The sequence below is a fragment of the Quercus lobata genome, chromosome 7 (assembly GCF_001633185.2).
Source record: "Quercus lobata isolate SW786 chromosome 7, ValleyOak3.0 Primary Assembly, whole genome shotgun sequence".
NCBI classification, from domain to species: Eukaryota; Viridiplantae; Streptophyta; class Magnoliopsida; order Fagales; family Fagaceae; genus Quercus; species Quercus lobata.
Genome location: NC_044910.1, coordinates 4,737,019 through 4,809,107, shown reverse-complemented (window position 1 = coordinate 4,809,107; position 72,089 = coordinate 4,737,019). Strand labels below are relative to the sequence as shown.

The window sequence follows — 72,089 nt, the reverse complement described above, 5'->3', positions numbered from 1 at the left end:
TGCACTTCTTCTTCGGCTTTATCTTCATTTTCTTGTCTCTTTTCTTTTCACTTATGTAATTAGCTTTAGTATAAGCTTATTCCAGCTTTTCATTGTACCCTGTACTATTTCTTTGTCTTAATAAAAAATGAGTTTATTTCTTTCTAAATATTTTTCCTTTTGGCAGCAATAACTTTGTGAATGAATGTTGAATATACGTTTGCCTTTAATGATACTTGGAGCAGAAAAATGCCTTAAAACAAATTCTTACTAGTTTAAACTTACTGACATTATCAAGCATAACAATGGTAATTCTCAATAAATTAAACAATGGTAATTCTCAATAAATTAAACTCTTGGAACTAACCGGGATAATGGCCGAGCGCTGTGTGATGCATGCTAGATAAATGTCCGAGAACGATAAACTCTAAATAATTCATCCGAGAGGGTAGCCGAGCAGTGAGGGATCTCAATCGTGTTTATGGTAGCATATTGCTCTATATTGCATCAATCCCTTTGGTATTGAGGATCCGAGGGTAGATTGGGGAATCAATTCAGTATAGGGATTAACCCAACTATTAATGGGTAGTCCTCCTCGGATAGATTCTAAGGTCCATGTAACGTAGTTTTTCTTTTAAGTACTTGGTTTCCTATGGGCTTGAGTCCGAGGACCATGCAAGGCCTTGGTTCTGTCCAAAACTTATGATTTTTTCTTTTTTGTACTTGGTTTCCCCATAGGCTTGAGTCCGAGGACCATGCAAGGCCTTGATTCTGTCCAAAACTTATGATTTTTTCTTTTTTGTACTTGGTTTCCCCATAGGCTTGAGTCCGAGGACCATGCAAGGCCTTGGTTCTGTCCAAAACTTATGATTTTTTCTTTTTTGTACTTGGTTTCCCCATAGGCTTGAGTCCGAGGACCATGCAAGGCCTTGGTTCTGTCCAAAACTTGTGATTTTTTCTTTTTTGTACTTGGTTTCCCCATAGGCTTGAGTCCGACGACCATGCAAGGCCTTGGTTCTGTCCAAAACTTATGATTTTTTCTTTTTTGTACTTGGTTTCCCCATAGGCTTGAGTTCGAGGACCATGCAAGGCCTTGGTTCTGTCCAAAACTTATGATTTTTTCTTTTTTGTACTTGGTTTCCCCATAGGCTTGAGTCCGAGGACCATGCAAGGCCTTGGTTCTGTCCCAAACTTCTGATTTTTTCTTTTTTGTACTTGGTTTCCCCATAGGCTTGAGTCCGAGGACCATGCAAGGCCTTGGTTCTGTCCCAAACTTCTGATTTTTTCTTTTTTGTACTTGGTTTCCCCATAGGCTTGAGTCCGAGGACCATGCAAGGCCTTGGTTCTGTCCAAAACTTATGATTTTTTCTTTTTTGTTTATTTATTTTTCGAACGTAAGCCCCTAGACCAGGGCGGGGAGAGCCGGCTTGAGGCCAGAAGCCCCTAGAGCTGTCCGCGCCATTGGCACTGCAAGGTGTAGCCCCTAGCGGAAGTTTATGTCAGAACAACAACTGCATGTCACCGGAGATGGAGGAAACTCCGCGAACCTCTGCTTGCTAGAGAGTTGACTCCACCGCCACCTGCGCCAACGCGTAAGCCTTTCCCATAGACGGCGCCAATTGTAGGGACATGATTTTTAACGACCCAAGGATGGGCTCGTATGTAAAAAGGGCCCGAACAATACGATTTGTAGAGAGTGGGCTTTGAAAGGCTGGACCTTGGTCGTTGGGCGACGGTTTGGTCGAGATTTTCATGGAAGCCCATACGGAGGTGAGTTTGGCCTGTATGACTGAGCCTTACACGGGTATGGCGTGAAGATCTATCTCCTTGGAATTAGTCCGAGGAGAGTCTCGTCCTAGCCATCCTTCTTTTTTATGAGTTCGTTCTCCTCCCTTTTTTCTGGTTTTCCGGGGCCTCTCTTCGTCAATGCAACAAGCTTCCCTTTTATACTAGTATTTCCTTCCCATTCTTCACCTACGTGTCCGTTTCTCCTTGTTCGGGGTGGTTACTTGTCTTGTCAATCCTCACATCAGAGTGGTTGGGAAAAGCTGGACAGCATGGTATGAGTATAGGTTTGTCAGGCGATGGGCTCCACATTAAGGCGTCGGCAGCCTTCTCCCTTGTACTGCTCTCGTACTGAATTTGTCCTTTTCCTCAGGCCTTTTTGTGAGATGTTGGGCATAAAGTCGTCCTCGGCCACATCCTTGGACCTTTCAAGGAGTTTTCATTGCGCGTTCTTAGTAGTAGGGCTCCTCGGCCTGGGCTTTGGACTTTTAACACAAAGTGGGCTGGGACCTCAGATTTCGGGCCCCACAGTGATATAATGTGTTTTATTTATTACCTAGAGAGCATTGATTTTCTAGGTTTAAATCTTCGAAACTTATAATTTATCTAATGGAAAATTTGATGGCACATGCCTTTTGTTATCTTTATTTTTTGTTTCTTTTCTTTCCTAAAATGGTTGTCCATTAAAAACTAAGTAAGCTAAACATTGCACTTAGACTCATGTAGAATGACAAAGAAGAAAGTATGGATAATGAAATTTTCATTGTGTATGATTGAAGGTATTTGATGAAGAACTTGAATTGTAGCATATTACATTATTCATTACGAAAATTTAAATATTGTGACAATGTCTTAGCAAAAATCAGTTGCTTATTGTTGGAAAATGATGATATTCATTATCATTTTTAGAAGTTTTTAGTAAGTGGACATTGTCTTTAGCAAATAAGTACTAAGAAACTATTATAATAAAATAGATATTTATATGTTAAATAGCTACCATAACTTTGTATGTGATTAATTATTAAAATTTTTATACGAATAAGATTAACATTGTATGACATACATTTTTTTTATGTATATAGTTTTATACTTCTTCGAATAAAAATTTTATTTTAATTTTCTTATTCAAGAGGTAGCACGTGCCTTACAGGTGCCACCCTAACTAGTAGTATAAAAAGAGTCAATATCTTTTAATTGGTGTCTATTCAATAAATAGATTCTCCAAAAAAAAAAAAAAAAAAGTGTCTATTCAATAAACAAAGAGTAATTTTTTAATTTTTTTTTGGAAAAGAAGAGTAATTATCTTTTAATGTGAGAGAATCTTCAAAAAGATAGAATCTAATACTCTCCCACATAAGATCTATGTTTTTATATATATTATTGATTGATTATTAATTACTGGTTGATGATTTGAAGAGAAGCAATCAACTTAGAATAATATTATGGGGAAATTATACTTTGTCCACTTGTAGTTTTTCCGAAAAATATTTTGCCTATCTATGTTTTAAAAATTGATACTTTACCCATTTGAGGTTAACTCCGTTTCTCTTCCATTATCCATTTCTATTAAAAACAAGTGTAAATTTGTATTTTCATTACCCTTCTATATCTCTCTCCTCTCAAAACATAAAAAACTAAAAAAATTAAAAGAAAAGAAGATCTAAAAGTTAGGTTTTGTAAAAATTAAAACCTAACTTTCATGTGTTAGGTGAAGGGCAACTATCATTGAAGCTGCAAATTTGTCCAGGTTTGTTCTGAAAAACACTTTTGACGGGTAAATATCTAATTAATATTATTAACCCAACTCCCTAGCTTTTTTTTATTTTTATTTTGAGAGGAACTCCTTAGTAATGATTCAATCAAAATGCATGTTCTTCTGAACTTATAACAAAAGTCAATTTAAATATATAGGCGGTGGCAAACATAATATTATAATTTATAAAGATTAACGTTAATTACTCTTTTGTCATATTTATCTTCATTTTTCTAACCAGCATGCACCCATGCCATGGATCCTGTAATCCATCTTCAGCAACTGTAAAGGCTCTCATTGGGATACCCGGTGTGCTCCAAATTTATTGACAACCTTAGGGTCCAGTATCCTCTTCTTCCATCACAAGTAAAACAATTTAGCAACCGCTTCAGCAAATTTGTAGCATCGTTATACCTGCAGAAGAGGAAAAATGCTCCTTCAAACCTCTAATAAAACACCTAAATGCTAATTTGTTTATAGATATTTTGTAAAATCAATTAATTATTGAAGGGACGGTGCTACTGGGGCAATGCCCCCAAAGATCTAATGGATAGAAAGAAAAAAAAAATATATATATATATAACACAAATCATCATTAAAATTTATTGCTAAAACCTAATTAATTTGAGAAAATATATATTATAATTAATGTATAGCCACAAACCTTATATTATTTCCTTGAATACTTTCTTTCTTTTTCCTAAGGGCATGTTTGGTAGACTGTAATAGGCGTTGTAATGTAATAGTTATTCTTATGATTTAGTTATTATTTAGTTTGGTTATGTTTTTATTACAAGGAATAGTCATTCCTTATGAATAGCTATTCTTCAAAATGAGGAATAACTATTTTTCTTTAAAAGGTTGTATTAGCTATTCCTTAGTAAGTGCAATAATTTCAAAATTTAATATATTTCCAAATAAACTAACTTTCCATATACATCTAACAATTATTAAAAAAAAAAATTATAAAAATTAACACATATCTCTCTTAAATTTACAAATAATAATTTTTAAGGAAATATAATTGTATGAGTAAGATATTTCCTAAAATAAATATTAAGTTTCATTCTAAGGTTATAACTCACAACCAAACTAATGAATAGGTTTAGTTATTACATTACAACATACTTTATTACTAGTAATAAAAATTACAATTCTTGTCGTAATACTTATTCAGTGTATCAAACGTACCCTAATTAATTTAAAGTTAGGGAAATGAAAGGTGTGGGGACCGTTCGATCAATAGGCCCATAGGGTTCAGAATTGATTCAGGATTGTTGGGTCCGTAGCCCATCCGAGGATGTGTATCCGTCCGAGGACACCATACTCCTCGGCAGTATGCGTCCAAGGACGATCGCGTCCGAGGAAGATCGGGACGTGATCTTATTGCGACCAGATCTCAAAATTAGGTCACCGTAAAGGATAGAGTAACCGACTAAGGATGAAAGAGATAAGGCAAACAAATATCTGTAACTACAGCTGCCTCCGCATTAATGACCTCTCAACCAACTCTCTGGCCGCATTAATGTGGAGGTGATACCTGAACAGTAAGGAAGCAGCCTTACAGCTGCCCATAGGAAGTTCCAGGAGGTGCCAGATGGGACAGAAAGAAATCCTCCGGACCCAACTTACACGTGTGCGGTAAGGATGGAGTGCAAAGGGGAGTATATAAACTAAAAGAAGAGCATGAAGAAAGAGGATCGGAACAGAAAAAGAAAGGAGAAAAAGACATAAACAGAAAAAGAAGAAAGTAAGAGTAGAGAAAAAGAATTGCACTGGTCACTAAAGAAAACGTTCGTTGTACCAACTTTAGACCTTTAACGGGCTTGAGAGTGAATCTTTTTAAGAGAGACCACAGTTAACCTAGTTCTTTACACCCACGCTCACAAATCATATTGTCTGGGCCTTTTTACGTGCGAACCCAATACTGTTTAGGTTCGTTACAAAATCGTGTCCTTACAATTGGCGTCGTCTGTGGGAAGAGTTTGTGTTAGCTTGTACAAATTCTGATACAACTTTTCCGATGGAAGGAGTGGAACTACCTCAGCTCGCAGTGGGGCTGCATCAGGATGATGTCAACCTGCATCAGGCGGAGTCAAGGGGCTCTCAGCATGGTGGTCCTCGAAGGAGTCCCGAACGGAGGGAAGTCCGGAAGGGGAGTATACATACCACTCATACCACCAGGAGCCATTTATGCGGGAAGAGTCATGTATCCCATGTGAAGCATGATGGGAATCTGCAACGTGAGATTGCGGACTTGAAGAGAGAGTTGCGCCATACACGACGGGAACGTTCCCCACCTTGCTCTGAACCATCATCCGGGGAGTCGGATGGAGCTAGCTACAGGTGGAGGTCGAGGACTCCGCAAAGCGAGACTTTCTCCTATGAAGAGGAACGTCGCCATAGGCGTAGGCGTAGAAGTCCAACTAACAGGGGCTTGGGAAACGATGTCATGAACAAAGCCCTGAGTCAAATTTCCAAGTCACCCTTTACGAGAAGCATAGATGATGCTACCCATCCTCGACGGTTCAATCAACCTACGTTCTCTCTGTATGATGGCCATTTGGATCCGGTGGAACATGTAAGCTATTACAGCCAGAAGATGGCTATTCATTCTAGGGACGATACTCTGATGTGCAAGATTTTTCCATCGAGTTTGGGTCTAACGGCGATGAGGTGGTTCAATGGCTTAAGGGCCAATTCTGTTGGATCTTTCAAAACACTGACCCAGGCTTTTGGTGCTCGCTTTATTACATGCAGCCAGACTCCTTTTCCTCTAGGATCCGTATTGACTTTGTCTATGCGAGAGGGCGAGACTCTCAAGAGCTATTCAGATAGGTACTAGGAAATGTTTAACGAAATAGGAGGGAAGAATGACCCTGTGGCTATAACCACTTTCAAAGCCGGTCTCCCAACTGATTACGACTTGAGGAAATCCTTGACGGGCAAACTTGTCACTAGTGTGCGCCAGCTGATGGACAGAATAGAGAAGTACAAGAGGATAGAGGAAGATCAACTTCAGGGGAAAGGAAAGGCCAAGACGATCCCTCAGGAGAGGAGGGATTTCAGGTCGGATCGTTATAATAATAGCCGACCAAGGAGGGACTTTGTTGGGCAGTCGGGCTCGGCGGACGCCCAGGTTATTAATGCAGTATTTCGGGAGCCTGTTCAGCAGGTTTTGGAGAAGATAAAAAACGAGCCATTCTTCAAATGGCCGAACAAAATGGCGGGAGAGCCTAGAAAACGCAACCTGAGTTTGTATTGTCATTACCATCAGGACCATGGACACACGACAGACAACTGCAGGAATTTATGGGACCACTTGGAGCAGTTGGTCCGGGAAGGGAAATTAAAGCAACTCTTGCATCACTCCAGCGGAAGGGCGAGCCAAGCAGGTTCCGAGGTGCGTGGGGATGCTTCATCAAGGCTCCCCCTGGGTACTATTAATGTCATCTTTGCGGCCCCGGGAAGGACTGGATCTTGCCCCTCGAGAGTGTTGTCGGTGTCCCGATCCCCGGCCGAGGATCGTTCTCAAGCATTGAAGAGAGCCAAGAGGCGTGTCCCCTTGATTTTGGGTTTTTCAGACGAAGATCTGGTTGGGACCATACAACCCCATGAGGATGCCTTGGTGGTAACATTGAGGATTAGTGGGTACGATGTCCGAAGAGTGATGGTTGACCAGGGAAGCACAGCGGATGTGATGTATCCAGATTTGTACAAGGGGTTAGGTTTGAAACCAGGGGACTTGACAACCTATAATTCCCCTCTAGTCAGTTTTGAGGGAAGGTTGGTCATTCCTATGGGGCTAATCAGGCTGCCCGTGCAGTCAGGCACGGAGGTGGTGGAGGTGGATTTTATTGTCGTAGATGTTTTTTCTCCGTATACGGCTATTTTGGGCAGACCTTGGCTTCACACACTTAAAGCGGTTTCATCCACCCTACATCAGAAGGTGAAGTACCCATCCGGAGACCAAGTGCTGGAGATAGTAGGGAGCCAAGCGGATGCTCGGCAATGCCAAGTAGCGGCTATTCAGCATCGGCCAGAGGCAGAAACCTCGGCTACCGCCGATAATGAGTCATAGCAATTAAAGTCCCCAGCATCAGGTTTAGACGTACCAACCAATGGGGTAGAGTGTGAAGATCTGGAAAAGGTAATTGTTGCTGATGATCTAGAAAAATTCTTCCGGGTTGGGGCCAAGTTGCCTTTGCAAGAGAAAGCGAATTTGCTGGAGTTCCTCCGAGCCAATGTGGACGTTTTTGCATGGGACCCGTACGAAGCCCCAGGAGTAGACCCAAGTTTCATTTGTCACCGACTCAACGTGAACCCTGCCGTTGTCCCCAGGAGGCAACCTCCTCGGCGACCATCGAAAGAGCATGCCGAGGCAGTCAGAAGTGAAGTTGCCAAGCTAAAACAGGCTGGGGCTATCAAAAAAGTCTTTTACCCCCAATGGTTGGCCAATACAGTGGTAGTGAAGAAGAAAACGGGGAAATGGCGAGTGTGCGTGGATTTCACGGATCTTAATAAGGCATGCCCCAAGGACCCATTTCCTATGCCGAAGATTGACCAGTTGGTGGATGCGACCGTGGGCCACCCTAGGATGAGTTTCTTGGATGCCTTTCAAGGGTATCACCAAATACCGCTGGCCGCCGACGATCAAGAAAAGACCGCTTTCGTGACCCCGGTTGGGAACTACCATTACAAGGTGATGCCTTTCGGTTTGAAAAATGCTGGATCTACTTACCAACGCATGATGACGAAAATGTTTGAGCCACAGCTGGGCAGAAGTATTGAAGTTTATATTGATGACATGGTTGTGAAAAGTAAAGTAGTGACTGAACATGTGGGGGACCTCACTAGCATCTTCGGGATACTGAGAGAACATAAGTTGCGCCTGAATGCTTCGAAGTGCTCCTTTGGTGTAGGTTCTGGGAAATTCTTGGGGTACATGGTGACCCATAGAGGAATTGAGGTGAATCCAGACCAGATTAGGGCCATTAACGATTTGCAAGTGCCTCGGAATCCAAAAGAGGTGCAGAAGCTGACTGGGATGACTGCTGCGTTGAATCGGTTCATCTCCAAGTCGGCTGAGAGGTGTCATCCTTTTTTCCGTCTATTACATAAGTGGCAAGGATTCGAATGGACCGAGGAGTGCGCTGAGGCGTTCCAGCAGTTGAAAGACTATTTGTCCAAACCGCCGATCATGTCTAGCCCTGAAGTTGATGAGGTGTTGTATGCCTATTTGGCGGTAGCTCCTCACGCAGTCAGTTTCGTCTTAATGCGAGAAGACAATGGCGTCCAGAGGCCAGTTTATTATGTAAGTAAATCCCTCCATGAAGCCGAGGTGAGATATCTATCATTAGAAAAGGCCATACTGGCAGTGGTCCATGCAACGCGTAAACTTCCGCACTATTTTCAAGCTCACACTGTGGTTATTTTGACCCAATTGCCTCTTAAATCCATACTTAGAAGTGCTGACTACACCGGCAGAATTGCCAAGTGAGGTACGATTCTGGGTGCTTTTGACATCAAATACATGCCCCGCACCTCTGTAAAGGGTCAAGTTCTCGTCGATCTGGTAGCTGAATTCGCTGAGTGCCCTGAGGAAATTAGTAGGAATCAAGATCACATGGGTGAAAAATCGGTTGGCGTGATATCCGCACAAGGAGGGTCTGTATGGAAAGTATATGTGGATGGGGCCGCAAACGAACGGGGAGCTGGATTGGGATTGGTTTTGATATCCCCCGAAGAGGTCATCATCGAGAAGTCGCTAAGGCTAGGGTTCTCGGCTACTAACAATGAATCAGAGTACGAAACTTTGATAATGGGAATGAGCATGGTCCATAAAATGGGTGGAAAGGCGGTGAAACTGTTCTCGGACTCGAGGCTGGTCGTTGGCCAGGTGACCGGAGAGTTGGAGGCCAAAGACCCAAGGATGTAAGGGTATCTGGATCGGGTTAGGCATATGCGAACTGAGTTTGAATCTTTCGACGTATTACATATTCCACGAGGTGAAAATACCCACGCTGACTCCTTGGCGACCCTTGCCACCTCCTCAGTACGAAATTTCCCTAGGGTGATTATCGTCGAAGACTTGCGTACTCCCACTTCACCAGAAAAGGAGGTTTGCCAAGTCCGTCAAGTTAGTTTGTCGCCAAGCTGGATGGATCCTATATTAAAATTTCTCGAAAGTGATATATTGCCCGAGGATAAGGTGGAAGCTGAGAAAATACGAAGGAGAGCACCTCGGTACTGGTTATCCGAGGATAAAAAGCTGTACAAACGGTCCTTCTCTGGGCCATACTTGCTCTGCGTGCCTCCTGAGACAGCAGAATCAATCCTGGATGAGTTGCATGAGGGCATTTGTGGAAGCCATACAGGAGGAAGGTCCTTATCATGCCGAGCACTAATGCAAGGTTATTGCTGGCCGAATATGCAGAGAGAAGCGCAGGAGTACGTTAAGAAATGCGATCAGTGTCAAAGATATGCTCCGAATATCCACCAACCGGGAGGAGTTCTTAACCCTCTCTCAAGCCCTTGGCCTTTGCGCAATGGGGGCTCGACATTGTCGGCCCTTTTCCTAAAGCCATAGGAAACAAGAAGTACCTGCTGGTCGGCACAGACTACTTTACTAAATGGGTTGAAGCTGAGCCCTTGGCGAACATCAGGGACGTAGATGTGAAGAAGTTTGTCTGGAAGAACATTGTTACGCGATTTGGAATCCCACGAGCTCTTGTTTCGGACAACGGGCTCCAGTTCGATAACAATGCCTTTAGGAAATATTGTTCGGAACTGGGAATAAGAAACAGATATTCCACTCCAGCTTATCCGCAAGGCAATGGGCAGGCTGAAGCTGTTAACAAAGTCATCGTCAATGGGCTTAAGAAGAGACTGGATGACGCGAAAGGAAAATGGGTGGAAGAACTGCCACATGTGCTTTGGACGTATCGGACAACACCCCGATGTTCGACGGGGGAAACTCCCTTCTCCATGACCTATGGGGCCGAGGCCGTCATTCCCCTGGAAACTGGATTCCCAACGTTAAAGACCAGTGCATTCTCTTCGAGTAATAATGATGCGATGTTGGGAAAAAGTTTAGACCTGATTGAAGAATGAAGGGAGAGCGCGATGGTTCGGCTAGCTTACTACCAGCACAAACTCAAGCAGCGCTACGATAGCAATGTGAGGATGAGGTCGTTAGCTATAGGAGATCTGGTGCTGAGAAAAGTCCTGGGGGCCACTAAGAATCCAAATTGGGGAAAACTGGGACCCAATTGGGAGGGACCATATAGGATTACTTCTGTAGCAGGAATAGGGGCTTACTATCTAGAGGACCTAGATGAAAAACCTGTACTCCATCTTTGGAATGTAAATAATCTCAAAAGGTATTATTATTAGTAAAGAAGTTTCAATTCAAATATTCTCTTTTAACTTACGTCAATTATGCATCCTGTAAATCTTGCATCCTATCATACTGAATTGTTAAACAGAAACTAAGTTATGCCAGGTCCTCGGATCGCAAACCTAGTGGAAATTAACATCCTATCATACTGAATTGTTAAACAGAAACTAGGTTATGCCAGGTCCTCGGATCGCAAACCTAGTGGAAATTAACATCCTATCAATCATACTGAATTGTTAAACAGAAACTAAGTTATGCCAGGTCCTCGGATCGCAAACTTAGTGGAAATTAACATCCTATCAATCATACTGAATTGTTAAACAGAAACTAAGTTATGCCAGGTCCTCGGATCGCAAACCTAGTGGAAATTAACATCCTATCATACTGAATTGTTAAACAGAAACTAGGTTATGCCAGGTCCTCGGATCGCAAACCTAGTGGAAATTAACATCCTATCATACTGAATTGTTAAACAGAAACTAAGTTATGCCAGGTCCTTGGATCGCAAACTTAGTGGAAATTAACATCCTATCAATCATACTGAATTGTTAAACAGAAACTAAGTTATGCCAGGTCCTCGGATCGCAAACTTAGTGGAAATTAACATCCTATCATTCATACTGAATTGTTAAACAAAAACTAAGTTATGCCAGGTCCTCGGATCGCAGACTTAGTGGAAATTAACATCCTATCATTCATACTGTATTGTTAAATAGAAACTATGTTATGCCAGGTCCTTGGATCGCAAACTTAGTGGAAATTAACATCCTATGATTTATATTAAAACGTGGGACAAAGGCTAAGTTATGCTAGATCCTAGGACCGTAAACTCGGTAGAAATTGACCTTCTAAGTTGTGTATTGAATTATTAAATGATAATAGAGTTGTGATGAGTTTTCTAAATCATAAACTTGACGAAAATAAATGCCCTATGAACATTCATTAAGGAATCAGAAAGAAAGATCTTCGGACGCAAGATTGGCGTACAATGAAAAAGGTGGTTGAAATGAACCCATACAAAATTACAACGACAAAGTAAACGAGTATAAAGATAACATAGAGCCGTCAGAACGATAAGAAAGTGAGCAAAAAAGTCCTCTATTAAGTGTCTATTTAGAGTTACAAAATAGTTTCTACTTTTTTACTTTCAATTGGATCTGCGGGGTCTGGCTGGTGGGTAGGTTTGCCTCCGAGGTTGCGATTCCATCTTTGGCTTTGGTAATGCCCCCAGTTGGCAGAACTGTGGAGTCCAATTCCTGTTGAAAACCCTGTGAGGCCTTCTCTGCCTCCGAAGCAGTGGTGGATCTGTTTGGGGAAGCTCATGGAGGGGCTAGTCCCGCTTCAATCGATCCCGGTTGGCCGCGAGGAGGGGAATTGCGAGGCAAAACCTTCTCGTTAAGGTTAATAACGTGAGAAGGAGTATCAGCCCGATAGGGTTGAGGAGCTGAGAGGCGTATCGCTTCGGGGTAATATACGTTCTCTGGCCAACGTAGCTCAGATGAGGCTTCAACCCCAGCACGGTTAAGAGCCTCGCTCCAGGTTCTCGCGCAGTAGATGCGGCACACCTCCGGAACCTCGGCTCTTAAAGCTTTCTCAGTTTCAGCTATCCTAATTTCGTAGCCCCTCTGCTCGGCTTCATTCATTGCCTGTTCGGAGTTGATTCTCGCTTTCTCGGCTTGTTCTTTGAGCTTTTCAGCTTGCTCCCTTAGCTTTTGAGTTTCCTCTAGATGCTTCTTAAGAACAAGAACTTGCTCCTGAGTCTTCTTCAGCTCGGCATTTGCCTCGCGTAAAAGCTTTGCTTGTTCCTCGGCCTGCTTCTGGTAGCCTTCTAATGTCGATTCAGCACTCTTGCGAGCTTCTTCTTCGACCTGTAGTTTTTTCCTTGCGTCGACTAAATCCTGTTCAGATTTGGACAAGGACTGTACAACCATTACCCTTCTTTTCCTTTCACCATCTAGCTGATTGGAGCAAGCATTGAGCATCTCATCTAGCTTGAAAGTATTTTGGATGATCTGTAAAAAATGTGGGGGGGGGGGGAGTTAGCATTATAGTCAATGAAAAGTGCGCATTAGTGAGTAACAGTCATAAAATGAAACAGTGTAAAAGACAGCTTCTCACCATGCCCAAGTATCGTTTGTTGTCAAGGATGATTTGATTCTTCCTCATAGTCTTTATCTCAGCCATATCTTTTAGGAGCAGAAAGGCCTCCTCTATGGTCGAGGCTACATGACACCCAATGCCGCCGTTAAAGTCCTTTATAGAGGCATCGTCTCGCAGGGGCTCCCCACCGAGCATAGGAGCTGGCAGCCACGCTTGTGATTCAGGATGTGGGGAATCAGATTTCTCTTGGCCCCGCATAGCGGGATGCTTAGTTTTCTGCTGCTTTGAAGCTCGTTGGACATCCTCCTCTCGAGTGGGACGAGACTTGCTCGCGTCTGCCACCTCCTTGCCCCTCTGTTCCCTGCGTTTTTTCTGCTCGGCAGCACTGGGCGGTGCTGGTTGTGGAAATGATCGAGGAGGGTGGCGAGGAGCTGGAGGAGGAGACCTGGCTGGAAGAGATGAAGCCTGGGATGGTATTGTTTTGGCAGGAGCAGACTTCCTCGGTTGACCTTCCATCAGCTCCATCAAGCTTTTCTGGGGTTTCCTTTGTATCCCCATCTCGTCAGGATTTTCCTCGGGGCTTGTGGGCTGATCAAAAATCCCGAAATCGTCCGAGGATTCAGATACTGTTACAATGGTTTCCTCGTCTTTTCCCTTTTTCCTTCCCCTATTGGTTCCCTTTTTCTTGAGGGAAGGTAAGGGTGAAGAAGGTCCCGCCGAGACGCTGGCCACGAAAAGAGGCTCTGTGCGAGGTGTGTATTTGGGAAGTGGAATACCCTCTGGAACGATAAACCCTTCGTAGGCAACACTGATACGGCGAAGTCGAGGATCTCGTGTTCTAATCACGCACTTCGGCGCCTGAAAACCAAAAGAAAGAGGGGTATAGCCAAAAATTAAATGTGCTGCCCGGAGCTGACCATCAGCCTCATTCACGTATATTTCAGCTTTCAATAACCTGTCTAGGCTCGCTTTATTGACTAATCTGAGATTGGGTTTCGTGTAGCGTCTATCTGCAAAACCGTTGATTCTAAAGTTAAAGTTGTAAGACACGAAAATAATAAAGGTAAGTAAAATGTGTTCGCGAGCTAGATAGTATAGGTCTATAACTTCGCACCCACCTGGTGTTCCTTCTACTGTCGGGCAAGGTAGACCATCATGCCATTCCCCAGAAAAAATAAGGAAATCCTCTTTTAGGTTCTTATTTGAAGTGGGAAGGCACTGAATTAGCCTTACTTCAGGATATCTCGACTTGAGATAATAGCCCTGGTCAGCTAGGCGGTGAAGGTTGTACACCCAATTCACGTCATGATAGGTTAGCTTTAGATCCATTCTCTGATTCAGAGCGTCTACGCTTCCCAGGACCCTAAACATATTGGGAGCACATTGGGTGGGGGATAGCCTAAAGAAGTTGAGGTAACCCCTAGTGATACTACCCATGGGGATAGTCATCCCGCCCTCAATAAAGGCGATCATGGGGATAACTACTTCCCCAGTTTGCCTGGCATCAACCCACTCCCCTTGGGCTGCATACCTCATCCCTACCGTTGGGGGGATCTTGTACTTAGAGCGGAAGTTTCTAATACCCTCCTCGGATTCAACGAGACATCGAAAGGGATTCTTCTGTTTCCCCATTTTTCTAAAAAACTTAGTAGAAAAGACTTTTTGGCTTTAAACAAAAGTGGTAAAAACTTCAAGAGGACTTACAGGTTTAAAGGAAGGACCTCGGACAACGTACGATTATTCGTAATCGCCAGGAGAATAGCGAAGACTGGAAGAAGGCAGATTCAGTGTATAAGCTCTGGAACTACGTAATCATCAAAGGTAAGGTGCAGGTTTGATTAGGGAACGCCTTTATAGTCATGAGAGGATTGTGAGCGGTGAAATTCCCGCTCACAGAACAAGGGAAACCCCCTGCCGTCTAATTTAGATCTCACCGTCGAACGTGGGAGACAAGGGAGTTGTTAGAATTTAATGCTGCCAAAATCGGGGTGCTGAAGCGTCAGGGGCATGCCCCAAAATGCGCACAGGTGCAGGCTTATGACGTCAAAATCCACCTTTTCTCCCGAAGAGTCGAAAAGTAGGATTTTGAGGGGCTATTGTGGGGACCGTTCGATCAATAGGCCCATAGGGTTCAAAATTGATTCAGGATTGTTGGGCCCGTGGCCCATCCGAGGATGTGTATCCGTCCGAGGACACCATACTCCTCGGCAGTATGCGTCCGAGGATGATCGCGTCCGAGGAAGATCGGGACGTGGTCTTATTGCGACCAGATCTCAGAATTAGGTCACCGTAAAGGATAGAGTAACCGACTAAGGATGAAAGAGATAAGGCAAACAAATATCTGTAACTACAGCTGCCTCCGCATTAATGACCTCTCAACCAACTCTCTGGCCGCATTAATGTGGAGGTGATACCTGAACAGTAAGGAAGCAGCCTTACAGCTGCCCATAGGAAGTTCCAGGAGGTGCCAGATGGGACAGAAGGAAATCCTCCGGACCCAACCTACACGTGTGCGATAAGGATGGAGCGCAAAGGGGAGTATATAAACTAAAAGAAGAGCATGAAGAAAGAGGATCGGAACAGAAAAAGAAAGGAGAAAAAGACATAAACAGAAAAAGAAGAAAGTAAGAGTAGAGAAAAAGAATTGCACTGGTCACTAAAGAAAACGTTCGTTGTACCAACTTTAGACCTTTAACGAGCTTGAGAGTGAATCTTTTTAAGAGAGACCACAGTTAACCTAGTTCTTTACACCCACGCTCTACAAATCATATTGTCTGGGCCTTTTTACGTGCGAACCCAATACTGTTTAGGTTCGTTACAAAATCGTGTCCTTACAAAAGGCATAAAAGTCGATACATGAAAAGAAATAGTAAAAGTTAGGTTTTAATTTCTACAAAACCTAGTTTTTAGATCTTCTTTTCCCTTAATTTTTTATGTTTTAAGAGGACAGAGACATAAAAAGGTAACAAAAATACAAATTTACCCTTATCTTTAATAGAGGTGGGTAACGGGAGACAAACGGAGCTAACCTCAGGTGGGTAAAGCGTTTTTCAGGCAAATCACATGTGAGTAAAGTGTAATTTCCCCTAATATTATTTTAGATCAATCATTGATATCACTTTTTTACTCTTCTTTTTTATTATTTCTATCCATTTTAAAAATTGGCGGTTTATAACATGATTTTAAGTCTTGTTGTATATATAACATGATTTTTCATTTTAAATGCCAAATTTTATTTAATATTCAGTTTTTTTTTTTCATAATTTTTTTAAAAAGTATATATTTTCTAAGCTAATACCCATAATATATCCATCAAGAAGCAACTATAACAAATTCCCCATTTTAGGTGATTTTTTTCTTTTGGTTATTTTTATTTACCCTTTACCCTATTTTACCTAACTAATTATTTATTTCATTTAAATAGAATCGGTATCTCATGTGCCAATATGGGGTCCATCTGCCTCTTAGAGGCAAGTTTCTTGCAACTGGCTGCGCATTAGAGGTTTTTTCCGTCTAAATAATACAGTAAATAAAAGAAAGCACCTTTCCGACTTTCAGGTGTTTTCCTATAAAAGTGGTACTACGTTAGTAAAACTAAAACTAGTTTATAGAAATAAACAAAAGATGGCAAGCATGGCGGCCCAGCTTCAGATTCGTTACTCTAAAAATCCCAGACAATATCGCTGCAACAACAACAACAACTTTAGCGATAATCGATTCAATGCTGCCCCACCTGCTTCAATTTCGTTTCCGCATTCTTCATCATCAGCATCTCTCAATTTTAATAATCATAAGCGTTCTCTAAATCTAATACTCAACAAGTTATTGCCTTTTGCCGGCGGAGCTGGAATCGGACGTGGCGGCGGTAACGGAGGAGGAGGAGGATATGGGAACGGTTCTGGTGATGATTCTTCATCGTCTAAGTCTTCTGGGGGATTTGGGATATTGGGTTTGTTTCTGAATGGATGGAGATCGAGAGTTGCAGCAGATCCACAATTTCCTTTCAAGGTTCTAATGGAAGAGTTGGTGGGTGTCACTGCTTGTGTTCTTGGAGACATGGCTTCTCGACCCAACTTTGGTCTCAACGAGCTCGATTTCGTGTTCTCAACTCTAGTCGTTGGATCCATACTAAACTTCACTCTTAAGTCTCTATTGGCACCAACTTTGTCTTCTTCATCGCCTTCTTTGCCTGCCATTTTTGCTTGCTAGCTGTCCCCCCAGCCATATGTTTGAGCCTGGTGCTTATTCACTTCTCAATCGATGTGGGACTTTTGTGTACAAAGGAGCTGTCTTTGCAGCTGTTGGGTTTGCTGCTGGGCTTGTAGGGACTGTACTTTCAAATGGGTTGATCAGTATGAGGAAGAAAATGGATCCCAATTTTGAGACCCCCAATAAGGCTCCTCCAACTCTGTTGAATTCACTCACTTGGGCTCTTCACATGGGGATTAGTAGTAATTTCAGGTACCAGACTTTGAATGGGATCGAGTTCTTGTTGGCTAAAGGGTTGCCTCCATTGACGTTTAAGTCCTCAGTGGTGGTTCTGACATGCTTGAACAATGTTCTTGGCGGAATGTCCTTTGTGATATTGGCTAGGTTGACAGGGTCTCAGAGCGTTAAGGAAGCTAAACCGGTTGCAGTGGAGGTGGGTTTGGTTGCAGAGAAGGAGAAGTTGATTGATGGGGGTGAGGATTTGCAGAGCAATCAGTCGACTTACAAGTGAAAGTGTTAGTTTAGTTTGGAGTTTCCATCTTCCATGTTTTTAGCTCTTTTTGTTAGTGATGTTTTTGCAATTTTCTTATATGTTTGGATCATGATCACGGTCAAAGTTTAGCTCATATGAAAGTCATAATACTACTTACTTCTTAAGTGTTTTCATGGAGATGATACTTGGTAGCCCCAACTCAATGTGTTTTGTCTGGCTCTAATCGAATCAAAATGCTTTCTGTTTGAGATTTCCTGTTAATTTTGGGATTTTCTGTATGATATCTTAAAAATGGTGAGTTATTTTTTTGAAGGTGTATATATTTCTTGCCTTTTGATGCGTAGAAGTCAACCCAAAATTTTTAGGCCAAATATTTGTCGATGTTGATGATGATTAGAAAACAGTATAGTGCATGAACTTGTAAATTATTAATACTAGTCGCAGATTGAAACTTAAGGACATCCTTCTTGGTTTGGATAATTTCATGTGTATTAAGATGGGATGGCATGAATGGTTAGGATCATGTGTATATAAAGAATGAGAAGTGCAAGAGGATAAAAACCAAATAATCTTGAAAGAAAAGAGAGGAAAAGTCTTGAAATAATAAACCAAAGAAAACAAAGAGGCATTATCTTTTAATTGGTGTTTAGTCTTGAAACAATGAATAAAAGGAAACAAAGAGTTATTATCTTTTAATTAGTGTCTATTTAGTACAAAAAGAGTTAATCTCTTTTAATTGGTGTCTATTCAATAAACAAATAGTCATTATCTTTTTAATGTAAGAGAATCCTCAAAAAGATAGAACTTCATACTCTCCCACATGAGACCTATGTTTTTATATATATTATTGATTGATTGATTGATGATTTGAAGAGAAACAATCAACTTAGAATAATACTAATTTTTTTTTGAGAGAAAGGTGAAGAATAATATTAATTTAGGTCAATCATTAACAACACTTTCTTACTCATCCTTTTTTATTATCTCTCTATTTTTAAAACTGGCGATATATAGCATGATTTAAAGTTACGTTTTCAAGTTACACATGGTATATAACATGATTTTCCATTTTAAAATACCAAATTTTATTTAAAATTCAATTTTTTTTTAATAATTTCGTCACAATATTTAAAAAAAAAAAAAAAATTCTAAGGGTTAATACCCTTAATGAGCAACTATAGCAAATTCCCCATTTTTAGGTGATTTTTTTTTTTTGGGGTTATTTATCTCTATATATTAACAAGATTCAAAAAGTTAGTTACTTCTACATATATTGACTAAAATACCCCTAATACCTCTGTAAGGACACGATTCGTAACGAACCGTAACGGTTTTGGGTTCACACGTAAAATGGTCCAAACAATATCATTTGTAGAGCGTGGGCTTGAAAGGCTAGGCCTTGGTCACCAGGCGGTGGGTTTTTCGTGGTGTTCATACATGGTTAAGTTTTCTTCACCCTTGGAGTTTTTCTCCTGGAGGTGGGCTGGAAGGCTCTAGTTTTTGGCCATTTTTCCCAGCCTCTTGCTTGGTGCACCAACCTTTTTATTATATAGTCCGTCTTGGTTGATCCTAGCCCTCCACTTGTTGGTCGGGCAGGTGCTTATTTCTGTATCCATCCCATCAACCGTCCTTTCTTACTTTCTACTAGTTGCGAAAATCGAAGTTTACACCGTCAAAACGTCTTTTCTCATTAATCGGATCTGGACGTTGGCAGATGCATTTAATGCGGAGGGGACGCATTTTCCTTGATCCAATTTTACACCCTGCTTCCCTATGGGCCCCATTCCATTCACATCCCCTTCAGGGGGCTGTTTGGGGATAGCCTCCACCAAGATGTTGGTCTTCCCATTGAAGTTCTGGAATGCCGAGGACAGGGTAGTTTCTCAGCCGTTCCCCTTGACACCCCGGCCATCGATTATTCGTCCTCGGCAAAATACCTCCTCGGCAAGGGCCCTGGGCCCAGATAGAGTTTGGGCCGGATTGTAGACCTCCCAGACCCACAATAGCCCCTCAAAATCTTGCTATCCATCTCCTCGGACGGATAGGAGGGTTTTGATGACATCAGAAATCTGCCAATGCCTGTCAATCCTTGTCACCTATCGGTTCCCGAGATTTTTCATCTGCCCAAGGCACGTTCCTAGAGCCGTTGGAAGGCGAAACGTGGCCTCATTAAATACGGGCGGCTTTATGCTTCCCATGTTCTACGGTATGATGGAAATCGAACGGTGGTGATCTTCTGGTCTTTTTGGGCGGGAAAAGGTGTGTAGTTACCCTAGAAAGTATAAAAGATTTTTTTAGGGATGGATCCGTCTCTTCAGTTCTGCACTTAAGAGTTTTAGTGCGTGTATTCTGGGTTCATCTGAACTTCCGCCCAAATTCAAGTCTATCTCAAGCACATAAAGCCTATCCGAAGCGTAATTCTTCTCTTATGTAAGTTCCCTACCTCCATTAACTCGTGCTTTTTCTTTTTTGGGTTTATTTCTCTTTGGCTCCCTTTCTTTTCCCGTCGCGGGTCGGGTTTGTTTAGTAAATCACAAAGATGACTAAATTGAGACTGAGGAAGTTAGTCGATACTGAAGAGGCGATGAATAAGTTCATCGTTGACTATAGGATTCCCCCCAACGTAAGTCTGGAGCACTGTAAGATGGGGGAATGGCACTATAAGAGGGGAACGGGCGCGGTTGTAATTCCCGTCCTCGCCTTTGTTGAGGGAGGTATGACAATCCCTATGGGGCCAGTGACGAGGGGTTACCTCAGACATTTCCGTTTAGCCCCCACCCAGTGCGCCGGCAACGTTTTTAGGATTTTGGGTTGCGTGGACGCTTTAAATGAGAAGATGGGGTTAAGACTGACCCATCATGATGTGAACTGGTGCTATAACCTCCAAAAATTGAAGGGGAAAACCTACTACATGAAGTCGAGGGACGAGAGGGTTCGGTTAATCCAGTGCCTCCCTGACTCCAACAAGGGATTAAACAAGGATTTCCTTATCGTCTCTGGAGAATGGCACGATGGCGATCCGTGCCCCATAGTAGAAGGAGAACCAGGTGGGGTACTGGGAACGGAAGGGGGATGACCCTTTACGCCATTCTAATATAATGTTGTTCGGTAACTAACTATGCATACGTGTTTGTCTTTTTGTAGATCTACACGCCTACACGCGACATTTTCACTTAGTCAACCGGGCGGACTTGGAGACCGTTTTACAAGCGGCAGTTTTCGTGAATGAAAGAGATGGTCAAGTCCGAGTAGCTCACAAAATACTAGGGTACCCTCCTGTTCATAAGTCATTTGCGGACGCAAGGCACTGATCAGCGCCCGCCGTCCTTGGCTTCCAAAAATTACCGTAGTTGAAACGGGATTTTTAATCTCCCAGGAGCCAGCTGTCCCCGAGAACATCCCACAGGTGGGCCCCTCCTCGTCTCATAAAGTAGCAGAGGACGAAGGCGAGCCAGATCGGCCCGAGGAAGGTTTTGGGGTATTTGACCTAGTCTACCAATCCGAGGACCCTCCTGGTGACATAGGTGACCCAGCCTTGTCCGAGGCGGAATTGTCGTCAATAGGCACCTCTTCTCAAGCCGAGATGGGACTCAAGAGAATACCTTTGACCCCCCTTCTCCAACTCCTCGAGGGCCAACCTGGGAAGGATACACAGGAAACACCACAACCCGATGCTCCTTCTCCACCACCTCGGCCCCTTACTATCCAAACCAGGTCATCCTCCACCAAGTCTCAGCCACAATCCACCCGCCCCGAACTTCCTACTTCCTCCCAACCAGCTCGGCCTCCTCGACCTGAAGGCGCTGATCCTAAGAGAAAGAGGAGCCCCAAGGGCAAGGACGTCATGGACGAGGGAAAATCCCAACCTTCTAAGGAGAAGGATGAGGCTCCGCGTACAAAACAACTGAAGATTGGACACCAAGGCAAGGGCAAAGAAACTAAAGTCCAAACTTCTCAAGGCAAGGGAAAGGGGATTGAGTCCCAGTCCCTACCGAGTGCCTGGCTTCCTGCCCCAATGCTTCACGGGGGTCCACTGCTGGAAACGGCCTCTCTGAGGGAGTTTGGAGATGGCAAGGGTGGCTACGTGGCGAATGCATTGACCTGGATGAACTGAGGAGAATGAGGATGCAGGAGGTCTTTCTCAGCATTAAGAGGTACTTGGGCATGGTAAGATTTCTTGAAACCTAACACTTTGTTAGCTCTTGCCACTGGTTTGTTACTAACTACACGCTCATCTCTCTTGACAGGCTCTCTAGGCAACCTATAGGATGGAGGAAGAGGTGAATAACAGGAGTAAGGCGGCCGAGAACGAACGCAAGAAGCGCATAACGGCCTCGAAGACTCTCGAAGCCTCTGAGGATGAACTTGCCAAAGTCAAGGCTGACTTAACAATAACTATCCGCGAGAGGGATAACGTCTCGGCGGGCCTAGCTAGCGCCCAAAAACAGGCCGAGGACCAAACAAAGCGCGTACTTGAAGCCGAGGACCAGTTGCGAATAGCCAAAAACCTGATCGAGGGTTTAAATAAGCAGCTGGTCGTGGCTGTGCATGAAAAAGGAGTGGCAGAATATGCCCGTGATGAAGCCCTAAGGGCAAAGTAGGAGGCCGAGTTTGCTAGGAATGATGTAAAGGCTGCCAAGAATACGGCCAAGGATGATGGTTATAATATGGGAGTGGCTGAAACCCAAGCCACCCTTAAGGCCCAGATTCCTGGAGTGTGCAGGTTTTATTGCTCCCAGGTTTGGGAAGAGGCATTGAAGCGAGCTGGGGTGGATGTTTCATCTGATTTGTGGAAGGCGGAGAACATATTCTACCCTACGGCCATCCGCGAGGTCACTTCCACCAGCTCCGCGGCTATGGATGACCAACCCGAGGGAGGGGTCACCCCGTTGGAAGACGTACAGGTCAGCGGTTCTTCTGGCAAGGCGCTCAAAGAGGGAGAACTTCAGGAGGTGATAGTGATATCTTAGCATATGGATCCTGAGGCACCTAAAGAGGTTACTAAGCCCGCGGTTGGCATTCAGGTGTCTAGTACGGAGGAGCCAGCCACACTTGCCCAGCCGCCACAGGCAATTCCCCTTGCTGTGGTCCCCCAGAGTACCAGTACTGACCCTGTTCAGCCTTCCCCAGAAGGGACCATCCTCCCGGGCGTCGAAGCTGATCCCGTTTCTTCCTCTCAGGACGTGACCGGCGCAAAAGTAGAAAAGTAGAAATCCTGGCTAGGCTTTTGTATCCGTTTCTAATTTATCAATTTAACTTGTTTCTTTTTATTTCGAAAACTTTCTAATCTATTGATGATTTGCACGCGTTTGATTATGTATATATGAAATCTTGTTTTTCCTTTTTCCTTTTGGTTACTTGTTAGCTACCCTTGTTGATACGTAATATTGTTTATTAATTCTGCGCTGATTCATTTTAACATGTACGAATATTTATGCATGCAATACATTTATCATCATGTTTCAAAACCCTAGCTTACTTGCACCCGCAGAGCCTTTAGACTCATTTCGGACCCTCGTTCGACGAAAATATAGGCACCATTTTTGACGTCATGCATAGTAGCTAAGTCTTGCTTAGTGCCCAGTTTTCTCATCCAAGTAGTCGGTTTCCCCATAGGCTTGAGTCTGAAGACCATGCAATGCCTTGGTTCTGTCCAAAACCCAGTTTTCTCATCCAAGTAGTTGGTTTCCCCATAGGTTTGAGTCCGAGGACCATGCAATGCCTTGGTTCTGTCCAAAACCCAGTTTTCTCATCCAAGTAGTTGGTTTCCCCATAGGCTTGAGTCCGAGGACCATGCAATGCCTTGGTTCTGTCCAAAACCCAGTTTTCTTTTTGCGTTGGACCTTGGCTTTAGGGGAGTTAGCTCCTCGGCCAAGCCCCTAGAATTATCCGTGCAATTAACGCTACCAAGCATAGCCCCTAGTCAAGAAGCATAGCCCCTAGCAGAACTTTACACCTAAGTTCTATAACCAGATGTTAGAAATGACAAAGGAACTCTCTCGACCTACCGCTTATGCCGAAACACAAGCCTTTCCCACAGACGGCGCCAATTGTAAGGACACGATTCGTAACGAACCGTAACGGTTTTGGGTTCGCACGTAAAATGGCCCAACCAATATCATTTGTAGAGCGTGGGCTTGAAAGGCTAGGCCTTGGTTACCAGGCGGTGGGTTTTTCGTGGTGTTCATACATGGTTAAGTTTTCTTCACCCCTGGAGTTTTTCTCCTGGAGGTGGGCTGGGAGGCTCTAGTTTTTGGCCATTTTTTCCAGCCTCTTGCTTGGTGCACCTACCTTTTTATTATATAGTCCGTCTTGGTTGATCCTAGCCCTCCACTTGTTGGTCGGGCAGGTGCTTATTTCTGTATCTATCCCATCAACCGTCCCTTTTTACTTTCTACTAGTTGCGAAAATCGAAGTTTACACCGTCCAAACGTCTTTTCTCATTAATCGGATCTGGACGTTGGCAGATGCATTTAATGCGGAGGGGACGCATTTTCCTTGATCCAATTTTACACCCCGCTTCCCTATGGGCCCCATTCCACTCACATCCCCTTCAGGGGGCTGTTTGGGGATAGCCTCCACCAAAATGTTGGTCTTCCCATTGAAGTTCTGGAATGCCGAGGACAGGGTAGTTTCTCAGCCGTTCCCCTTGACACCCCGGCCATCGATTATTCGTCCTCAGCAAAATATCTCCTCGGCAAGGGCCCTGGGTCCAGATAGAGTTTGGGCCGGATTGTAGACCTCCCGGACCCACAACCTCGTATTATCATTACACTTCAAAAAAAAGGGGACATATAAGAAAATTCAATAGCTAAATTCAAAAATAATTTTTTTTAAAAAATCCCACGTACAGCCCCACTACCAATCATTTATACATCCTTCTAGTCAATTTTTAGGGTTTTAATTTTAAATTGACAAAAATTAAAAACAATAAACCTCCACTAAATAGTAGATAAATACAAAGTTACTATTAAAAAAAAAAAAATCCTACACGCTACTTTAAAAAAAAAATCTCCCCACACGTTTGTTTTGATTTTGTTCAAAATTCAAAAAATTTCTTTTGGCAAAATTTATAGGAACAAAACACCTCACAATTACTTTTGTTAAGCCTGTGTTTTTTTTTTTTTTTGATGGAAGCCTGTGTTCTCATCACATACAGTTTTAAAATCTCAGTAAAATTACTGTATGTGACTCCCTATTCATTTTCTTCAATACTAAAAAAAAAAAAAAAAAAAAAAAAAAAGCACGCAGCCAAAAAACAAAAGGTGCTACTATGTATAAAAAGATGATTTTCCCATGGTTGACTCCTAAATCCTAATGAGTTTTGGTCAGAGTGTTTTTTTTTTTTTAATTTTTTTTTTTAATTTTTTTTATATTTTTAATTTTTATAACCTTTATCTTTTCATTCTTTAATTGTTTTATTAGTTTCATGTATTAATTAGTAATTTAGTATTCACCAAATTTGATGATTTTAGTTTTATTGTTAGCGGATGATTTTGTTGAAAGATGGCTCTCTTAGCTTGCACCATCAACAAGAATGAAAAAGAAAGTGGAAAGATACTCAGCAATATCATAAAATGAGGACTGAGAAATGTAGTAGCAACATGTAAATGAGAAACAAGTTTTGGATCGTGGCGCATTGATAGTGTGAACTTAGTTTGTAAATGTAACTTTAGCAAATTTTACTGCTTTTGAGTTTGAGTTTTGGATCTTCAGTTATAGAAAGTTTGGTTTCAAAACACGCCTTCTATAGTAGGAGAATGTGAATACATATGTATTGAAATTTTAAAATATTATGACAAAATTTATGATATTTTACTTTGAAAAAAAATACACATTTATTGTTTTTAAATTTTCCTCACAATCTTTTACAATGTTATGCAATGGTTCCTTTCAAGGGTTTGAAGATCGGAAAAATAATGAGATGAATGGATTGATTGGCTACCTTGAAAGCATGGTGCAATTTGAACCTAACCAGAATATGTGATGCTTATGATTTTTATTTTTTGGTGATATTCACGATAATGTGCAAATTAGGAACAAGGTAAAAGGTTTGTGTAAGGAACAGATTTGGTTCCTTAGTCCAAAAGGTGGATGGATTTCGGCCTAAAAAGCCTAAAACAATGAATTTGTAGAGAATGGGTTAGAAAACTAGGTTTTAATTAATCAGAAAAACATTAAAGTAGATTTGGATGACAAGTGAATGAAATTAGACAGGTTTATGTTGAAGAAAATCGTCATCGGCACAATCCGAGGAGATCAGTTCTTATATATTTCTTTCAGGTTTGATTACAAAGTTAGTTCTTGATTGCTACAATGTTTCTTTCTTGATTTCTCGATCCCCTATTTTAATTGCTCCCCTTTCTTTTATACCCTTTTCCCTTTTCATCTCTACCCTTTACGTGCAGGTTAGATTGGTTGATCTTGATATTTGTTCCATCGGCCCCTTCCCAAAGTCTTTAGGTAGTAGTTGTAAGGCTGAAGGCTACTATTCACGTATCACCTCCACATTAATGCGGCCAGAGAGTTATATTTCTCGGCACAATCTGTGGAGATCAGTTCTTATATATTTCTTTCAGGTTTGATTACAAAGTTAGTTCTTAATTGCTACAGTGTTTCTTTCTTGATTTCTCGATCCCCTATTTTGATTGCTCCCCCTTTTTTTATACCCTTTTCCCTTTTCATCTCTACCCTCCACGTGCAGGTCAGATTAGTTGATCTTGATACTTGTTCCATCAGCCCCTTCCCAAAATTTTTAGGTAGTAGTTGTAAGGCTGAAGGCTACTGTTCAGGTATCACCTTCACATTAATGTGATCAGAGAGTTAGTTGCAGAGTATTTAATGCGGTGGTAGCAACTTTCTCCTTAGATATTTTAGGACTCCTCTCTGTCTGATGTCTTTGCAATGCTTATTTGCTCTAACAGAATTTCCTAGAACGTTACCCTGGTCGACAAACTATCTCTTCAGATCTTGGCTTTGTCCAGTCGAGGATGCATTTATCCTCGGCCCACCCTCTTGAACCATTATGACCAAAACTAACCTCTTTATTCACTAACACAGTCTCTTCTAACAAAGATTTCTCCTCCTCGGACAAACCATCGTCCTCGGTTTGGACCATAGGCCTAATATACAAATAGATAATGAACTCTTGGGCCCAATATCTCTACAGTTTGGATTAATCACAACTTAATTTTATTTTTAATTTTTTAAAGTTATTATTGTAGGGGCACAATTTTAATGGTCCAATCCTTGTCGGTCAAGTCTTGACCCAAGAAGTCTCACACAATGAAATTTTTTGTAGAGTATGGGCCAAAGAACTTGGTTTCAATTAGCTTAGACGGTTTGTTGCATGGGTTAAGGAAATACAGAAACAAGAACAAAAAAGATGGACGTGAAGAGAGATCCCTCTCAAGTGATCAGGCTCGAAACTTTATTCATAGGCATATATTCATACAGTAAAATTTCTCTCCTGTGTTCATTCCCTTTTTTTTTCCTGTGTCCCCCTTCTTGGAGGACTTTTTACATATTATATAGGCCATTTCATATCATCTGGGCTTTACACTTGTTAATCATCCAAACCCCTACTTGAGCACCTGTTCCATCAGACACCCTTATCAATTCTTTATGAGTTGCAGTGGCCAAGATAGCACTATTCAGGGGTCGTCTCTTCATTAATGCGGCCAGGAGAGTAGTTGTGATGCATTTAATGTGATGGTGGCAGCCTTTGCTGAGATATTTTGGGTTTCCTTCCTTTTTACGTATTTGGAGGGTGGACTACAGCGGCTTGGACGCACCTTTGATCTGGATTTTGCAGTGTCCGAGGAGGTATTACTTCTCGGACATGTTCTCTTTGCCCCAGTGGGCCTAAATGAGGATTGCCTGGGCCACGATATCTCCTCGGACGAACTGGTCCTCGGACGGGCCTAGGGCCCAACCAACTTATTATTCTGGGCCAGTCCCCACAATTATAATATGTTCAATAATATCATTCATATTTATATATCATTATTTTATTTGTTGAATTAAAAATGTGCAGTATTTCTTAAAAATAAATTCATAGTAATGCATTTCTAACATTTCATTACACTTCAAATTTGGATTAAATATTGCATTTCCAACATATCAATGTGCTTCAAATTTATAGTATCTTTAAGATAGAATGATTATGAGAAGTTTGAATCTGAATTCAAATGAGTTGGTGTATTTGGCTAAATCTATATACTAATATGATTGTTGTTGTTGTTGTTGTTGTTGTTGTTGTTGTTGTTTTTTTTTTTTTTTTTTTTTTTTTTTTTTTTTTTTTTTTTTTAAGAATATCCAAATGTGATTTAATTGAACCTATTAAAAATAAGGAAATATGGGATGTGGATGGTAAAAGTGAAATACCGAACTGGTGAAGGTCTTTTTGTTTTATTTTTGTTTTCTTCTTTCTAAATACTCTTATAATATTAAACAAAAAATTCACCATTGGCGTAAAATGGTGCTTATTTATATTCTAAGTTTTTGATTTCATTAATTTTGTTAAAAATTTTCAAAAAAAGTTAGAACTATATACTAAGTTTTGATTTCATTAATTTTGTTAAAGAATTTTTAAAAAGTTAGAAATAATCTCTAAATTAAAAGAGACTAGCCTCTGAACACGCGTGAGCACACTCAGAGGCTTATTAAATTTTCTAGTCACCACAAAAAAAAAAATTTAGGTAAAGTTTAATAATTTGTAATAATCCAAAGTAGTGGGTTGTTATAATGAAAAAAAAAAAAAAATTAGGTAAAGTTTAATAATTTGTAATAATCCAAAGTAGTGGGTTGTTATAATGAAAAAAAAAAAATTCGATAAAGTTTAATAATTTGTAAGTCGACTAAAAAATGTAATAATCTAAAATTATAATGAATGCAAATTATTAAATTTTACTCAAAAAATAAAAGAGCGCGTGCTCAGAAGCTACTATTTTATTTGAGAAATATTATGTCCACAATATTTTCATAATAAATCCTAAGTAATGGGTTGTTATTGGTTATTATAAGTGGGTAAAAAAATAATTTAATTTTTAGATTTAAATTAAAATAAACAACAACTTATCACCTATAATTTATTATGAAAATATTGTGAAAGTAACAATCATCGTTATATTTAACCTTTACCCTATTTTAGCTAACTAATTATTAATTTCGTCTGAATAATACAGTAAATAAAAGCGGTACTATGTTATTGACATCGTATATCGGACCCTTGATTCCTTAAAACCCTTTTGCTTTTTAGTTTTAGTTTTAGTTTTATAGAAATAAACAAAAGATGGCAAGCATGGCGGCTCAGCTTCAGATTCGTTACTCTAATAATCCCAGACAATATCGCTGCAACAACAACAACGTTAGCGATAGTCGAGTCAATGCTGCCCCGCCTGCTTCAATTTCGTTTCCACATTCTTCATCATCATCAGCATCTCTCAATTTTAATAATCAAAAGCGTTCTCTAAATCTAAAACCCAACAATTTATTGCCTTTTGCCGGCGGAGGCAGCGACGGCGGCGCTGGAATCGGACGTGGCGGCGGCAATGGAGGAGGAGGAGGAGGAGGAGGAGATGGGAACGGTTCTGGTGATGATTCTTCATCGTCTAAGTCTTCTGGGGGATTTGGGATATTGGGTTTGTTTTTGAATGGGTGGAGATCGAGAGTTGCAGCAGATCCACAGTTTCCTTTCAAGGTTCTAATGGAAGAGTTGGTGGGTGTCACTGCTTGTGTTCTCGGAGACATGGCTTCTCGACCCAACTTTGGTCTCAACGAGCTCGATTTCGTGTTCTCAACTCTAGTCGTTGGATCCATACTTAACTTTACTCTTATGTATCTATTGGCACCAACTTTGTCTTCTTCATCGCCTTCTTTGCCTGCCATTTTTGCTAGCTGTCCCCCCAGCCATATGTTTGAGCCTGGTGCTTATTCACTTCTCAATCGATGTGGGACTTTTGTGTACAAAGGAGCTGTCTTTGCAGCTGTTGGGTTTGCTGCCGGGCTTGTAGGGACTGTACTTTCAAATGGGTTGATCAGTATGAGGAAGAAAATGGATCCCAATTTTGAGACCCCCAATAAGGCTCCTCCAACTCTGTTGAATTCACTCACTTGGGCTCTTCACATGGGGATTAGTAGTAATTTCAGGTACCAGACTTTGAATGGGATCGAGTTCTTGTTGGCTAAAGGGTTACCTCCATTGGCGTTTAAGTCCTCAGTGGTGGTTCTGAGATGCTTGAACAATGTTCTTGGTGGGATGTCCTTTGTGATATTGGCTAGGTTGACAGGGTCTCAGAGCGTTGAGGAAGCTAAACCGGTTGCAGTGGAGGTGGGTTTGGTTGCAGAGAAGGAGAAGTTGATTGATGGGGGTAAGGATTTGCAGAGCAATCAGTCGACTTACAAGTGAAAGTGTTAGTTTAGTTTGGAGTTTCCATCTTTCATGTTTTTAGCTCTTTTTGTTAGTGATGTTTTTGCAATTTTCTTATATGCTTGGATCATGATCACGGTCAAAGTTTAGCTCATATGAAAGTCATAATACTACTTACTTCTAAGTGTTTTCATGGAGATGATACTTGGTATCCCCAACTCAATGTGTTTCGCCTGGCTCTAATCGAATCAAAATGTTTTCTGTTTGAGACTTCTTGTTATTTTTGTGATTTCTGTATGATATCTTAAAAATGGTGAGTTATTTTTTTGACGCGTAGAAGTCAACCCAAAATTTTCAGGCCAAATATTTGTCGATGTTGATGATGATTAGAAAACAGTATAGTGCATGAACTTGTAAATTATTAATATATATAATTTCCTACAATCTGTATTGCTCTCTCTTTCTAGACGTTCAACCAACCATAAGTGTGTTACAAAAGAAAAACCGTTACCAAAGACTTGGGTTTTGGTCATTCTCCAACAATCTATATATTGTGATCTCAATAGGACGCCAACAAATTTGAGAATCCAATGGTAAATGGAATCTGGCAGGGACAACTAGTTTCATAATGCAATCTGAGAGGGCCAACTAATTTCATGTTTGTGTATGAGTCAGTATGACATATATTAAAACCATCATTTCCAGAAGTATTGCTTCAGTTTTTATTTTTATTTTTTCTGTTTGTCGCTTTAGTTGTTACTAAAATTGTGGTATAATTCAGCAATTTCCATGATTGAATTTATTTAATCCCACTCGTTATCAATAGAATTAGGATACTTCCTGTAAGAAATATATCAAAGGGTTGTCATTGGGTTAATAATTCTACTGCTGAAATATGCACAATGCTTCCCGTGAAAAATATATCATAGCGAATAGAATTTATGGTGGTGTGTTGTCAAAACAGAGGAGGAAGTAAACAAAAACATATGCAGAGATGCTAAGAGGCAAAATGGAGGTTAGCAAGAAAATTTAAGGATCCCTCATCAACAAAGTCTTTTGTCTTAACTACCAATTGGAATTCTCCTAGAGTCAAAAGCTAGGTGGATTTGGGGTTGTATCAATTTGTCGTAGCTCATATGCTGTATAGTGTTACCCCCTGCCTCCGGCAAACATAGACTCGGTTTATAGTGGTTCTATTGTGTTTCAATGAAATTCATCTTAATTTAAAAAATAAAATAAAAAACTGTGCTGAGGATTAGCATGGAACCAGACACAATCACCACCACAGAAAGTTGTTTGACAATCATAGAAAGTCATTATGAGAAATTAAAGTATAACAAATCAACAATGTCCATAGCCTTACATTCATCATATGGTAGCATCAATGGGGTACTTAATTTTCCAGGAGAAACATTTCGATTTCATACCTGCTCAATAAGATAGGCAGCTAATAGGAGAAAAAGGTTATTTATCGAAATCCATTTTAATTTTTTTTTCCTCTCTAAATGTGAAATATGTTTGAATCATAACGATGCCATGTAAACGGACAATCAAAGGAAAACTTCAAATCTTATTTTATTTGTTCTTTCTATAAAAGAAGGGGAAAATAATGATATTATCTATGAGCACTATAGGAAACCTCTCATCTCCTGGCATACTTTTGAGGAACATTTCCTTTATAACAGCCCCTTTGCACTGAATCTCTTCTGCAATTTCTTAGGGGTGCCTAGCACAAGTGTTAAGCTCAAATGTTGAAAGATGACCATGCTAACCACAAACATGGGCACCTAATAATTACACATAAGCATGAGCTGCAACAATATCAACTCATCTGTCAGCCTCTGGTGAAGAGTTGCAGTAAGGTGTGTGCAAGCAAACCCCACTCCCACTGCAACTCCGTAACTGCCTTTTTGTGTCTCCAACCTTACTGCTCTCTTGATAATTCTTCCAAAGCTTGGGAGTAATCCCCCATTAGCAAACACCATCACATGGTCTAGACCTGTGTAGTCAATTCCCGCAAGTATGGATCCAATTGCGGATAAAGGACCTGTAAACCCAATTAAGGCAGCAGCTGCAAGGGGCCCATGCCAGCACCCAGCGGTCAGTAGCCCCAAATATGCAGCTGGCCACAGCTGCAACAGAAGGGAACCCATGTAGAGAGACAAGAAGGACCATGAGAGATTTTGATGTAGCCACTTGGAAATCCCTCAGCCAAAGCATGAAAGGCAACTGCTGCACATGACATGAATGACTGAAATGTGTGAACATTCACCGGGAAAGTAGTTACCGTAGGCAAGTTATTCACTGAAGCTCTTTTGCGACCTGCAAGCTTCAAGACACTAGAACCTGTAGCTTGGACGAATGCAGCTCCCATTGCAAGCAGTAATGCAAGAGGCATAAATCCAATTTTGAAGAGAAAAGTAGCTGTGATGGTCACCAAGTACTAAGGACAAAGGCAATGCCAAAAGCTACACCCATTAGAAAAGCATGCTGAAGATGGAAAGCAAGGGCAAATGCAACAAGAATAATTCCACCGAGAAATGGCCCAAGACCAAAAAGCATCCTCTGAGCTGAAATGCAGAGAAATTTAAATTAGTCAAAAAGAAAAAAAAGGAAATGCAACCAAAGTTGCTTTAAAAGATGTTTTCCTTCTTATATGGCATTTAAAAAAAAAATTATTTATTTGTTTTTTTATATTGGTTCAAAATCCTAATGCTATAACCCTACCCTCCCCTCCTTTTACCCCAAGCACTTATGTGCCTGGGAGGTACCAATCCTTCTTATATGGCATTATCAATATAGTATTTCCATTGTATCAACATGAATTAGTTTCAGTCATACTAAAAAAATTATATGACTTCACCTGAGCCACAAGAATCCAGACTTATGTTCACTGCAAAGGTTAAACAATGTCATATCAAAATGATCTGTCTGTGAATCAAAACTAACATGCAGCCAACTGAACTTTTGGTAAGGGCTCATGGTCGAAAAACTGAACTAGAAGAAATAATTTCCAAAGCTTAAGGAAGATTAAGCCCCCAAAATTTAGGCTCAGATCAAGAAATTGCAAATCATCTTTAAACAAATGAATGAAATGCTATATAGGAGGGCAAAGCACAACAATAGTGGGCAAGAAACAGGTAACATAATAATTTCGCCATACAAACTACGAAGACAAAGTAGAGGCTTGGAGAACAAGCGGTTGACAACTGATTTGGAAGCTTCAAGAAGTACTAGAGACTTGTATTTTATTAGTTTATTTTCATGTGCATGCACTAGCTTGTAGTAGTGCTACGATTTTATTTTCTTGAGGCTGTACTGGCTTGTAATACTTCTATGATTACTATGATATGTTGTATATGATAAATTGTCGATCAGTTTTTACACCCCTTGAATACTTAGCAAGTCTGTTCTAGCTGCAATCCAGTTTTAAAAAAGAATTTTGATTAGTTTGGGAAAATTAATAGACAAGCCTAAGCCTAACAAGTCCAAATTAATATCATAATCACATTAAGTTAAAATTCTAAGCTCACATTAACATCTGGTGCTTTATCTACACATACTAAGTTACTAACCATTAACTGCACTAGACCAAAACGATGATCCTGAACTGCTTCAATTATTTCAATGTCAAATGTAACACATTCACTTGTCTAGTTTCTCAACCCGAGATTCAGTCACATTGATAAGAAACTATGATAGCATCCTTAATTTTTTTTCCCATGAGCTACCGAGCCAAGGCCATGCTTTGTCTGTTTATTTATGTTGATAAGTAATAGATTTTATTTTAGTAACAGTTAAAGAATGTTGGTAACTGCAAGAGAATTAGAAGATTTTTCTGTTACTGCTTATCTGGTTTGGAAGCAACGAAATTGTCTTGTCTTTGAAGGATATATCCAAAAATTAAAAAAAAATAAAAGCAGGGTTTAATTTGTGCCCCATTTAAAGTATAGCGTACAAAGTGAAAATTTATTGTTTTTCAGCTTGTTGAAAAGTACTAAATAAAAAAAATAATGATGATAAATAGTACATGAAATCCGCTGTAGCACATTGGCAATTCTTGATATGATGATTATAGAATCCAGGTTCAAATCCTGGCAGCGGATAATTTTTGTTGTTTTAGGCTCCCTCTAATATGCATGTTTTGGATTATATTATTTTACAAAGAAACCATTTTTGTAGTTTCTCAAAAAAAAAAAAAAAAAAAAAAAAAAAAAAAAAAACCATTTTTGTTGTATTTTTAGTGAGCCTATTGGGCCCACTCTTTTTAGATAATATTCATATTTTGGATTATATTATTTTACAAATCAATTTTTATTAGGAAAAAAATCATTGTTTAATTTTTATTCCATTTAAACTATGAAAATTGCTACATTTACAATATTTTCGCAACACTTTTGCAATAAATTACTTGAATTTGAATTAGAACCAATAAGGCAATAACAACACTTTTGGTAGTAAGTTGTTATTGCCTTATTTGTTCTAATTGAATTAATCACTTAATAAGATGTTTAAACATTTGAGTTCTTTTTCAATGTTTCGAATAAGAAGTATGTGTTCATGTATGTATGTAGTTGAATAATGGAACAGAAGAAAAAGAAGAGAAAGGTGGTAAAGCACATCAAGAAAGTTGTGGAAGAAGATGTTGTAGAAGTGTTGTTACTCAGTTCTGATGAAGAAAAGTCTGTTTGTGATACGCTCTCTATTGAGGATGACGACGATGAGAAGCGAGTGCCTCAAAGGCATCAAAGCAAGAAGCTGAAATAGCCCACTAATTTATCAAAGAAGAAAGCAAAATCTCATGCAAAGAGGTCAAAGAAGAGGAAGACAACTAATTGACATGATGGTACTCAACAATTTTGCATGTCAAATTTGTTTTATTGATTTACTTCAAGGATATGTGTAAAATGGTATTGACTTCGGCTATTTTATTAGCCAGTTTTATCAAGTTGCTTGTAGCTACCAATAACAACAACAACAAAACCTTAGCTCAGAAATTTGAGGTTGGCTATGAATCCTCAATAGATTAGTTAGGGTCAGTTATATGTATTATGTTCCTCCATTTTTGTCGAGTTGTATGTAGCTACCAAATATAAGAAATTTTGTTTTTTTGTTGTTGTTGTTTCTCGTTAGAAAAGAAATTGTATAATCATATCCTTTTTTATTTCAACTTTAGTCAAGTTCTTTATGATCTTCAAGACTTCAACCTTGTCTAAAGCCGCCCATTTCACAATGAATCTCAAATTCAACCCCAACCAAGCTGCAATCCTTCCAACGACACCACTTGCACTCAAATTTTAAATCTTCCAATTCCAGTCTCAGCTAATATTATACCTATTTGAGTAGTCACTCAAGTATCTTCTAAAAAAAAAAAAAAATCCCTAAAAACTAGAAAATCTATAGCGTTACAATAAAAAGAAAATTGTAATCCACAGTTGTTCTCACACTATAAAGAAATTAATAATCTCTTTTTTAAATCTAAAAGCAATGAAAGCGAATAAATAAATAAATAAACTCTGAAGGTGATCATTTTGGGTGTGTTTGATTAGCATAGGTTCTTTATGCAATATATTTTTATTTATTATTATGTTTTAAAAAAAAAAAAATTAAGTGGGCCAATATTGAGTTTCTAAGAAGAGTGGGCCGAAGTACAAGATCTAATCTTGTCTGGCCCACTAAAAATACAACAAAAAAAGAGTTTTCCGCTGCCAGGATTTGAACCTGGATTCTATAATCATCATCAAGAATTGCCATTGTGCTTCAGCAGATTTCATGTCATTTTTTCCTCGTTTTATATTTTATTTAATGCTTTCCAACAAGCTGAAAAACAGTAAATTTTCACTTTGAACGCTACACTTTAAACGGATCACAAATTAAACCCTGATTTTTATTTTATTTTTGGATCCTTCAAAGACAAGGCAATTTCGTTGCTTCCAAACTAGATAAGCAGTAACAGCAAAATATTCTAATTCTCTTGCAATTAACATCATTCTTTAACTGTTACCAAAATAAAATCTATTACTTATCAAATATATAAAGCATGGCAATGGCTCGGTAGCTCATAGGAAAGATTTCTCATGTAAAAAAAAAAAAAAAAAAAAAAAAAAAAAAAAAAAAAAAAAAAAAAAATTAAAGGATGATATCATAGTTTCTTATCAATGTGACTGAATCTCAGGTTGAGACACTGGACAAGGGAACATGTTAAATTTGATATTGAAATAACTGAAGCAGTGCAGGATCTTTGTTTTGGTCTAGTGCAGTTAATGGTTATTGTGTGCATTATAAAGTACCAGATGTTATTGTGAGCTTTAGTATTTTAACTTAATTAATATGTAATCACGTGCATATGCACGGGTACAATTAAAAATAATTACAATTATACAGTTCAAATTTATATATTTTCTTTTTCATAGAAGATGTTCAAATTAAAATTATACATGATATTAAACCATACATTTCTAAAATATGTAATGGTTTTTCATTATATATGTGTGTGTGTGTGTGTGTGTGATTTAGAATTTAATTGGTTTAGACTCTTTTGTTTTTTGCACCCAATAATTTACTTACCACAAAAATTAAAAACTTAAATGGACACGTGGCGAAAATTAGACTTCAATTTAGAATCTAATTAGATTTGGACTCCTCGAACTTTACACTCAATAATTTACTTGGCACAAAATTAAAAATTAAACAGGACATGTGGCGCAAAATTGAGAATCCAATTAAAATTTAATTAGATTTTCTTTGAGCTTTAACTATTAATATATACTAGTTTGTAACCCTATTCATATGCAAAGATATACTTAAAAGATACACATTAAAATGCATAGTATATGTTGAGGGCCATTTGTGGAAGCCCAGGAAGATAGAAAAGCCCAATAATGAGGGCTACAAAGAATTGACAAGATAAATAGCAAAAAAACCCATTAGGCCCAAGCGGCAGGAATAATAGATCACAGGCCCAACAAACAAATAAATGGGTCTTGAAGAGGCAAGCGGGCTCAAAGAAGCCAGGAAAGAAAGAAATAGCATCTCATGGGCAGAGTATGAGGTAGAAAAGTGAGAAAGGGCTGCCGCAAGCTTAAGGCAATGCAAACTAAGAAAGTAAGGGGTTTATGGCAGGCCCATGAACCCCAAAGATAAGGATAAGGTTATTGGGTCGGGGAAGCCCAATGAAGTTAGTAAAAAGCCCATGGGAGTGTGGAATTAGCAAACGGGCCGAGAAAGCCCAAAGAAAGCAATCGGGCCATGGATGCCCAAAGAAAAGGCCAAAGGGACATAGGAGCCCATGAGTAAAAGCAAAACAGTGCCCATAACAGGCCACTGAGAAAAAGGATGAACGGCTGGCCCAAAAAGAGGTCCAGCAAGATTAAGTTATTACGGTAGGAATAATAATTCAACGTGGCAGGCAATAAAGAAAATCAAAAGTGGGCCAAAGAAATGTAAGGCCCATCATCATACGAAGCCCAGCTCCTGAATGGAGCGAGAAACCAAAAAAAAGCCCACATGAAGGGCTAGGAAACGCACATGGAAAGTCTCCAGGTCACGACAGACGCATGAGCAGTAGGCAGACTCTTGAACAAATCTGAAAGGGAAGCACGCGCAAGGCCCAGGAACCACCAGCCTGTACCCAACCAATATAGGATATGGTGGGGCCATGGGCCAGAGGTAAGAGGTAAGAGGTAAATGGGGTATGGTTTGGTGGTGGGGAGAGGGGAAAATGTCTATTTACGGCTCCTGCCCAAAGCCCTTTTGGGAGGTACGTCCTGCTGGGATGACAGACCACCCAAAAGAGGCAAGTTTGAGGGGGAACCGTTGGGTGCATGCCTTGAGAGTGGAGAGAGAGAGCATTTATACCGTGGCAGGAAAGAAATGCTGCAGTAGATGGAGAAATGAAACCTGCCTCTATCTGGCAAGAGTAAGTGATACACACCTCTAGTGGTCGGCAAATACGCCCAGACTAGACAGAAGCGGTTAAGGGGCAAAATGGTAAAACCTTGGTCACGACAGGCACTATAAAAAGGCTCTCGCCATGCCCTGTAAGGAGGATCGAAAAACAGAGTAATTGGAGGGAGTGAAAAGAAAAACAGAGCAAGAAGAAAAGAAAAAAGATAAGAAAGAAAACATAGTAAAAAAGAAAGGAAACTAAGGAAAAAGGAGAGTTAGTTCAATGAGCATGCACCAATAGATCGGTTTCCCTCTCTCCCCCTTCAAATCTTACTTTCTTCCAAAACGTAAACAATGACTCTTTCCTTTTGGGCAATAACCATTCAGGTCCGACTTCCTCAAAGCCATTAATCCCTACGGCAGGATCTCTTTCCTGGGGGATTATTTGCATTGAGAAGAGGCGTTCTCCCCTCTTTGGCTTTGTTCCGGCAGACTAAGCTTAAAACTTGATTTATGCCCATTTGATTAGCTAGTATTATTTTTCTTCATTTTCTCTGTGATTGATATCATTATGACTGTAATCATGCTTTATTAGTAGGGAATACATAGCTATTTATTTAAATAGTCAGAATACTCTGTTTTGATTATTATTATATCTGCCTGCCGTAACTCGTCTGCAGCAGTTCTGCTTGCCGTAAGTTTACTCCTAGCACACCAGGCATAAGTTTGTGCACAAACCGGCCCAAGTTGAGTTACAATTGGACCGGCCCCAACTCCCTTACTCAGAAATATTCGGGCCTATCACAGCGGGAGGCAGCCCAACCCATTACCGCAGGAGGCAGGCCAAGCCCAATACACCATACACAGAAAAGGCCCCTACAGTATAATTCTTACATATATAATTTAAATATTATTGATAGTTATTCTTATATATATATATATATATATATATATTTTTTTTTTTTTTAACTCTTTAAAAAGTCTTGTAAGAATGTTATCAGGTAGAAAATGTAAATTGTCCATTTTTTAAACTATTTTTATGTTCATTAATTCTAAACTCTTTAGTTTTTGTACACAATAACTCACTTGAATGAATATTTATGATATGGTCTCACATTTGATTCCAAAATTAAGAAATAAAACCCTCTTTAAAAATAAATAATTTAGGACACATGACGCAAAATTGAACTTCAATTATAGAATCTAATTGGATTTTCTCTAAACTAAATTAACTCATTTTTTACACTAAATTAACTCATTTGGCACAAAAATTAGAAAATTTAGATTAAATGGGACACATGTCGCAAAATCAAATTCTAATTGAAATCCAATTTTTACATTAAATTAACTCACTTGGCACAAAAATTTTAAAATTTAGATTAGATGGGACACGTGGCTCAAAATTAGACTTTAATTGAATTTCAATTTGAAATTTAATTAAATTTTCTCTTATCTTTACCTATTGTTATTTATATAGACTAGTCTCGTTACATGTGCTTCGCACATGTGATGAGGTTTTTATATATTTTGAATTAAATGTAATTTTTCAATTTGGATTTGTCTATTGTTAGTGAGGTTACACACGAAGGGATTTTTAAGAAACTAAAATTTAGGATTTTGAAAATGAATAAATTGCTGGATTTAGTGTGTGCTAGTTTTTAGAAAAAAAAAAAAAAAATCAAACGTGTGTAGATATATTTAAATAGATAATGTGCTAATTTTTAGGGAAAAAGTTTTTGTAGTAGTTTTTTTTTTTTGAATTTTTTTAAATTACAATTTTAACCCTATTTTTTGTTTTTAAGAATAAGGGTTATCTAATTATATTAGGGGTATTTTTTGACATTTTATGAGTCATAACTAACTTTATGAATCCTCTTAATATATAGAGATAATATATAAAAAAGAAGAAAATAAAAAAATCATAAGAAAATAAAAAAATCATCTATTAAGAAAAATAAAACTAACCAAAACATACTAGGGTGTGATGAGTATTATGCGTTTGTGAGTGAAATAAGTTTTTGTATAAATACTTGTCACACCCTTAGGTATTTTCGTGATTGGAAAATATAGTAATCCCAAATTATGATGAATGAAAATTATTTACCTTTACAACAAAAAAATAAATAAATTGAAGAGCCTTTGAGCACACACACATGTACTCAGACGTCAGTAATCCATAATTATCTTTTGTTTTGACAATTCTGTTAATGTTATAATAAATGATTCAATGATTGGAAGGTGATGCTATTATTCAGTATTAACCTCTAATGGAAATAAAAAGATTCTCTGAGCAAATCTTATATATTTACATATAGTGAAAATGTATACAAATTGTAACTATAAAACTATTTAAAAATTGCATGTGAAAATATTGACGAAAGCTATTATGAAGAAATCGATGGATGAATGTAGAAACATGAAATATTTACATCTAGTAAAATAGTAAAATAATTCACTACATTAGAAACATGGAATAAGTCATCTTATTAAAATTATGCGTGCTATTGTGGAGAAGTTGATGGAGCAATGTTTTGTGTTCCCCATTGTAATTGCTTTCTAGTAGCATTTGCCATGAACCTATGAGCAGAAATACAAAATGTGTTACTTTAGCATAACAAATAGACATTTTAAAACGTACAAAACATAATGAAATGAAAGATGAGTTTTTGATGGATGCTTCGATGTTATTCATAGAAAGGACATCGCTGAGACATTTAATTCAGATTCAATCATGCATGAGCCCACACATTGAACCATAAACATAAACATAAACTTAAATATTTTTGAAGTTCCCAATTTGATATTAACTCTAAAAATAGATGTTCATGTTAAAAATTTGGACTTTTTAGGACAAAAAAATATTATTATATTTTACAAAACACCTTTGAATGTGAACGAAAGCAATTTGATGTAACACTTACATAAAATTTGCAAAAATCTTTTTGTTTTAAATAGTATAAATGAAATTAATTATATCTGGACTTTATGGATTTTGGAAGAATTAATATTTTTGTTCATATTTATATAATTTTTGGAAATGCCTTCAATTAGTAAATGAGAAAAAAAATTAAGTTTTTTTCATACCAAAAATTCAGTTAATAGAGAGAAAATGAATTATTTTGATTTCTTTATGTATTGCAATAACATAAGACTATGTAATTTTGTTCCCGTTATGAGGGAACATTACATATCGATTTCAGTGTAGCATTCTATAACCTACTACCTCAATTCTTCAATATGCGGTCACTCTATTTGTTTAATTGAACTCCTTATTACAATCTTTATAGATAAAATTTTCTCTCCCTCACTCAAATTTTTTTTTTTTAAATTAAGAATAAAAGACATTTGAAAATTAAATATGCGCATGTTGCAGTTGTCATCTCCAATGTTATGTTACTTTTTTTTTTTTTTTTGAGAAACACCAATGTTATGTTACTTAATGTTATATTAGTTTCTATTTACCTTAAAACAATTTTTTTTTTTTTTTTAAATTTTCATCTGTAACTAACTAGTTCTCATTTATTTTTATAACCTTAATTTGGTAGATGCTAGTATATATATGTGCACAAGTGCTTTCAAGGAAAATGTAAAAAAAACCATTACCATAACGATAAACATAAACATTATATGTGTGTATGATATTTGAATAATATTTTATAAAGTACACTATGATATTTATCCATAAAAAGAGCTCTTTTATGTTAAAAATTTGGACTTTTAAGACAACAAAAATATTCATAAATTTAACAAAAGGTCTTTGAATGTGAATGAAATCAATTTGCAATTTATTTTAAAAAAATAGTTTACTAGAAATTAATTATTAGTGCACTCTATGAATTTTGGAAGCATGCATATTTTATATCATATTTCTATTATATATAGAAAATCTTCAAAATATGTTATAATAAAATTTTAAGATTCACATAGATTTAAATTAATAAATGTTATGAAAATTTAAGATTCACATGTTCTTATTTTTTTTATCTGTTAAAAATATTGATTACTATTGATAATATTCTACTATGAAACTCTATGGTTAACAATGGTCATTTTGAAGAGAAATTGACATAATAAAAATGTTTGTTCATTAATTGGGATTTAAAAAAATAAACATTTAAAATAAATATATGAGTACTATTGTATATATCTTTTGAGCAATTTAAACATATTTGCTTTCTTATTTCTAAGTGATAATTTTCTGCTTCGTAATGTTTTTTTTTTTTTTTTTTTTTTTTTTATAGGAAAACTTCATAACGACGTAACGAAACCGTTTTATTAATTTGAATTTTAAAAAAATTGAAATCAATATTTAAAATGAATATATAAGTTATAAGTTAGTACAATATTATTATAAATATCTTTTGTGCAATTTAAACTTATTTTCTTGCTTTTTTCTAATTAATAATTGTCTGCTTTTAATTTTGAAACTTCATAATTTTAATAAGAAATTGTGAAAAAAAAAGCATTCAAATTTTGAATGACACTTTTTTTTTCATAAAAAATAAAGATAAACCTTCTAAAACACTGTACTGGACGTGAGCCACATATCAATCTAGTAGTTGGGTTTGAATATATGAACATATGTAGATTGTAGGTAAAGCAGAAGAAGCAGCCACTACAAAATTCCCCCTATGACCACAGAAAACCAATTCGTCCTAAGGGGTGGAGAAAGGGAGCTTTGGCTATTAGAGCTATGAAATAATAAAACATAACAAACGAATTTTTTTTTTTTTGCTAAACGAAGAGGGGGGGGGGGGGGGGGGCAACTATTGTGATTTACTCTCCTAGGCATAACTATAGGGGTACCCCGCTAGAGAATGTTAGATAGATGATAATATTGGTTAGTTAGGTAGGTTTGAATTCTAACACATAGAACCAAGTCAGACAAAGGAATAAAATTAGCTTGCATAGCATACACAACTAACAAAAAATTCAAATGGAACAAATAATGCTTAGCCTGAAAACACATAGCAAAGGTCTTTCTAGACTCAAACATGCTAGAAACTAATAGACTTATAGTAAGCAATCAAAAAGGAAGAAGCACCACAATGTAATCCTCCATCCCACTCATATTTTACATGATAATGATATAACAGGATTCAAAACAGGATTGGCTGGGAATGTTCAAAAGGTATATATGTCCCATTCAAACTTGGTTTCTTCATGTGGGCTTAGCATGAACGAAAGAAGAAAATCATGTGACCGAAAAACATTAACATAAAGGAATTGAAAAAAGAGGGGGTGGGGGATTAATTTGTGGTGCTGGACAAATTTACCGATAGTAACACAAATTTTCTATGCGAATTGTCCAAAGCTCAAGCCCTATGAATATGACCAGCAATACCTGCAACATTAATCATGGAAAAACTAAAATATAAATATATAATTCAAGAACAAAATTTTCACAAAGAGAAAGGAAAACTTGTACTCACCTTTTCTTAGGAGTATGTGTCTTTGTTTTGTTAATGGAGACTGCTTTTTCGATCTTCATCATACCACTAAAAAAAAAAAAAACCAATTGCACAGGTTGCAACCCAAATTGAGGGGAAAAAAAAAAGTATATGAAAGCAAGAGAGATAGAGAGAACTACCTTCAATGCCTTTAAAAACTCAGAGCAAATATTATGCATTTGAGAGATGTGAAGATCTATGCGAGAGTGAAATTTTGTGTGAGTTTTAACTTTTAAGTGGTGGCAGTGTACGATGTTTTTTTTTTTTTTTTAAGGAAAATGTGACTGAATGTTTCTGAAAGGTTGTATGTTTTATGTTTATAGGAACAATGAATAAATGGTAGGGATTTTGTAGTGTGCAAGTTAAATGTTTTTGCTTAGGTGAATGAACTGTTTATTGTGATTTTCTTAACTTCCGTGTTAGGTGCTAATGCATGCAAAATTTTTTAAAATTCTAGATAAGACACATGATGAAATTTTGTGTGAGTTTTAACTTTTAAGTGGTGGCAGTGTACGAATGTTTTTTTTTTTTTTTTTAAGGAAAATGTGACTGAATGTTTCTGAAAGGTTGTATGTTTTATGTTTATAGGAACAATGAATAAATGGTAGGGATTTTGTAGTGTGCAAGTTAAATGTTTTTGCTTAGGTGAATGAACTGTTTATTGTGATTTTCTTAACTTCCGTGTTAGGTGCTAATGCATGCAAAATTTTTTAAAATTCTAGATAAGACACATGATGCAAAATTAGCTATCCAATTTAAAATTTAAATTATATTTTCTCTCAATTTTGATTATATATATATATATATATATATATAAAATTCATTTGGCACAAAAATTAAGAAAGGATTTTATTATTTGGTCTCTATATAAATTTAGACACATGGCACAAAATTAGATTCTAATTTGAAATTCTAATAAAACTTTCTCTAAGTTTTGTCTATTAATATATATATATATATATTGATATGATTATGATTTTAATTTGGACTTGTTAGGCTTAAGCTTGTCTTTTAATTTTCCCAAACTAGTCAAAAACCATTTTAAAATTGAATTGCAGCTAGACAGACTTGCTAAGTATTCAAGGGGTGTAAAAACTGATCAACAATTTATCATATACAACATCATAGTAATCATAAAACTACAACTACTACAAGCCAGTACAGCCTTAAGAAAAAATACAAAAACAGCAAAAGAGTTTTCGCTGCCAGGATTTGAACCCAGATTCTATAATTATCAAGAATTGCCAATGTGCTGTGCGGATTTCATATATATTTCTCATTGATTTTTCTTTTATTTAATGCTTTTCTAACAAGCTAAAAAACAATCAGAAAATTTTCACTTTAAATGGATTACAAATTTGTTAACGTATATTATGTTATGGGCTTTAGGCCTAACTAGGTTACTTGTATAGCACACTTGTACTTGTACTACACTTTACTTGTACCGCACACATAGGTCTCCTATATTAAGGCACTGATGTATATTCTTTGATTTATGAAATACAATACAATCATTCAGTATTTCTAACATGGTATTAGAGCCATTGCTCTAACCTTCTTGTGTCTTGCAGTCCTGTCTTTGTTGGTGTTTTCCACTGCCTTGACTTCTTCGGTCAGTAAACCTCTTTTTTTGTGCCCTCAGAGGTGCCAAGGTTGAATCTTCACCGTCAGAAGCTCGATCACCGCCACCAAGATCACTGCCTCCGTCAGGTCTTCCACATCAGACCTCCGATTAAGACATAAGAAATATCAACGTGTAGATTTTCAACCGATCTACACATAGCCGCCGGAATCATCATCATCTGACCTATCACGCGCCGCCACGCGCCGGTCAAAGATTCGGCCACTTTTCCACGCGCCATCTGTGTTGCTCCGATCATCTCATTGCCGCAGTCATCGGATTCGTCTTGCTCCGATCTACGTCACCGGCGAAGAATAAGCATCATCAGGCTTGCCACGCGCCGACAGAAGTTTCGGCGAAGATTGAACCACGCGTTCACGCGCCCCACGCGCCGCTGGGTAATCTGCTGACGTCATCGCTGACGTCATCTCTGCCACGTCATCATCTACGTCAGCCCTAGCTGACGTCATCCGATAACGTCATCTTGCTGACGTCATCACTGCAGTTGACCTTTGATCGTTGACCGTTGACTTTTCTGCAGAGTTGACTTTTTGCAGTCCAAGTGCTCATTACCTAGTTTTTCGCGTAGATTTCGTTTTTGCAGTCTATTTTTGCATATTTTGCTTCAAAATGAAGAATAAGGACAAGTCTTCTTCCTTTTGCAACAATCGTCGCCTACAATCCAACAAACGTTTTTGCAATTTTTGCAAACGTTTTGGCCATAATATTGAGACTTGCTATCAACGCAACAAATCAGTTGTTTCCATTTCTGCTGCTACTGTTGCTAACACTGAGAGTGTCCAACCTGTGGCTCTCGTCTCTGCAAAGTCTCAGTCTTCTGGATCCACTTTCACCATTTCCAGAGATGACCTTATAAATATCATCGCCAATGTCATTCGTATGGTTGGTAATGCATCTTATTCCTCTTCTCTCTCAGCTTTATCTGGTATGTCTCCTACCTCTTGGCTTATGGATTCTGCTTGTTGCAATCACATGACACCTCACTCGTCCTTATTTTCTGACCTTAGACCTGCACCGCACCCTCTTAATATTCGCACAGCAAATGGTTCCACAATGTCTGGTCATAATATAGGTTCCGTTGCGACCTCCAATCTCTCGGTTCCTGGAGTCTTTAATGTTCCTGACCTTTCTTATAATTTGTTTTTTGTTGGACAATTAGCTGAGTTGGGTTATCGCATTATCTTTGATTATTCTGGGTGTATTGTGCAGGATCCGAGGACGGGACGGGAGCTTGGGACTGGTCCCAGAGTTGGGCGTATGTTTCCCGTGGACAACCTTCGTCTTCCACTTGTTGCTCCTGTTTCTGTTGCTGCAGCTGCTACAGCTTCTTCAATTCCTTCCCTTGCACTTTGGCATGCTCGACTTGGTCATGCATCTTCCTCTCGGGTACAACAATTAGCTTCTAGAGGTTTGTTAGGTTCAGTGTCTACAAAAAATTTTGATTGTGTTTCGTGCCAATTAGGAAAACAACCAGCTTTGCCTTTCAATACTAGTGAATCAATATCCACTGATATCTTTGACCTTATTCATTCTGATGTTTGGGGCCCTTCCTCTGTCTCTAGTATTGGTGGGTCTCGATATTTTGTTGTCTTTGTTGATGATTACTCTCGCTATAGCTGGATTTTTAATATGAAACATCGTTCTGAATTATTGCAAGTATATTCTAATTTTGCAAAAATGGTTGAAACTCAGTTTTCCAAACGCATCAAAATTTTTCGATCTGATAATGCTCTTGAATATACTCAATATGCTTTCCAAGCTGTTTTGCATTCCTATGGCACTGTTCATCAACTAACTTGTCCAGGTACCTCTCAGCAAAATGGTAGAGCCGAACGGAAACTTCGTCATATTCTTGACACTGTTCGTGCTCTCCTTCTCTCTGCCAAAGTTCCTGCTCCTTTTTGGGGCGAAGCTGCTCTTCATGCTCTTCATGCTATTAATCGCATTCCGAGTCCGGTTATCCAAAATCAAACTCCATATGAGCGCCTTTTTGGGTCATCTCCAGACTATCACCACCTTCGCTCCTTTGGTTCTGCTTGTTTCGTTCTTCTTCAGCCACATGAGCATAACAAACTTGAGCCTCGGTCAAGGCTTTGTTGTTTTCTTGGCTATGGCGAAACTCAAAAGGGGTATTGGTGTTATGACCCTGTCTCTCATCGTCTTCGTGTTTCCCGCAATGTTGTCTTTTGGGAACATCGCCTCTTTGTCGAGCTCTCTCACTTTCGTGCCTCCCTATCTTCCTCCTCTGTTTTAGATCTTTTTCCAGATGAGGCACATATTCCTTCTGTAGCTGCTCTTGATCCTCCTGTAGTTGCTCCTGATTCTCTTGTAGACTTCTCTGTCCAACCACCAGATATCACTGATCCCTTTCCTAGTTCACCCTTTAATGAACAGGTGGAAGATGAACAGGTTGAAGACGAGCTACCCAACCCCAACCCTGAGCTTGGGTCCCCTGCTCCTGCTCCGCCTGAAGATCTTGCACAAGACATTCCACCTCGTCACTCAACTCGAGTAAGATCTATTCCTGCACATTTACTTGACTATCATTGTTACACTGCTCTTGCTACACTACATGAGCCTCACACCTATCGTGAGGCTTCCACTGACCCTTTATGGCAGATTGTAATGAAAGAGGAACTTGATGCATTATCTATAAATCATACTTGGGATTTGGTGACACTCCCTCCCGGGAAATCTGTGGTTGGTTGTAAGTGGATCTACAAGATTAAGACTCGCTCTGATGGGTCCATTGAGCGCTACAAAGCTCGTCTTGTTGCAAAAGGTTTTACACAGGAGTATGGGATTGATTATGAAGAGACCTTTGCTCCGGTTGCTCGTATCTCATCTGTTCGTGCCCTCTTAGCTGTTGCTGCTGCCCGTAAATGGGATCTTTTTCAGATGGATGTCAAAAATGCATTCCTTAATGGGGATTTAAATGAAGAAGTTTATATGCAACCTCCTCCTGGTCTCTCTGTTGACTCAAACAAGGTTTGTTACCTTCGTCGTGCACTTTATGGCCTTAAACAAGCTCCACGAGCTTGGTTTGCCAAATTCAGCTCTACCATCTCTCATTTGGGTTACATGGCTAGTCATTATGATTCTGCCTTATTTCTTCGTCGCACTGACAAAGACACTATTTTACTTCTCCTGTATGTGGATGATATGATCATAACTGGTGATGACCTCAGTGGCATTCAAGAACTCAAGGGTTTTCTCAGTCAGCAATTTGAGATGAAAGATCTTGGACATCTCAGCTACTTCTTGGGTCTTGAAATCACTCATTCTACAGATGGACTTTATCTTACTCAAGCTAAGTATGCTTCTGAACTCTTGTCTCGAGCTAGACTCACTGATAGCAAGACTGTTGACACTCCAGTTGAGCTTAATGCGCATCTGACTCCCTCAGGGGGGAAACCATTGTCTAATCCCTCTCTTTACAGACGATTGGTTGGCAGCCTAGTTTATCTCACAGTTACTCGTCCAGACATCTCCTATGCTGTTCATCAGGTGAGCCAGTATCTGTCTGCTCCACGATCAACTCACTATGCTGCTGTTCTGCGCATTCTTCGATACCTGAAGGGCACCCTCTTCCATGGCCTTTTCTACTCAGCTCAGTCTCCTCTTGTACTCCGTGCATTCTCTGATGCTGATTGGGCAGGAGATCCCACTGATCGCAGGTCCACTACAGGTTATTGCTTTCTCCTTGGTTCTTCTTTGATTTCTTGGCGAAGTAAGAAACAAACCTTTGTGGCCCGCTCTAGTACTGAAGCAGAATATCGTGCCCTTGCTGATACCACATCTGAGCTCCTTTGGCTACGATGGCTTCTTAAGGATTTAGGTGTATCCACATCCTCTGCTACTCCCCTTTATTGTGACAACCAGAGTGCCATTCATATTGCTCACAATGATGTCTTCCATGAACGGACTAAACACATCGAGATTGATTGTGATTTTATCCGTTATCATCTTGTCCATGGTGCTCTCAAGCTTTTCTCCGTCTCCTCCAAAGATCAACTTGCAGATATCTTCACCAAGTCACTTCCTAAGGGACGCACTCGTGATTTGGTTGACAACCTCAAGCTGGTCTCACATCCACCTTGAGTTTGAGGGGGGCTGTTAACGTATATTATGTTATGGGCTTTAGGCCCAACTAGGTTACTTGTATAGCATGCTTGTACTTGTACTACACTTTACTTGTACCGCACACATAGGTCTCCTATATTAAGGCACTGATGTATATTCTTTGATTTATAAAATACAATACAATCATTCAGTATTTCTAACAAAATTAAACCCTAATTTTTTTTTCCTAATAAAAAAAAAAGATTATAATCCAAAATATGCATATTATACAAGTCTAGAAGTACAATTTTTTTTGGACTTCCCAAAAATACACAAATTGCAAAGATGATGGGCAAGTCTAATATATGTAAAGGTTGAGTAATAGTTGTTCCCAAAATTGCTAGAGCATCAACACATTAATTTGTTTTATGGTAAATATGTTAAATTAAAACCTGTCAACCTCTAAAGTGGATATTCTTACAAACGCACAAGTTATGTGGTTTGAATAGTGGTCATCATCGATGATCTGCTTAAATCACATGAATAATTTGATAAGATGATTGCATGAAAATAAATTTCTAGAACTTCAATTTTCAAGTCAAAATTAGCTTATTAATAGGAAGTTATTGTGATTCATCACACTTACGAGTCTAAGAGTTTTGGGTTTAAGTAATGGCAAGCTCCAATATTGCATTAGTGGTCCCATGTCATTCTTGAGTCGGGTATAAAAGGACTCGTGTAGTCAGTACACCTACAAGTCCATTTTTCTCTTGAGTTAAAAAAAGAAAAGGTCAAATATCAAGTTATCAAAATTTAAGCTTGCAAAGGAAGACACAATTGCTAGACTACTAAAAATAAATGTGTGTGTGAGTGAGTGAATATCCAACCCTAACAAGTTTCAATTCAACACATTTACTATGAAACAAATAAATGTGCTGATCTTTACAATTATATTGGAGTTTGGACTTACTTGTCCATGATTTCTTTACTTTGTATGTATTTTTGGGAAATCAAAAAAAGTTGTACATCTACACTTGTATAATATGCATATTTTGGATTATATTATTTTATAAATATATGCTTATTATCAAAAAATTTATATATAAGGATTTTATTTGTGATCCATTTAAAGCATAGTGTTTAAAGGTAAAATTTTCCAATTGTTCTTTTCAGCTAGCTAGTGAGCATTCAATAAAATAATATTACGATGTTGAATATGACATGTAATCCGTTGTAGCACATTGGCAATTCTTGATGGTTATAGAATCCAGGTTCAAATCCTGGCAGCGGAAACTCCTTTTTTTTTTTTTTTAGTGGGCTTTTTTGGGCCTGCTTAAATTGAAATAATTAAATAAATAATAATCTGTATAATTAAAAGACCTGGTTATAACACACCGAAAATGCTAACTTTGAGTGATTTTTTTTTTTTAAAAATTGTTTTGTTTTTATAATCGCTTTCAGTGCTCTTAAGATTTAGAAAAGATATCAATATTTTTCTTAAAAATGAATGAGCCGAATTTACCAGACAAAAGACTTTACAAAACATTTTAAGTGGATTTGTAATGTGAGATTTTTAGTATTTTGGTGCTACAGATGATACTTGGTAAAACCAAAGTTTTCAGACCTGAACCGTTCATTGAACCATAAAAAGGAGAGGTTTAAGGTTTTTGAGGTCGAACCGAGGTCGAATCAGGGTCAAACCGTGATAACATCATAATTAATTTAATAATTAATTAAACCCTAAATATAGATATTAAATTTATAAAACTAGCAAAATTGACAATATATCTATATATGTGAGGGAAATTTAATGATTTTCAAGCATATATTTAATAATTAAATAAGAAAGTTAATAAAATAAAATAATAACCATGAAAACATTAAAATTTATGATTAATTTTTGAAGTAAAGTTGAATATCTTTGAAGGATTTTAATTATGATTTTTTTATTTCTTGTAAGAGATGGATAATTTAATTAAGTAGAATAAAATTGTGTTAAGTTGTTTTTATAAAAATAAAAAAAATAAAAAAAAAAATTCTAAGGGGTTCACGGTTCTTGCCACCAGTTTGTGTGGTCCAACCCCAGTTTTAGGGGTTTACGGAATTAACAAAAAATCCGGTTCTTTATACTTAAAAAACCGGTTTTCATTCCAGTTTCCGGTTTTTACGGTCCGACCTCCCGGTCTGGTTCGGTTCAATTCTGAAAAGCTTGGGTAAAACAGCAAATTACTACTATTATTGTTATTATGCTGTAGACTATTCAAAAACAAATTACACAATCCTCCAAAATGGACATAAGTTGTTCATGTCTCATTAAAAAAGCAGCTAGCAAAATCTTGTACCTAATACATTTACAAAGAAACTCACTTGAACTTCTCTCTCTCTCTTTTTGATAATTCAATTTTTACAACAAATGGAGGAGGAGGGATTTGAATCTTGATTCTCTTGGTAAAGAAGACCAAGCAATGCGAGCTGCAAGGCTCTTAGCATTTGAATGGCTAATCTTATTATGGTAAACACATCCATAATTGAAATACTCTTGACAAAATCTGGATGTTCTATAACCTGAAGACTAAAAGCCTATGAAACCTATTTTCTATTCTATACTTAAGCTGGCTTCTTACAGCCACTCAAGCTCAATCACATTGCTGAATGTACTTAATCTATCAGTTGGGTTTCTTTTTTCTTTTCAAACAGACACATCTGAAAGGAAATCTCTACTCGCTTGTTGAAGCTTTTACCTTTTTTTAAGTTTAGTTTGGGTGCCACTGGCATCAGATATGGTATTTGGTTGCCAAAACCCAGGTCTCTCGAGGAATGGTGCTCGGTCAAGAGCCAAAGGTTCTCTTAAAGTTATTTCAATGCCATCATATGTCAACAATGCCAAGGTTGCTTCACCTTTGAGACCTAAAGCAAACCAACCTAAACCAGCCACTGCAATATCAATGCTATTCACATCCCAACTCATTCCGGACACTTTGACTTCTTTCTCTTCCCATTTGCCTAATTGAGAAGTACGATCTGCACCAACGGGAGGCTGAGACAAGGAGAAGCCAAAAAGAGTTATACAAGCTAAAAAATTTATCAAATGAGCAACAACAACAACAACAACAACAAAAAATCCCCTTTTATGTTCCAAGGCTTTCAAAATTCCAAAATGAGAATCCCTGGCAAAAAAAAAAAAAAAAGAAAGAAAAAAAGAGAGAAACTAAAATCTTTATTTAAAAAGCAAATGCACTCTTCGCACTTTTCCTAAGGAAAAATTTATTACCAAATACATAAATCAAAATCCTGAAAGTGACATGATCTTATTTCATATCCCTTAGGCAACAGCTTTTCATCATTGATTGTAAAGGAGGAGAAGGAATTAGCGAGGGGGGGGGGGGGGGTGTTGTTGAGAAAATCAGAAAGGATCATTTGAAAGGTAGATTCCCTCAAAGGGGATGTAATTCACTTCAGAGTCTCACAACCTAGGTTAAAGTTCTGGAAAGACAAACTTATAGAAAACAAATAAATCAATTACACATAGCCTACTTTCAGCACTAGTAATTGAATATACTAATCTTTAAGACACTTGCATCCCATAATATTCCAAATATGCTAGGTTTTGTGAAAGAAATTTAGAAAAAAAGGGCATGATGACTTCAAATTATGTATTGTAAATCACGTTTTATGCCACATCGTAGAAGATATATCTTTCTTGATTCAAACAGATAACATATAGTTTGAAGATATTCAGCCCGTGTGTCAACTTGATATGCTTGTTTTTAATATGAGGTCCTGAACTAACTGCTAGCCCTTTCTTCAAGGGCATAGCAAACCCTTGTCAAAGAACTTAGCCACTTTTGGGAGGCCTATAGCATAGACTAATTTCTATCCATTGCTTACCAATTTAAAATTGATGAGCTCCTCTACAAGTTGGTAATGTGTATACCCTACATTCAATCTAAATCTTATTTCTCTTTAATCATCTTCTATTTTTGTTGGCTGGAAGACTGAGTGTATTGGAAATGTTAAAATGGGTACTTATTATCTTATTACCACAAATTTAGAAAGTCTGTTACTGTCTCCAGTTGGGGAAACTCTGGTGGGCCATTCTGATATGCAGGGAAATCACTTTTTAGTTTTTACATTTATACATTTAATGAGGAATTTCATAAACTATGGATCTTATAAATCTATGTTGTGTCCTACACTCCTACCTTCTTCCATGGGCCTTCCTATCCTTGCCTCCAATACTTCCTACATGGTATGGATCTCCATTTCCAGACATATAATCTCATGTATGTTATATGCAGCACTCTGCCTCTGAAAATTGCATTAATATGATTTAACTCCTTACTTTTTCATTCCTCCAAATGATTTTTCTCTGTTTCTTAATCTTTTCCTTCAAATAAGATTCTCTTTAGTTAAAATCATTTAACTTCATACAAGCTTGCGCTCATATTTTCCCTTTGCAAGGTGTTCTTTTAGAATCTAATCATATTATTTCTTTTCTAAAAGCACAGAACGGTTTTGGGAGCAATGCAAGAATTTCATCTAAGTGTTCTCCCCCCACCCCCCTCCCACACCTTCCCCCCCAAAATTTGTGGTACCTAAGGAGACAAAAGGCAAAAGCAAATTACTCAACAAATTGCATAAAATTTTAACTAACTTGGTTTTTATATGTTGAATATGTATGCACAGGCGCAATAGTGCAAGTGGGCCCCAATAACAGATGCTTGATACTAAATCCGCTGCATAGAACCAGTTAAAGTAAGAGGCAAAGGTTGAAATTTACCTGCAACCTAACACCAACATGGTTTCTCCAAACATCTGACCACCAACATGTAAGGCCTGCCCAGCCTGCAAACATTAAACATGCTAAAAATATTAGATCCAATAGCTTCATAGATTCTGATATAGCCATTGCTCTTAGAAAATATTGGAAACATCTACACTGTGATTAATGATGAGGTTGGCAGTATTCAAAAAAAGATAAAAAGGAACCTATTCATCTTACATACAACTGGCACTTCTCTATACAGCTTTCTGAAGCCATAGAAACTGTTGGTGCGAACACAATGATAACGGAGATAACACCAAGAGAAACTGAATAATACTTCTGAATTTTATTTATTTAAAGAGAGAAATTACACAACACTATTTGGACTGAGACATAGCACTTGCTCTCTTTAAGGAGATTCAAGCTCTTGGTTGGCTAAACTTTGTAACCGGTGCAGACTATCTCTGACTTGTCTCCCCCAGGATACAACAGCCTAACAAGTGTCGTATGGATAGAACTACCTCTGCACAAAGTGTTCAAGCCCAAAACTCCACTAGAAAGAACACTCTTCCTTGCCAAGAACCTCTTTATTTTTTTAGTGTATTTTTTTGCAATTACTTTAAGGAGATTCAATAAATGGAGCCTACACAAGAGAAACCAAATGAGCCTGTTGGAGATCTCAACAAGCCCTTTTGTTTTAAGGGAGCCCACTTCAAGAGATGGAAATGAAAGGTCCTCTTCTACTTGAGCCTTCTCAAAGTCGCCTACATCCTCACTGACAAGAATTTATCAAAGGTTTCTACCGATAAGATGAGTGAGGAAGAATTTAGTCTCCATCAAGAAAAAATAGATAAGTATACAAAAGATGAATATAATTGTCGCTCTTATCTTTTGAATTGTCTTGCCGATCATTTCTATGATTATTATGATACAGCTTATAATTCTACCAAGAAAATTTGGAAAGCTTTACAAAGCAAGTTTGATACCAAGGAGGCTGGTGCAAAGAAGTATGCTGCTAGTAGATTTTTCCATGACCAAATGGTGGATGGAAAATTGATGGTGGATCAAGCACAAGACTTTCAAATGATTGTGGCAGAATTGAGATCCGAAGGCATAAAGATTGGAGACAATTTGGTGGTAGCTGGCATAATTGATAAACTACCACAATCTTGGAGGAAGTTCCAAAAGACTTTGCGGCATAAACAAAAGGAGACATCCTTGGAGACTTTGATCATACGCATCCGTGTGAAGGAGGAGGCTGGAGGACAAGATGCACTCATGACACAAGAGAGCAATGGTAATTCCACCACAAAGGTAAACCTTATTTCAACCAATAATAATATGTCCAAAAATCATTTTTCTAGAAATGGTCAATTGAAGCCTAAAAAGAGAGCCTTTAAAAATAATAATAGACCTCAAGGAATGGGAAACCCGAATAAAAATTACAATAAGAACCAAGGACCCCCTTCACAAGATCAATTTAATAGATCCTGTTTTGTCTATGGCAAGAGTGGGCATATTACTCGATTTTGCAAATTTCGGAAACGTGAATCTGTCCAACAGGCTAATGTAACTGAAGAGCCTTTAGTGGCTATGATTACAGACATCAATATGGTGCAATATGTTGAAGAGTGGTGGGCAGATTCTGGTGCTAATAGGCACGTTTGCTATGATAAAAATTGGTTCAAGTTGTACACTCCTTTTGAAGAAGAAAAAACCATTATGCTTGGTGACTCTAGCAAAACCAAGGTTCTTGGGATTGGTGAGGTTGAATTGAAATTCACTTATAGACGTGTGCTAATATTGAAAGATGTACTTTACACTCTATCCATGAGGAAGAATTTGATATCAAATTTTTTGCTTAACAAGGCTGGCTTCAAGCAAACTATAGAATCTGATAATTATGTAATCACTAAAAATGGATTATTTGTGGGCAAGGGTTATGCTTGTAATGAAATGTTTAAATTGAATGTTGAGAATAATAAAGTATCTACCAGTTCAATTTATATGATTTCTTCTATTAATTTTTGGCATGCTCGTTTGTGTCATATAAATAGTAAATATGTGGGAATCATGAGTAGTTTAGGATTAATTCCAAGATTGTCAAAAGATTTTGAAAAATGTGAAACTTGTAATCAAGCTAAGATTACAAAAAAGGCCTCATAAAAGTGTTTTAAGAAATACCGAATTGCTTGAGTTAATTCACTCCGATTTATGTGAATTTGAGGGAATTTTAACTCGTGGATGAAATAGATATATTATCACTTTTATTGATGATTTCTCAAAATATTCAACTGTTTATTTGTTGAAAAATAAAAGTGATGCTTTTGAAAAATTTCAAGATTTTTTAAAAGAAATTGAAAATCAATTCGGTAGAAAAATAAAAAGAATAAGAAGTGATAGAGGCCGTGAGTATGAATCAAGTGTATTCAATTCATTTGTTCAGTCTTTGGGAATTATCCATGAAACTATTGCACCATATTCACCTGCTTCTAATGATGTGGCTAAAAGAAAAAATAGAACCCTAATTGAGTTTACAAATGTCTTGTTAATTGAATCTGGTGCACCTTTACATTTTTGGGGTGAAGCTATTTTAACTGCATGTCATGTTTTGAATAGGGTGCCACATAAAAAATCACATACCACACCTTTTGAGATGTGGAAAGGACATAAGCCAAATTTGGGATATTTGAGAGTATGGGGTTGTCTTGCTTAGAGCATCAGCAATGGGCCTGTCAAATGCCAAATGTAAAGAACAATTGGCATACAGGCCCAGAATAAGCTCAGCAACTGGATGGCTAAACCGGGGAAAGGCCAAAACAATTTAATGTATTTTAATCCGTTCAAGTCCCTCTCTCTCTTGCTACAGTACCCAATTATTGCTCTCTCATCCCCTCTCTCTGTCTCTCGCCATTGTCAAGCTTCTCTCATCCCCCCTCTCTCTCTCTCTCGCCAAATCACCAAGCCGATCTCTCCGTGACACAAGCCGATCTCTCCGTGATGATGCCGTTGGATAGTGTGACGATGAACAATGCGGTGAATAGGAGGAAAGCGATGATGGGTTTCGCGGTGAATTGGTGGGTTTCTCGGTGGAGATTAGTGGGTTGCCAATGTCGCCGATGATGGTTTCACACAAGATTGCTGATGATGGGCTAGATGTGGTGTGATGTTGGCGGCGTTGGTGGGGGCATTAATTTGGTGGCGCCGTGGGTCAAATGGTTTCACAGATTTGGGTTTTGTGTGTGTTTTGCATTGAGGCATAGATTGATTTTTATCTTTTGCGTTTAGATGGGTTGGATGTGGCAGTGATCTGATGGGTTTTTGTTTTTTTTTTTTTTTTCCTTAATTTGGGTTTTTGGTTTCGGTGGGATTTTGGTGGGCAGTGGGCATGGTGGCGTGGTAGGCATGGTGGTGGTGGTGTGGTGATGATTGGGTTGTTTGGTTGTTGAGAGAGGGACAGAGACTCAGAGAGGCAGGGACAGGGATGAAGAGAGAGGAGTGATAGAACCTTTAAATATTATTTTATTATATAATTTATATTATTTTAGTGTATAGGATTGTAAAATAAAAGTTGGGATGTTGGAAGTATTGGAAAATAGTATGGTATAATTGGTAAAGTAGCTTTTTGGGATAGTATAATAAGATAGGATGGCATTTCCGGTTGGAGATGCTCTTATGTAAGGCTTACTGACCCTAAAATACCTAAATTAGGTATAAGAGCTACTACCTATGCTTTTCTTGGTTATGCGATTAATAGTGGAACCTATAGATTTTTTTATCTTGATAACAAAATAATTTTTGAATTTGGTGATGCAATTTTTCATGAAGAAAAATTTCCTTTTAAATTGAAAAATAGTGGGGGTGAAGAAAATAATTTTTCACAAACTAGTTCTTGTACTTCTCATTTACAAAATCAAGAAAATTTTGAAATGGAACCTAGAAGGAGTAAAAGAGCTAGAGTTGAAAAGGATTTTGATCTTGATTATTATGTTTTCAACATTGAGGAAAATCCCCAAAATTTAAAAGAGGCTTTAACATCACCGGATGCTATATTTTGGAAAGAGGCTATAAATGATAAGATGGAATCTCTAATTTCTAATAGAACTTAGAAATTGGTAGATCTTCCACGGGGTTGTAAGACCATAAGTTGTAAATGGGTCCTTAGAAAAAAATTGAAACCGGATGGATCAATAGATAAGTTTAAAGCTAGACCTGTTGCAAAAGGCTTTAAACAAAAAGCTGATCTTGATTTCTTTGATACATTTTCTCTGGTAACAAGAATTACATCTATTAGATTATTAATTGCTATTGCTGCAATTTTTGATTTGAAAATTCATCAAATGGATGTAAAAACTACTTTTCTAAATGGAGACCTAGAGGAAAAGATTTATATACTCGAAAGCTTTGTAGAGCCTGGACAAGAAAGTAAGGTATGTAAGCTAACTAAATCCCTATATGGCTTAAAACAAGCACCTAAGTAGTGGCATAAAAAGTTTGATTCCTGCATGATTGAGAATGGTTATAAATCAAATGAATGTGATAAATATATTTATTCTAAATCATGGAATAATTTACATGTTATTATTAGCCTCTATGTGGATGATATGTTGATTTTTGGCTTAAATATGCATGTTATAAATGAGACAAAAAATATGCTTAAAAGCCAAATTGATATGAAAGATCTTGGTGAGACTAATTTTATTTTGGGCATGAAAATTACAAAAACATGTGATGGGATATTTCTTGATCAATCACATTATGTTGAGAAAATATTGAGAAAATATAATTTTCATGATCACAAAAGTGTAGCTACTCCTTTTGATTCTAGTGTTCATTTATTTCCTATGAATAATGATGATGAGATTTTTAATTAAAAGGACTATGCTAGCATCATTGGTAGTTTGCATTATGCTACTGATTGTACTAGACTTGACATTGCATATGCAGTAGGAGTGCTTAGCAGATTTACTAGCAAGCCTAGTAGAGATCATTGGCTAGCTATTGAGTGAGTCATGAGATATTTAATTGGTAACATAAGCTATGACTTATTTTATAAAAAGTACCCTGCTGTGATTGAAATTTTTAGTGATGCCGATTGGAATACTTTGTTAGGTAATTCTCTCTCTACCACTGGTTATATTTTTACCTTAGGTAGTGGTGCTATTTGAAATCTAAAAAGCAAACAATAATTGCTAATTCAACAATGGAAGTTGAATCAATAGCATTAGCTTTAGCTAGTGAAGAGGCAAATTGGCTTAGAGATTTGTTATATGAAATTCCACTTTGGGAAAAGCCAATTCCACCTATATTAATGTATTGTGATAGTACAGCCGCAATTGGTAGAGTTAAAAACCGTTATTACAATGCTAAATCCAGACCTATAAGAAGAAAGCACAGTACCATGCGATCTTATTTGAGTAGTGGCATCATAACTGTGGATTATATTAAATCTAATGATAATCTAGCAGATCCATTTACCAAGGCCTTGGCAAAAGATAGGGTCTGGAATACATCGAGGGGGATGGGACTAAAGTCTATAGAATCATGAGCCATGTATGAGGATACCAACCCAAGGACCAAAGATCCTGAGAATTGGGTTCAATAGGAAAAACAAATCATACGATGGTCATAAGAAATGAACTATTTATTTTTTTAATTATTTATTTTGTAAATAATTTTTTAAATTGTTCATCCCTATGATATAAGTGCTTTATCCTGTAATGTGGAGAGGTTGAGTAAAAAACTCTTGATGAAATTTGTAGCTCGTATGAGTGGGGTGTCAAAATTACAAGAGCACCCTCGACAAAATTTCACCTATGTGAGTGTGGGGGTGGGGCCGCTCCCTATGAGATTTGGACTTAATCTCAAATACACTCATGAAACTGGAATCAGCACACGACCGTAAAGTGCTAGGTATAAAAGCTCATGTCAACACCTAGGTTGTTATGTGTAAGCAGTGACGCTTAATTTCCCTAAAGCAGTCCTAGCTCAAGTCGGAGACCACTACGACTCTGGAGTTGAGATCGCTGTTTTACTAAGTAAAGGTTCAATGCAGAGCACACCTTCATGATGCATAGTGACCCGTCTTTGCCTAGTAATCTCTTTTTAACTAAAAAATTTAATATTAAAATGAGTGGGAGATTGTTGGAGCATTTTAATATTAATTAATTAAAATGAATAAATGTTACAACATAAATGTAAAGATGTGGGAGTGAATATGGAAGATAAGAAGATAGTGAAAATGTTTAATCTGACATTGAAAATGAGAGAGACTATTTTATTCTTTTTAATTGTGGTGATTAATGGGCTAACATGAATTGTATCAGATATTGAGTTAGATACGTGCGTAAGGGGAAGGTGAAGTTTAGCCAACCAAGGGCTTGAATCTCCTTAAAGAGAGCGAGTGACGTGTCTCAGTCCAAATAGTGTTGTGTAGTTTCTCTCTTTAAATTAATAAAATTCAGAAGTATTATTCAGTTTCTCTTTATGTTATCTCCATTATCGTTGTGTTCGCACCAACAGAAACATTAGTAGTTTTTTAGAATCTTATAACTTCTAGGAATAAGTATGTTTGTCCACTAATAATGAGAACAGGGATCAGTATATCCATCAAGAATGACAAGTTTACAAAATGGATCAAAAGAAAGAAAATCTTAAAAGGTAACGTTTATTTTTCTTCAAAAATCATGTTGATGAAATAGAATAATCTTGACTCAATTGGTATATTGAACAGTTCACATGCCGCAATGTATAATCAAATGTCAAATTTTAACCAGTTTTAGACAGTCAATGAGTCATTTCATTAGTGAGAAGTTTCATCCCCTAGTCTTCCATAACCTCTTAGTTAAAATATATGTGACACTTACATATACACAACACATGATACATAACTACAATTGTAGTTATGATATATAGGTCGGAAATATTATCACAAATATAATATTTCCATTGTGTCAATCAAGAATTAGTTTAAGTCATATGTAAGTGTCACATATATTTTAACTAAGAGGTTATGGAAGACTAGGGGATGAAACTTCTCACTAATGAAATGAATTGTAGTTATGTATCATGTGTTGTGCATATAATATTATATACTATAAATGATATATAGGTCACAAATACACAACACATGATACTAACTACAATCATATACTATATATGATATATAGGTCACAAATATGATACTTCCATTGTGTCAACCAAGAATTAGTTTAAGTCGTATTAAAAAATTATATGACTTCACCTGAGCCACAAGAATCCAGACTTATGTTCACTGCAAAGTTTAAACAATGTCATATTAAAATGATCTGTCTGTGAATCAAAACTAACATGCAGCCAACTGAACTTTTGGTGAGGGCTCATGCTCAAAAAACTGAACTAGAAGAAATAATTTCCAAACCTTAAGGAAGATTAAGCCCCAAAATTTAGGCTCAGATCAAGAAATTTCAAATCATCTTTAAACAAATGAATGAAATGATATATAGGAGGGCAAAGCACAACAATTGTGGGCAAGAAACAGGTAACATGATAATTTCATCATACAAACTACGAAGACATAGTAGAGGCTTGGAGAACAAGCGGTTGACAACTAATTTGGAAGCCTCGAGAAGTACAAGAGACTTGTATTTATTAGTTTATTTTCATGTGCATGTACTAGCTTGTAGTAGTGCTACGATTTTATTTTCTTGAGGCAGTACTGGCTTGTAGTACTTCTATGATTACTATGATGTTGTATATGATAAATTGTCGATCAGTTTTTACACCCCTTGAATACTTATTAGCATGTCTATCTAGCTGCAATCCAGTTTTAAAAAGGATTTTGATTAGTTTGGAAAATTAATAGACAAGCCTAAGCCTAACAAGTCCAAATTAATATCATAATCACATTAAGTTAAAATACTAAGCTCACATTAACATCTGGTGCTTTATCATACACATACTAAGTTACTAACCATTAACTGCACTAGACCAAAACAATGATCCTGAACTGCTTCAATTATTTCAATGTCAAATGTAACACATTCACTTGTCTAGTTTCCCAACCTGAGATTCAGTCACATTGATAAGAAACTATGATACCATCCTTTAATTTTTTTCACCTGAGTAATTTTTCCCATGAGCTACAGAGCCAAGGCCATGCTTTATTTGTTTATTTATTTTGATAAGTAATAGATTTTGTTTTAGTAACAGTTAAAGAATGATCTTAACTGCAAGAAAATCAGAAGATTTTGCTGTTACTGCTTATCTGGTTTGGAAGCAACGAAATTGTCTTGTCTTTGAAGGATCCAAAAAAATAATAATAATAAAAGCAGGGTTTAATTTGTGTTCCATTTAAAGTATAGCGTACAAAGTGAAAATTTATTGTTTTTCAGCTTGTTGAAAAGTACTAAATAAAACAAATAATGATGATAAATGGTACATGAAATCCGCTGTAGCACTTTTGGCAATTCTTGATATGATGATTATAGAATCCGGGTTCAAATCCTTGCAGCGGAAATAATTTTTGTTGTTTTAGGCTCACTCTAATATGCATATTTTGGATTATATTATTTTACAAAGAAACCATTTTTGTAGTTTCTCATTTTTGTTGTATTTTTAGTGAGCCTATGAAAAATTGCTACATTTGCAATTTGCAATAATTTCGCAACACTTTTGCAATAAATTACTTGAATTTGAATTAGAATCAATAAGGCAATAACAACACTTTTGGGGGTAAGTTGTTATTGTCTTATTGGTTCTAATTGAATTCATCACTTAATAAGATGTTTAAACACTTGAGTTCTTTTCCAATGTTTTGAATAAGATGTATGTGTTCATGTATGTATGTAGTTGAATAATGGAACATAAGAAAAAGAAGAGAGAGGTGGTAAAGCACATCATGAAAGTTGTGGAAGAAGATGTTATAGAAGCGTTGTTACTCAGTTCTGATGAAGAAGAGTCTGTTAGTGATACCCTCTCTACTGAGGATGATGACGATGAGAAGCGAGTGCCTCGAAGGCATCAAAGCAAGAAGCCGAAATAGCCCACTAATTTATCAAAGAAGAAAGCAAAATCTCATGCAAAGAGGTCAAAGAAGAGGAAGATAGCTAATTGACATGATGGTACTCAACAATTTGCATGTCAAATTTGTTTTATTGATTTACCAATAATAACAACAACAAAACCTTAGATCCGAAATTTGAGGTTGGCTATGAATCCTCAATAGATTAGTTAAGGTCAATTATATGTATCATGTTCCTCCATTTTTGTCGAGATGTATGTAGCTACCAAATATAAGAAATTTTGTTTTTTTGTTGTTTTTGTTTCTGGTTAGAAAAGAAATTGTATAAGCATAACCTTTTTTATTTCAACTTTAGTCAAAAATTCTTCATGATCTTCAAGACTTCAACCCTGTTTAAAGCCACCCATTTCACAATGAATCTCAAAGTCAACCCCAACCAAGCTGCAATCCTTCCAACCACACCACTTGCACTCAAATTTTAAATCTTCCAATTCCAGACTCAGCTAATATTATACCTATTTGAGTAATTACTCAAGTATCTTCTAAAAAAAAAAAAAAAAACTCCTGAAAACTAGAAAATCTATTGCATTACAATTAAAAGAAAATTGTAATCCACAGTTGTACTCACACCATAAAGAAATTAATAATATCTTTTTTAAATCTAAAAGCAATGAAAGCGAATAAAAAATTAAATAAATAAACTCTGAAGGTGATCATTTTGGGTGTGTTTGATTAGCATAGGTTCTTTTCTTTATGCAATATATTCTTATTTATTATTATGTTTTTTAAAAAAAAAAAAAAAAAATTAGTGAACCAATATTGAGTTTCTAAGAAGAGTGGGCCTAAGGACAAGATCTCATCTCGTCAGGCCCACTAAAAATACAACAAATAAACGAGTTTTCCGCTGCCAGGATTTGAACCTGGATTCTGTAATCATCATCAAGAATTGCCATTGTGCTACAGCGGATTTCATGTCATTTTTTCCTCGTTTTATATTTTATTTAATGCTTTCCAACAAGCTGAAAAACAATAAATTTTCACTTTGAACACTACATTAAACGGATCACAAATTAAACCCTGATTTTTATTTTATTTTTGGATCCTTCGAAGACAAGGCAATTTCGTTGCTTCCAAACTAGATAAACAGTAATAGCAAAATATTCTAATTCTCTTGCAATTAACATCATTCTTTAACTGTTACCAAAATAAAATCTATTACTTATCAAATAAATAAAGCATGGCATTGGCTCGGTAGCTCATAGGAAAGATTACTCATGTAAAAAGGAAAAAAAAAAAAAAAAAATTGAAGGATGATATCATAGTTTCTTATCAATGTGACTGAATCTCAGGTTGAGACACTAGACAAGGGAATATGTTAAATTTGATATTGAAATAATTGAAGCAGTGCAGGTATATATCATTGTTTTGGTCTAGTGCAGTTTTTTTTTTTTTTTTTTTTTTTTTTTTTTTTTTGAGAAAGAACTTATGAAATTTCATTAACGTAAATGAGTTACATCCAACTGTAAAAACTGAACAATATGGGATGGAACATCCTCTATCCAAACTTGAAAATCTGGTATGCGTAAAGCATATTTGGCCAGATTATGAGCTACACTATTGCCATTTCTCTTAACATGAGAATACAATACTCTTCTAAAAATTTTTCCATACTCTTTCACATCTTCAACCAGCAGACCCCACGGCAGTAAGTTTTGTTCTTGTGCCTTCAACGCTTGAATTAAGTTCAACGCATCACCTTCAAGGACAATATTCTGGAAGCCCAGCTCATGTGCAAAGGATAGAGCCTTCAATGCAGCCAAAGCTTCCATGTCTTCTGCCTTGAACGGTTGATTTAATTTCTCTGCACAGGACGCCAAAACAGCACCCTCCGAGTCTCGAATCACCACTCCCACACCAGACATCCTTGAGGATTCAGCATTTGCTCCATCAAAGTTAATTTTAACAAAACCGTTTGGCGGTGCCGTCAATCTATTTCCCCCCCTGCCGCTGCACTCCACTTGACCTCTGAAACTTGCAGGTCAGTTCGGTATTGCACCAGACCGGTCCGTGCATTTGCAGCAACCTGATGAAGCGGACTGGACTGCAGCATTAACCGTGCTCTGTTCCTCTGGTTCCATACTCCCCATGCCGTAAATGCTAGAAGTTCCAGTGATTTCCCTTCATCAATCATCCATAGCAGCAACTCCTTGACAGTGACAAAGCCAACCTCATACCGGAATCCCCACATACTTTGATCTGACCACACTACATCCAGTTCTGGGCATAACCATAATGCGTGAAGTGGGTCCTCCACAGCATTTTTACACCTCTCACACGTTGAGTCTTCAAAGATTTTTCTTCTCATCAAAGATTGTTTGGTTGGCAAAGCAAAGCGGCAAGCTCTCCACAGAAAATTTTTAACCTTTGGGGGGGCTTGCATCTCCCAAATTTTTTTCCACAACCGCTTCTCATAGATTGGTGGTGTTTGCAGATTTGATTCCATCTCCGCCTCCTGTTTTAGAAATCTATACCCCGACTTACAAGAGTAATTACCAGTTGGAGAATACGGCCAATAAAGAGAATCCTCTGCTGCATTACGGCTGAGTGGGATTTTCTTAATTAAGTCTGCATCTTCAGTCACAAACAGCCCATCTACCAACTCTTCATTCCACCTTCTTGTGATTGGATCAAAGAGAGTAGCTACGGTATGATCCTCAAAGCTCTCCAAGGGACAAATTGGCAGCTGCATTGGGTGTTTTCTTGGCAACCAACGTTGCTGCCAAATGTTTATTTTTTCTCCATTACCTATCCTCCATAATGCCCCTCTTTGAATGATGTCTCTACCTCTAAGGATACTTTTCCAAGCATATGACCCCATCCTAGAGTTGGTAGCCTCCATAATTGTTGAATTTGGGAAGAAACGAGCCTTAAATACTTTGTAAAAAAGTGATGATTTATCATGCAATAGCCTCCAAGCTTGCTTTGCCAAGAGTGAGTCATTGAACATAGCAAGGTCTCGGAAGCCCATACCTCCAATAGTTTTCGATTTTGTCATTTCCTCCCATTTAATCCAATGGATTTTTCTTCGATCACCTCTTTGACCCCACCAAAATTTGTTGATTAAAGACCCTATCTCATTGCACAAACCCACTGGCAATTTGAAACACCCCATAGTGTAGGTAGGGATGGCTTGTATGACTGCCTTAAGGAGTACTCCTCTCCCCGCTTGCGAAAGCAATTTAGCTTCCCACCCTTGAAGCTTCCGCCATACCTTCTCTTTTATGTAATTAAAACTTGCTTTTTTACCTTTGCCAACCAAGGAGGGTAGCCCAAGGTATTTTTCATAGTGCAAGATTTCAGGGACTCCAATGGCCACTTTGATTCCATGCTTCTCCTCCTCTAGTACAGACTTACTAAAGAACAGTGAGGTTTTACTTCTATTCATTTTTTGTCCCGAAGCTTCCTCATACTCCTTAAGGATATTCAAAACTTTCCCACACTCCTCCATTGTTGCCCTGCAAAAAATCAAACTGTCATCTGCAAAGAGCAGATGCGTTAGTTTTGGACCCCTCCTACAAAGGGAGTATCCATGGATTTCACCTTGTAAATCAGCCTTTTTAATTAAGCCATTCAATCCTTCCGTACAAAGAAGAAATAGGAAAGGAGAGAGTGGGTCTCCTTGCCTAATGCCCCTTGTAGGAAAAATCATCCCACATGGATCACCATTCACCAACACCGAATATGATACAGTTTTCACACAACCCACGACAAGATTTATCCACCTCTCCCTAAAACCCATCTTTCTCATTATCCACTCCAAATACGACCACTCCACCCTATCATACGCTTTACTCATATCCAATTCTAATGCCATATACCCATAGTTACCTCCCTTAAAGTTTTGTAAGCTGTGTAAGGTTTCAAAGGCCACCAGAATATTGTCAGAAATCAAACGACCTTTAGTGAAAGCTGATTGGTGTTTAGTGATAATGGATGGAAGTATTTTTTTTAGGCGATTTGCAAGAACTTTAGAGTAAATTTTGTAAAGGACATTACAAAAACTAATGGGGCGAAACTGGTGGGGAAATTCAGGGGAGTGTAATTTCGGCACAAGAGTAATAAAAGTATGGTTCAGATTGGTTGGTATTGTACCTGAATTTAACCAAGACAGAATGGAAGAGGTGACATCCTGGTTCACCGTGCTCCAAAAATGTTGGTAGAAGAGCAGGGGCATACCATCCGGGCCAGGAGCTTTAAGGGGTGCCATTTGTTTTAGGGCAATGGCAACTTCACTTGCCTCAAACTCACGACACAAATCACCATTCATCTCTTCATCTATCAGTGGTTGAACACAATCCAACGCCCCAGTGGATACAATCCCCTCTGAAGCAGTAAATAGAGACTTGAAATAGTTGACCATCACTTCACCAATTTCTTCCTGTCTGGTTCTCCATACTCCTGCCTCATCTCTGATACCCTGCAATGAATTTTTCCGGAATCTCCTAGTAGCACAACAATGGAAATATTTAGAGTTTTTGTCCCCTTCATTAGCCCATAGGATTCTAGACCTTTGAGCCCACATCGTGGCTTCCCTACCTTGCATCACCTCAATCTCTTTTTTAATCTGCCTGACCCTAAAATTATTTCCACTCACCGTGGCTACCCTTTCTTCTTTGGCTAGGGATTTTTTCAATCGGTTCAACTCCATCCTAACATTACCAAAAACATTTTTCTCCCATATCCCCAACTCTTTTCCACACTTATCAATTTTACTCAAAATATTACTCTCTACACTTCCATCACTTCCACTACCCCAAGCCGAAACCACCACTTCCTCACATCCCGAATTTGAAAGCCACATTTGTTCGAACCTAAAATTTTTTTTTCGGATTGGAAGAATCAAACCCGATGGGGGGGATGAATAATGGGATATGATCCGATGAAGTGCAGGACAAGTGGTACACCCTTGAACCTCCAAACATCATAAACCAACTATTATTAACCAAACACCTATCAAGCCTCTCCCAAATTGAAATCCCGCTTTCAAAGTGTTTGCTCCATGTAAATTTAGGTCCCTCAAAACCCAAATCCATGAAGCCACATTCATCAATCACCTCCCTAAACTGCTGCATCAGATAATAAGGTCTACTAGCTCCTCCTAGTTTCTCCTCTTGTTTTATAATCTCATTAAAATCTCCGAGACAAAGCCAAGGTTTTTCAGGTTGTGAGTTTAGAGCTCTTAATTTGGCCCAAGCTTCATGTCTTCTTGCTGTATCAGGTTCCCCATAAAACCCAGTTAATCTCCACTCATTATCCGTGTTTTTATTAATCACCGCATCAATATAGTGTCTATCCGAATCTTCCACCATCAAATTAACTGATGCTTTCCAATACAAAACTAATCCACCACTTCTTCCCACTCTTGGCACGACCCATCTATGCTCAAAACCAATACTTCTCTGTACGAATTCTAGCCTTGCATCATCTGTAAGTGTCTTGACTAAAAACACCACAGAGGGATCTTTTGCCCGAATAAAATCACCGAGCTCCCTCACTGTACGTAGGTTCCCAAGCCCACGACAGTTCCATGCTAAACAACTCATTGCCCTTGGTGGGGCTGACCATCAGCTCCCGCCACTACAAAGAATTTTTCATCATCATTGACAACTACTTGGAGACGTTTTGATGAACCTGCCATAAGGGATACCTCAGATGCCGCCATTCTTTTTTTTCCTTGCACCTTAACTTGTGCTGCCGTGCTACTCTTTGGCTTAGGTCTTTCTCTACGTGTCCAAGTACGTGCTGCCCTTGAAGATTGGAGATTGTGAACACCAATTTCATTAGTATCACATGACAACTTAAGTGATGGTGTGCCACTTAAATTATCACGTGCACTAGGGTTAGAGAGGCCACTTGGATTAGGGTTTTTGTTGTGAGCTTTCCTGCCTGAATCCAATATCTTAGCCACCCCAAATTCTGCTGCCAAACATAACTCCTCATTACACGCCACTTCCTCAATTTCAGTTTCCTTAGGGGGAGTAAATACCCCAATAATATCATCCTTTAATTTGTTTTGGTCAACCGTATCTTCCCTCATAACCCTTCCTCCTTCATTACTCTTTAAAGACACCACGTCATCATCTTCAATGCCCTCATTAGTGCTCCCATTATTGTTAACCGTTACATCTTGTGTCTGGTCCGTTACACCTCTGCTGCCTGAATCAGAGTTCTGGCCTGAATTACTTGCCTCCGGTGTACCTGATCTGACCTTCTTCTTCGCTGCATAGAACCCAGGGACAGTGATAGCATTACGTCTAGCAGGAACAAAAGGCAGTGCTCGCAAGTATGGCCCAAACTCGCGTTGTTCTGGTTTGAGTGTACCCTCACTATCAATCCACAGATCACAATCTCGATCATCATGAGTAAGTCTCCCACACCAATAGCATATGTTAGGCAGTCTTTCGTACTTGAACGCTATCCATACTTGCTTCCCTCCTTCACCTATAGACACTAATCTTCCACGGCACAAAGGTAGTGACAAATCAATGGACACCTGAATACGAACAAAATGACCACCATCAAAAAATTTTGGGTTCATTGGCACGTAAACCTCCCCCAAGACACTGCCAATTTTCTTCGCCGCCTCTATTGTCATATACTTAATCAGAAGCCCATGGAGTTGAACCCACAGTTTCGTCTTCTCAAATTTTATATCTTGAAGAGAGGATTCATTCTCGTAACGATTCATGACCACTAGATGTTTGTCAAACGTCCACGGCTCACCTTCTAAAATTCTATCCACATCTTCCATGTTGTCAAAGATGAAAAGAATTTTGTGGTCTCCAAAGCTCTGAATCTTGAACCCATTCTTGGCTCTCCATAGTGGGTTAAACGTCTTCGCTATGACCTCCATATTGATTGCTCGCCTAGTCAAAAACTTGGCAGCAATAGAAAATTTCTGACTTCTATCATCATCAAGTAGGCAGCAGCCCGGTCCCTCTCTATCCGATAGAGTGAGCTTATTCCAAGACTGAGCCAAATTGTCCATTCTCTCACTCGCTCAATACTGTTTCCCCACCCCTAAAAAAGAACCCAACAAGCCTAGGAATAACAGTGCTACTCCTAGGATACAACGCACCTTCAAAGAAGGGACTCACCAATTCTACTGTGGAAAGAAATTAGAGAGAGACCTAACTTTTGGTCTAGTGCAGTTAATGGTTATTATGTGCATTATAAAGGACCAGATGTTATTGTGAGCTTTAGTACTTTAACTTAACTAATGTCTAACCACGTGCATATAATATAATTAAAAATAATTACAATTATACAGTTCAAATTACACCTTTTCTTTTTTTATAGAAGATGTTCAATTATACATGATATTAAACCATACATTTCTAAAATATGTAATGGTTTATCATTATATGTGTGTGTGTGTGTGTGTGTGTGTGTGTGTGTGTGTGTGTGATTTAGAATTTAATTGGTTTAGACTCTTTGTTTTTTGCACCCAATAATTCACTTGTCATAAAAAATTTAAAAATTAAATGGACACGTGGCAAAAAATTGGACTTCAATTTAGAATCTAATTGGATTTGGACTCTTCGAATTTTACACTCAATAATTTACTTGGCACAAAATTAAAAATTAAACAGGACATGTGGCGCAAAATTGATAATCCAATTAAAATCTAATTGAATTTTCTCTGAGTTTTAACTATTAATATATACTAACTTGTAACCCCATATATATACATGAATACACTTAAAGATATACAATAAGATGCATAATATAATTCCTATATATATAATTTAAATACTATTGATAGTCATTTTTATATTTTGTTAACTCTTTAAAAAATTTTGTAAGGATATTATTAGGTATAAAATGTAAATTGTCCATTTTTTTTACTTATTGTGAAGCACCTTTTTTTTTTTTTTTTTACGATTCAATTATTCTAGACTCTTTGGTTTTTGTACTTAATAACTCACTTGGATGAATATTTATGATGTGATCCAACATTTGATTCTAAAATTAAGAAATAAAAATCTTTAAGAATAAATAATTTAGGACACATGGCGCAAAATTGGAACTCTAATTTGGAATTTTAATTTGAGTTTCTCTCAGCTTCACTTATTATTATATATATAGATTAGTCTTGTCACGCACGCTTCGCATGTGTGATGAGGTTGTTATATATTTTGAATTTAATGTAATTTTTCAATTTGAATTTGTTTATTATTAGTGAGGTTACACACGAAAGGATTTTTAAGAAACTAAAATTTAGGATTTTGAAAATGAATAAATTGTTGGATTTAGTGTGTGCTAGAGTGTGCTAATTTTTAGGAAAAAAGTTTCTCTAGTAGTATTTTGTTTTTGAATTTTGTTAAATTATAATTTTAACCCTATTTTTTGCTTTTAAGAATAAGGGTTATCTAATTAGATTAGGGGTATTTTTGACATTTTATGAAATTATAACTAACTTTATGAATCATTTTAATATATAGAGATAATATATAAAGAAGAAGAAAATAAATAAATAAAAAATCATCTATTAAGAAAAATAAAACTAACCGAAACATACTAGGGTGTGATAAGTGTTATGCGTTTGTGGGTGAAATAAATTTTTGTATAAATACTCGTCACACCCTTAGATATTTTCATGATTGGAAAATATCGTGATCCCAAATTATGAGGAATGAAAATTATTTACCTTTACAACAAAAAAATAAATAAATTGAAGAGCCTTTGAGCACACACATGTGTACTCAGAAGTTAGTAATCCATAATTATCTTCTGTATTGGCAATTCTGTTAATGTTACTAGCCTCTGAGCACGCTCTCACGCGCGTGCTCAGAGGCTCTTCTATTTTTTGGGTAAGGATTAATTTAGAGCATTTATTATAATTTAGGATTACTATATTTTTCAATCACAAAATACTTAGAGGTGTGATGAAACTTAGAGGCTATTATGACTTTGTGTGGATAGATTTTTGAATTCAAAATCTAATATTTATCAATGATAAAATTTATGAAATCAAAAGCTCAAGATATAAATAAGCACCATCATAAGGTTTTTTTTTTTTTTTTTGGGTGTAGAAAACTATACTTAAATATATATATATATATATAGTAGAGAGAGAGAGAGATAAGATAGAATAAAAAAAAATATTTAAAAGCACTTATCTTTTTTTTTTT

General features: G+C 37.7%; 1 protein-coding gene and 1 pseudogene across 1 annotated transcript; both read left to right on the top strand.

Moving 5' to 3' along the window:
• The first annotated feature begins 16,643 nt into the window (after positions 1–16,643).
• Positions 16,644–17,879, top strand: LOC115953808 (annotated as a pseudogene).
• An 11,087-nt stretch (positions 17,880–28,966) lies between these two features.
• Positions 28,967–30,368, top strand: LOC115953206 (protein RETICULATA-RELATED 3, chloroplastic-like). The gene has a single exon (XM_031070741.1). The coding sequence runs from the start codon at positions 29,012–29,014 to the stop codon at positions 30,125–30,127; it is 1,116 nt and encodes a 371-aa protein (XP_030926601.1). The 5' UTR covers positions 28,967–29,011; the 3' UTR covers positions 30,128–30,368.
• Positions 30,369–72,089: the final 41,721 nt, after the last annotated feature.

What these genes read in the sequence shown, in the direction of transcription:
- LOC115953206 (XM_031070741.1), top strand. Translation starts at nt 29,012, where the DNA reads ATGGCAAGCATGGCGGCTCAGCTTCAGATTCGTTACTCTAATAATCCC.